The 71,904-nt window shown below is 43.6% G+C and overlaps 3 protein-coding genes across 4 annotated transcripts; all 3 read left to right on the top strand.

Annotated features, from left to right (window-relative positions):
- Positions 1 to 39,251: 39,251 nt before the first annotated feature.
- Positions 39,252 to 42,613, top strand: NPVF (neuropeptide VF precursor). The gene is made up of 3 exons (XM_083466400.1): positions 39,252 to 39,414; positions 41,003 to 41,385; positions 42,131 to 42,613. Exons 1-3 carry the CDS (start codon positions 39,286 to 39,288, stop codon positions 42,216 to 42,218), a joined length of 600 nt encoding a protein of 199 aa, XP_083322526.1. The 5' UTR covers positions 39,252 to 39,285; the 3' UTR covers positions 42,219 to 42,613.
- Positions 42,614 to 43,902: 1,289 nt separating this feature from the next.
- Positions 43,903 to 63,832, top strand: SPMIP4 (sperm microtubule inner protein 4). The gene is given in 10 exon segments (XM_083468325.1): positions 43,903 to 44,018; positions 46,527 to 46,669; positions 50,643 to 50,698; positions 50,701 to 50,803; positions 54,206 to 54,235; positions 55,601 to 55,710; positions 59,605 to 59,666; positions 60,413 to 60,578; positions 61,304 to 61,395; positions 62,920 to 63,832. Coding segments are annotated over 9 exon segments (1,542 nt in total). The 5' UTR covers positions 43,903 to 44,018; positions 46,527 to 46,535; the 3' UTR covers positions 63,709 to 63,832.
- Positions 63,833 to 67,299: 3,467 nt separating this feature from the next.
- CYCS (cytochrome c, somatic) lies at positions 67,300 to 70,922 on the top strand. 2 transcript variants are annotated; one of them, XM_083468664.1, is made up of 3 exons: positions 67,300 to 67,454; positions 69,231 to 69,407; positions 70,498 to 70,922. In XM_083468664.1, exons 2-3 carry the CDS (start codon positions 69,239 to 69,241, stop codon positions 70,644 to 70,646), a joined length of 318 nt encoding a protein of 105 aa, XP_083324790.1. In that variant the 5' UTR covers positions 67,300 to 67,454; positions 69,231 to 69,238; the 3' UTR covers positions 70,647 to 70,922. The 2 variants fall into 2 exon arrangements, with proteins under 2 accessions (XP_083324790.1, XP_083324791.1); XM_083468665.1 differs by having other exon boundaries at positions 67,308 to 67,454; positions 69,234 to 69,407.
- The last annotated feature ends 982 nt before the right edge of the window (positions 70,923 to 71,904 follow it).

Here is a 71,904-nt window from a genome sequence, read left to right as displayed (position 1 = left end):
AGCTGCTTCTGGTGAACCAGAGCAGCACACGGAAATGCCGTTTACCTTCCCGCTGGAGCGGTACCTATTTATCTACTTGCACTTTGACGTGCTTTCAAACTGCTAGGTTGGCAGGAGCAGGGACCGAGCAACAGGAGCTCACCCCGTCACGGGGGATTCAAACCGCCGACCTTCTGATTGGCAAGTCCTAGGCTCTGTGGTTTAACCCACAGCACCACCCGTGTCCCTGAGAGGTCCATATACATGCATAAATGGCTTAAATATGTAGATGGTGAGAATCAATTCTCCCTCCTGGCTGCAGACCCCATTGCCACTTTCATGACTGAAACAGGAAGAGATAGACTCCATTATCTGCAACATTGCACATCCTGTTTTTTTTGTTTTTTTGTTTTTGTTTTTTTTACCCAAGTCTTTCCTATAATGTGAGCAGCACCCATCCTTCACCCACTGGATGCTCATTTCCATTTCAAATGTACATCCAATACTGAATCCAGTTCATACTTATTGAACCCTCCAGGTTAACTCAGAATTGCATCTGTCAAATGGTGCGTGCTTCTTTTGTGGTGCTAAAACCTTCAGATTCTTTTCAGCAACATCTTGTTATCCCTTACTTGCGTGTTTATTTTTCTTCATCTCTTTCACCATTCAGCCACATCGTTCGCCACCTATTCCTCTAACGTGAAACATTCCCCCCCCAAAAAAAAACATTAAAAAGTTCCCAGACTCTCTCTGCACTTAGTAATATTGCTCAATCAATATTAAGTCAGGATTTTACAATCTTGTCCAAGCTTTGTTTAACAACTATAGTCTTTGCATCCAATGTCACATCTAAGCAGCACGGTAGCTGCCAATACATGGGTCAGAAAGATAAATGTCAATGGAATGTTAACATTCAGTGATGTGAAAGATGCTTCTTTCCTTTTAGGTTCACAGAATGTCATGTCATCCTGGACAGAGGAGAGTCCACCTTCTTTAGATGCTGAAAAAGCTACCTGTGGTGTGAGCTTATACCATGTAAGAACAATCTCATTGTTCAAAATGTTTTGATAAGGGCTTAAGTCGAGACTTCTGCTTGTCCTCTGTGTTTCAGTTGAATGCCACTTATTCATCAAACGTACAGCCTAAGGTACCTTCTTCTGAAAGGCTTCAGCTTTTGGTTATAGGCAAGAGTTCATCCACAATAACAACTGAGACCTGCAATAAAATTTTGCATTGTGCGTGTGTTTGGGGGGGGGGGCTTTAAAGGGATCAAGCCAGCCATGCCCTTTCCCAAGACACTCTATTCCATCACTCCCCCAAAATGTTTTGCCCCCACACTCCAGAAAGGTCAGTCATTTTCCCTGGACATGCTCAGTTTTCTTGGACTATTTTGGTTCCACGCCCTTTTGTTGGTTTGCTTTTGCACTTCTACGCAACTTGAGGTTCCCCTGAGCCTCTTTGCAATGAATGATGCCATTTTGGCAGTGCCGGATTACCAAATAGGCAGAGCAGGCACTGGCCTATGGGCCCCACACCTTTTAAGGGCCCTGTGACAACCGAACAAAATGATATTGATTGGATCTTGAAAGAAAATTACCATCAGGTTTTCTTAGTTCAAAGTTATCCCACTAAAGCGTGCACACAAGCCCCCACAAGGGACCACCACAGGGTTTAATCCAGCACTGCATTTTGGCAACCTAGAAATCCACACAGAGAGAACTGAGCCTTCTGTTAGTCCTACACAGCAGTACTATTGTAGAATATCCCTCTCTGTGTTCAGTTACTGCGTGCTACTGAAGTGGCAGGACTTGGCGCAAGATCATGGCTGTATAAGAGAGAGGCTGGTGCTGTCTATCATGGGGAACAGTAGCAGCAGCAGAATCCCCAGCAAGCCCAAGGTGTGAGCTCTCACAAGGGTTAGGTAGTACCACATGAGACCTCTGTGCCCAGTTGTGGTTAGGTGGCTTCCTGGCTTGCCTAACTACTTCCTCTGTGGAGTTTTCCCTGTAGGGACGTGGGTGGCAGTGTGGTCTAAACCACTGAGCCTCTTGGGCTTGCCAATCAGAAGGTCAGCGGTTCGAATCCCCACAATGGGGTGAGTTCCCATTGCTCGGTCCCAGCTCCTGCCAACCTAGCAGTTCAAAAGCACACCAGTGCAAGTAGATAAACAGGTACCTCTGTGGCAGGAAGGTAAATGGCGTTTCCGTGCACGCTGGTTTATGTCACAGTGTTCTGTTGCACCAGAAGTGGTTTAGTCATGTTGACCACATGACCCAGAAAGCTGTCTGTGGACAAACGCCAGTTCCCTCGGCCTGAAAGCGAGATGAGCACCACAGCCCCATAGCCACTTTTGACTGGACGTAGCCATCCAGGGGTCCTTCACCTTCATCTTTTTACCTTTCCCCTGTGGTGATCTCATTTGACCAGAGCAGCACACCATCTGAAACCCTATTTGACATCTCTCAGGTGCTCTATTTACGCTGGTGCCTGTACTATTCCCTTGAGTGGTGGTGGAGAGGCCCACTGAGTGCAATGACATTGCAGCTAGTAAAATAATTCCTATTCATCACGTCTCTCTATCTGGCACTCACATCTAATTTCAAATGTTTTCAGATAACTGGCATATATTTAGATAATATCACCATTCAGCATTTATGAAATGTTCATTTTCTGTACGTACGAGTAAATATGCATTAGTTAAAATAAATTATGTGCTTTTGTGAAAGAGGATAAATGATTATTCATATATATATATACACACACATTCATTCATTCTGTGCCTTATCCCTTTAATAAATCCAAATCCAGTGCAGATGCACAAAATAACAGAGAAAATAAACAAGGGCAGTAGCAGAAGCTTTACATTAATTTACTTAGTATAAATCAAGTTTTATTACATGCTCAGTTTCATGATTATGCATTTCTGATGTAAATAACAAGACAGAAGAGAAAGGAGGAGCTCAGCAGGGAGGAGGAACATAAGAGGCTTATGCCCTGATCTCTTTCTGGCATTTACTATTGATGTGAATGAGTTGTGGCAAAAGTATACAAGTTTCACATGATCTTTTTAATATCATGAGATTCAGCTTATGGGTGAGAGGTGAGCATTGCATCCATGACCAGAGAATATCACAGTATTGCTTCTGTGCTGTAAGCAAGATCTGGTCCAATGCTGAATCCAAAAGCCAAGGCTTCAGCTTTGGCTTGATGTTCATCACGCCGTTTTAAGTTTTATTTATTGATACTTATTGAAAGATACACAGAAATACAAACCCATTACAAAATATCTTTTTTATAATATACTGAGATAAAACAGCTACTTAATCTTTAAAAAGAGCAAAATCAGAAGAAGAAATGCAAGAAAAAGAGAAATCTAAAGGAGAAAGCAAGAGAAAAGGGAAAGAAAGAAAAACCAAAGAAAGATAGAATAAAATAAAAGGATTTCCGGCAGCTACATATGATGTTCATTCTTTAAGATCCAACCATTTTTTCTTCTATAAACCAGTATTTTTTAAATGTTCAGATCTGGATAGTACAAGTTCATTTTCTCTTTCGCGCAAAAAAAACCCATAAGAAATTTCATGTCCTTAACAAATGTTAGTAGTGACTGCAGAGGGCCAAGACAGAAGCGTGAACCATGCTAATAGGCTGACTATAAGAGAGATACAAAGAATTGTAGAGTTAGGTTCCCAAGAGTCATCTAGTCCAATCCCCTTCAATGCAGGAATCCCAGCTAAAGGTTCCCTGACAGATGATCACCTAACCTCCACCAGTGACTCGGGAATATGAGCCTAAATGAAACACATGTGCAACCCCTTCAAAACTGTTCATAAAAATGGAATTGGGGTTTATTTTTAAAATATTATAAAGCACCATACATAGGGGAGGCAAATCAAATAGCTCCAAGTCCTTGGGATCACATGGCATTATATAGAAACAATGGAATAACAAACAGCAATGGTAACAAACCTGTGTCTTCTGGAAGCTACCACCTACCGAATCGCAGGAGCTGTCCAAGGTTTCAGAGATGGGTCTTTCCCAGCCCTTGCCAGAGATGTCAGAAACTAATTTCTAAGAATTTTTGTATGCAATGCATGTGCACCACCTCTGAGCTATGGCCCTGCCCTTATGAATTCCATACATGCATTATATCCTTTCTGATTTCATTGGGGGGTGGTCCATTGATCCATTTTTAAAACAGATTCATCTTCATAAAGATTATGCTTTATTTACAGGCAACCACACATTCACATACATTGGTAACTGAGTAGCCACACTTAGGTTCATACTCTTTTTACCCAGAAGGCAGTGGGCCTTCTCGGTAGCTGTGCCCACCCTCCCGTCAGATGTCAAGGAAATAAACAACTATCTGACTTTTAGAAGGCAGCCCTTTATAGGGAAGTTTTTTAACGTTTGTTGTTTTGCTGTGCTTGATGTTTTAATCTGTTGGGAGCCACCCAGAGTGTCTGGGGCAACCCAGTCAGATGGCCATCATCATCAGCATCATCATTATAACAACAAAAACATTTTTTGCCATAAATATCACTCTGGCAATATTTTTGTCCCTTGCTTCTACCAGTCACTGTATCACAGCAAAGTCTCTTTTTAAAAAATCAAGCTGTGATAAAGAACTATTTATTTATTTATTTATTCATTCATTCATTCATTCAAATTAATATACCACTTGACTATAAGAAAAAAGGAATCCCTAGATATTGGGGGTGAGGTGGGTGGGGAATCAAGACCTGAAAGATATCCTTGCTCTATGGAAGAACCAATATCCAAAACTGCTACTTGCATAATAATGACTGCATAATGCACACACAAACACAAATATTTCACATGGATTATATCTTCTAAATTGTATGTTCATGGATCTACCGTGATTAATTGATTGATAGACTAATTGATCAGACTGTAAAACCCCATGGGCCAGGGATATATCCTCTTATATTCTACACAGCACCATGTACATTGATGACATAACTAGTCCTACTATTATTTCACATCACTTATATGGCTCTGACTGATTCATTTTGCATTTCAAAGTTTTTATGACCCAAAATGTTCCCATACTCTGATGGAGCAATCTTCTTATCAAGCACACAGCAGTGAATATTTTCAATAATTGTACAAATCACTGTTGTTTTGGCAGGTAAAGGGCTCAGTTCTTTATGAAATTCCATAATACAAATGCAATTAGCATGCATCCTTTGAGATTGAAATATTATAGCCAATCAAACGAAATCTTAAAATGCAGCATTCCTAATTGGATGAAATAAAGACGCGATTAGACTTTCTAATGGTTTCCTTCACTTGAGCAAACAATGTAAACTATGAAACAATCAACTGAATACAGTGCAAAATTTAGTGGTCGTAAGCATTAACTACTTGACATGGATTTTGGAGCGTCAGCCCATTAAGCAGGATTTATGGTTCCATTGTGTATAGTCCTGGAACAGTAACAAGGAATGCCGCAGTTTTTGAGGAAGGTGCTGACCTTTAAAGCCCTAAATGGCCTCAGCCCTATATACCTGAAGGAGCATCTCCACCCCAGTCTTTCAGACTGGACACAGAGATCTTGGTCCAAGGGCCTTCTGGCAGTTCCCTCACTGTGAGAAGTGATGTTATGGGGCACCAGGCAGAGGGCCTTCTCGGTAGTGGCGCCTGCCCTGTGGAACGCCCTCCCATCAGATGTCAAAGAGATAAATACCTACACAACCTTTAGAAGACATCTGAAGGTAGCCACGTACAGGGAAGTTTGATGTTTTATTATGTCTTATTTCTAGAAAAATAGCACTTTCCGGGAATATCCCCAAGCTACATACCTACTCTTCCAGAGGGAATCTAACGTCAAGGGCAGGCAACCTCCCATCAACCTGGTCTAGGGAACCACCCACTAACAGTGCCTCAGTCTGATCTGGATTGAACTCTTCATATAGGCGGGAAGAGCAAGGGAAAGCCTTTCCCTACTGTTGCTTTCTACCTATATAAACTTAGAAATAATTACCACTTGTGACAACGATTCCGTTGCCTGGGTGTTATCTCAATTTAATCTTTGGCATAACTAGGGTTGAAACTGGTGTTGATTAAACCGCGGTCACAAGGCAAACGAGTTACTTTGATTAATCTTAAATCTTCACTCCTTGACATTTTAATCCAAATAATATAAAAATTTATTAAGTACAATATATGGTGCACTGACACTAGTCTGCATTAGTGAGCAGCCCCAACAAGACTTACGCAGGGTGAATCATGTCAGCTTCTTAAGGGTGCCAGGATTGTGATGCAGACACACAAACTCCATTTATTTCAGTGGACCAGTGAGAAATAATGGCAACTGATTGCTGGAACCTAAAATCAAGAAGTCGCAAAGCACATCCCCCCCCCCCGTTTCAGCATTGGGGGTCCACCTGATTCGACATGCCCTTAAGAATGGCTTCCCGTGCACTCTCTGACTTCAGCATGAAATAATACAGTGTCACAGGAGTGCGCTGGTCAGTAATCACATGGTTCAAAGTTCAGAGTTGGAATTAACTCTTTATTAGCAAAAACACCATTTCCACAGACTTGGTTGAGTGTCAGGCCTAAGGAGCGCAGCAGCTGGTGGCCTTGCTCCATGTAATCAATTGCCAAGACTGAAAGTTCCCGCCTCTTCACAGACATCTAAGTCCCCTCCTCTCCAAGCAATTGGAGACTGTGCCTGCATGAAGCTAACTTCTCTCTGCCCTTTTCATGTCTCTTCTGGTACAGGGAGACCGTGGGGGAAGGAAGCTTGCTGCAGCAAGAGGGGAAAACGCCCGTGCTTCTTCACCAGCCGAACTCATCTCTGCCTCTTGGCCTTCCTCTTCTCTTGCTTCAGTTTCAGAAAACTCTGCTTTGAGTATTGTTTTGCTGATACATGCATTGGTATGCAAACTTCCCCCAGTTTATGCATTCTTGTTTGCTTTGGAGAACTGCTTCACAAAATTCACAAGCTTGCGGATTTCAAAGGACTGTTGTGTTGCATTTCAGGAAGTGCAAATCATACCAAAATGCAATCCAAACTGAATCCCTGCATCTCTATCCCTATTGGCTTGTATCCTGAACAGGAATGCTCCTGTCCAGAGGCGAGTAGATGCCAATTATTATTTTTTGCACGTCCCATTTGCTGTGTACACACCATACATTTGAAACCTACACCCTCCAAAAAATCATGTGCACTATCAATTTGCCCTCATTGAGCTACAATTCCCAGCACCTTTAAACTACAATTCCCAAGATTCTTTTATAGGGGGGACATACTTTACAGGTATAGGTGTGCATGCAGGCTGTGATATCCAGAACGGAAGATCCATGTGCAAAAACATGAACTTCCAAAGGATTTTAAAATATTCTGCAATCACTAAGCCTCAATAACATACAGTAGATGCCATCTCACAGTAAAAGAATCACAGAGGCAAGTGTGTGTCGTGTGTGCCTGTGTGGCGGGGGGTTATTATAAAACTCCATATGGTGGATTCGCATCAATCTCAGCTGGGAATACCATCGTAAACCACTATTTTGCTATAAAAAATAACCATTAAAACTCAGACATGCACAAACAAGGTAATCTGCCATAAATTTTGAAATAGCAAAAATCCTACAAATGTAAATTTATTCAACTCCCATTGCAATGTGAGTAATTTCCATAGCATTATTAGAAATCCTGCAGTTGCCGTCATTTGGCAATAGCTTATAAATATAGGGGGGTCTGAGTCAGCATGCAAATCCTGTCTGCGGAAGACAATCTGAGAGGTTTTATAGCCCAGAGCTGTTTATTATTTGGTTAGAATTGTAATGCAAGTTCACGTTCGGAACCTGCTGAAAGAACAACAGAACATCTCGTTGAGGAACAGAGGAGAGGAAATTTGGGGGATAAAAGGAATATGACAAATGGATGGAGCGTCCTAAACTTCCCACATCACGATATACATACACAACAGACTTTTTACAGTTCCACCACAAATATTACTGATGCCTTGCACTCGTGCTTAGGAACTGCATCTCTTTAGTTAAAGTTGTTACCCAACAATATGTTACTTAAAAGATATTACAACTAGTGCCTGAACTCTAGATGAAGCAACAATGATTGTGAATTAAAATACTAAAATCCCAACCAATTAAAAAAAATCTGGAAAGGGAAAACACCGTTGATGGCTCCAGATGCCTTGAGACTCAGCTGTACAACTGCAAATAAAACGTTTTAAGTGCAATATACAATGTGACACTAGATGGGGAGGGTGAGCCTCATGGAAAATTCATTGTATTTTTAAATACGCTTTTAAAAAAAAGAATTTTCAGAATGTTTTTTATAGGTGTGTAGATTCCACCTAATGGGACGTGGGTGGCGCTGTGGTCTAAACCACGAAGCCTAGGGCTTGCCGATCAGAAGGTCAGCTGTTCAAATCCCCGTGGCGGAGTGAGCTCCCATTGCTCGGTCCCAGCTCCTGTCCACCTAGCAGTTCAAAAGCACGTCAAAGTGCAAGTAGATAAATAAGTACCGCTCCGGCAGGAAGGTAAACGGCGTTTCTGTGCGCTGCTCTGGTTTGCCAGAAGCGGCTTAGTCATGCTGGCCACATGACCCAGAAGCTGTCTGCAGACAAATTCCGGCTTCCTCAGCCTATAGAGCGAGATTAGTGCGCAACCCCAGAGTCGTCCGTAACTGGATCTAACAGTCAGGGGTACCTTTACCTATAGATTCCACCTTGGTTTACCTAAAATTATGTTTTATATAATAGGTTGGGTTGTAAGAGACACAGGGGAGGGGTGGTGGTGAGAGAAATCTACCTATATAACCTCAAAATGTTGTCAACGTATAATCACATATGTGCTTTTTAAGGGATCAAGACAATTATCATTTTTCAGGTATACAGTAATGGGATTTGGAACTGGGAGATACAGCTATCGTGATACCCAGATAATTACAAAGGAGCTTTATTGCATCGAAAAATGCCAGACAGAAAAATTTCCATGGCACAAAGAGCAACAAAACTATTTGTTTCAGATGGCAGCAGGCCTTGAACTCATTTGCATTAAAATTCCTCTTCAAAGGGATTCGGTTGAGGAGGGGCAGCAGAGAATGAGATTCCATTAATCTCAAGGGAACCGCGATCCTAATTACTACCAAATATGTTTTTAAGCACTGGCAATGCACTAGATTCAGTGTTATTCAATCCCACGCCCCAATATATTGTAGGGTTATGACTCCCATCATCCCCGGCCATTGGCTAAACTGGCTGGAGGTGATGAGAGCTGTGTTAGAAGAGGTAGAGAACACATCCAAATTTATCACGTCCCAGAGGATATGCAGCCTACAATATAATGATAAACCAGGGATGGGGAGAGTTTGGGGATTAGCAGCAGGAGTAAAGAAAAAGGGGGACACATCAAATGTCAACGACATCAGGCAAAATCACTCTTGAATGAATGCCAGAAGGCTTTTATTACGGAATTCACAAAGTCTCTCCAGTATCTGTTCTGATTTGGTTTGTAAGGAAGATGAGATTAGGTACTGTACCCTGGAAAGCTGTGGAATCTGGGAGAGGAGAAATCTGGTTTAAATCTCAATTTGGTCCAGTTGTTGTTGAATGCCTTGTGAGTTGAACATTTTGGCTCCCAAATGCCACAAACCCAGAAGTGAGTGTTCTGGTTTGTGAACGTTCCTTGAAAGCCAAACATCCGAAGTGGCTTCCATGGCTTCTGATTGAGTGTGGGAAACTTATGCAGCCAATTGGAAGCCGCACCTTGGTTTTTGAACATATTCAGAAGTCGAACAGATTTCCGGAACAGATTCCATTTGAGAACCAAGGTACGACTGTACTGGAATCCGCAGATAAGCTGCTGTCTCCCTTCCTCAGTTCTGCACCTGTAAAATGGGGAATCATTTTGGACTTGTATTAATTTGAGTCTGTGAAGAGCATTGTGTCCATGTACAGTCCAATGGAACTAATTATTTATTTGTCATACTTTCTCTGGGGTCAAAATTATTGGTGGGAGAAGGTAAAACATAAAATGGTTCAATAGTAACAAAGTGGCCAATACTTAACCATCTACCACTTCCTCCCCTTTTTATAGTGAGAAAACACTATCTAGTAAAGTTATTGCTTGTTGTCAGGGAAAAGGTTCCTTCGGATGACTGGTTTATTGAGCGTTCATCCTGATTTGCTTACACAAAGCTTATGCGGAACTGAGATTGTATCCAGTCTTCACTGAGAATTAGTTTTGATTTGTTTGTGGGGAGGTTGTATGACAATGAGCATTCATCCTTATTTGTTGGCAACATGCTTATATACCTTCCCAATTCATTCCACATTTTTTCAATGCATTTCTCTGTCACTTTCCTAACTGCAAAAATTCTGTTTCTTTTGTTCTGCTCACCACACTAGGGCAGCAGAGCACACTTTTAACTGTGCAAATCTAGCATGCACTTGGATCCCTCCTGCAAATTAATGACAGTCTTAAGACCCCCCAAGGTAGAATCAACAGAAATATGCTCTTACTTTACTTCCATCTTCCTTCCTTCCTTCCTTCCTTCCTTTCTTCCTTCCTTTCTTTTCTTCCTTCATTCTCACGCTTTTTTATATCTGTTGTTTTACTCTTCAGCTCAAGTCTGCTTATTTGCTTAAAACCATCTGTCATGGACAAACAGTGCTCAAGACAAATAATAACACATCTACCAAGCTGGGGAATACACAAGATATCTGAGCCAAAATTGGTTAGTTCACTCATTGCAAAAATAAATTTCAGAATTAATAATGAAGAAGAAGCAAGCATTACATTTTATGGCCCAGCAATATCCTGATCTCATATCATGTGGCCCCGGCGGTACGAAACAGCAATTGATTGGACAGACTTGCTTCTGTTTCTTTCCCTTTTCTCCCCAACTACAGCAAACAAAACTATTGTAAAGCATGGACCTATCTATATCAGACAACAAATAATACAGCAAATAAAAACTCTTCTGCATCCAGCCAGTCTATGACATATGCACACCTTTAGCAGCTTAGAAAGCAGCGAGATCGCTTCTCCACCACCACAAAGGCATTTCAAGTTGTATTTTTACATCGCTGTACACACCACTTCCTTCTTTGTTTCCCCACACATCACCTGAATTGTTTCCTCGCACCTGCAACACGCCACCCCTGAACTCCTGTACAATGAAGGTTTCACACCTGCAATGTCATCTGCACATGCACAACGGATGTCTGAAACGTACGTGGCTCTGCGTATTCAGAATGCAGCTTATGAATTCAGACCAGATGGAGGCTGGTTTGAGGGGATAGAAATCAAACAGCAGAATTCCCGCAGAATCTACAGGATACATATGGATTTTGGCTAATGTCCTAGGTGCTTGGCTTGAAACACCAGCAGTGGGAGCACAATGGAGCCGCAGCAAATGGCAATTTGTACACAGCTGTTTCGGGAGGGTTTCCATCCATATGTTCTTGGATACCAGATAACAAAGCCAACCAAATCACCGATCTCTCCTTCTTTTGCTCTTCTGAATGGGTTCATCCTGTTCTTCAGGAATAATAAAATGTTTTCCTGGTTCTGAAATGTGGGCTGGACTGCCTATGAAAACAAAACAACAAAAAAACCTGATGCTGATGTCCCAAAAACATCTGCCTTGATTTCGGCTTCCTCTGAATTAGTCTGCCTATAAATCAGAATGAAACAATAACTGGAAGCGGGTGAAAAAAAAGAAAAGAAAAAGAAAAAGGTCACATCTGTGAAAAGTATCAAAAATGAAAGGAGTTAGAGAAGCTTCCATTTTCTTTATTGAGGCTAACATTCCATTCTCCCCTGCTCGACAATTTATTTCTCCTTGTTGGAAAGAAAAGCAGATTTCCATATGTCTATACTCCAGAGCCAGAAGCCATTCCCTTTTCTAAATCAGAATAATAATAATAAAATGAAAAGTGGTTTTGGTGGTAATTCCAATCCAAGCCTCTTATGGTGTCAAAGCCAAGTGACAAACAAAACGATCGAAAGCAAAACAAAACTCAAGCCAACCTGATTGTGTTTAACGAAAACCAAGTTGTGATCAATCTTTTGTGCTTTCCTCTCCTCTTAATTTTTTGCTACATTCACACATTTTTCTTCTTCATCATCATCTGTTTCCAGGGCTCTGTTACATAGCCATGTGTTTGCTACAGAATTACAGGCTCATGTACAGACTCATGAACAGAAGTTGCTATCCTGTAAAAATTAAAAATTGAGGGTTTCTAGACTTAACAAGCACTATGATAAAAAGGCTGGGTGAGTCTGGAAAACCTCTCTGGACTTTCTCCCTCCCTCCATTCGCCTCTGAGTCTCTCATGGAGTTATTTGCAGACCTGAGTTATGTTGGTAGAATAAATCAGGCAACTCAAAGATAAGAACGTACGCTTCATGGATCACATTATTATTTTTTCTAACTGAATGTTTTTTATTTGCTCTGTTCAATGGAGGCAAAGAATATGAGCAAGGCTGTCTGCATTGACCCAGACATCTAAAGCAACCTCAGGATGAGTTCACAAAGGTTCAGCTACAATTCAGGCATCGGCAGCTTGGGTGGCGAGTCCAATGTGGATTCAGACTCGGCACTTTGGGGCCACAAATGCAAACTTCTAAACTGGTTTGAACTCAGTAGGAGTCAGTTCCTTCCATCACCAGCAGAATCAGAAGAGTGCTAATTGGTTAGCCCTTGTTACAATCACAGTACCATTTCCCTCTGCAAGACAATTGTTTCCTGCTTAAAAAGGAAAAGAAACAAATTGCTTTTATTTTGAAAAGAACTGAGTAAATGTTTGACTGGATGGAAATGCTAGGCTCCTGTTTGTTTGTTTGTTTGTTTGTTTGTTTGTTTGTTCACAGAGCCCAGGCAAGGGGTTGGCACCAAAATGTCAATGGGCTCTGGAGGGCAAGATCTTGGGAGAACCAGGCAGGGATATGCACAGAGTTTGATTTTCTGAAGCTGCTTATGAAATATCACAACATTTGGAATGCTGTGCCCCGGGCAGGCCGGGTCTTCAAGTTATATACCTGCTGGGATTGACAAGGCATCTGACCCTCACCTGAATCTCATAGCTCTGCTGACGAGTGCTTTGGTCTGCCCACCAGATACCAGGCACTCTATTATTCAAATTAGGCCCCAGTGTTTTTGTTACAATCCCCTTCTCAATGAAATAATCAATTTTAATCTAGAATTTAAATTCTCAAAACTTTCTTATTTGTTCATTCGAGCAAGTAAACTACTGCTCTCACTTCATTACAAAAAGTATTTCTATCTGCAACACACTTGAGCAAACCTGCTCCTCTTCCTTTCACAGATATTCTGTTGCCATTTGCAACTATAGCTCCCTCTGATTAGTTATCAATTAACTCTTTGGGGAAATAATTAGCATCACACGTCATGGGCATGGAAGTTGCCGAACCAATTAACCAACTAGAAGGTTCACTGTTAATAGCACCAGTTTTCCTATAACTTGATATTGCTGGATAGTTCTGATGAACTGCAAAAGCATTTTTAGTTTGCTTTCTGTTGTCACCCTGGAACTTTTCTTTATTAGTGCCACTTTGTTTTGTATGATTCCTTGCAAATGAAGGAAAACAACTTTTCTGCTTTGATATGTTACTAATATAATTTTGGTTGGACGAGATGGTTGGACAGGGTTCTCGAAGCTATGAACATGAGTTTGACCAAGCTGTTTGGAAAGCTCTGGTCTAAAGGATAGTGTTTTGGTCAGCACGGGCCTGGGTGGTGCTTGAATCGCAAGGAATTGAGGGGATGCCCTAGTGCAGGGGTCTGCAACCCGCGGCTCCGGAGCCGCATGTGGCTCTTTTACACCTTTGCCGTGGCTCCGGGGTGGATACTAGCGAGGGGAGGAGGCGCATTGTGCGCCCCAACACTCCCCACTGTGGCGGGCGCTGTACTGGCTGTGACATCGCATGGGGGTGGTGCGTGTGTTAGTCACGCACCGTCCCGACGTCACCTTCCCGCCCGCCCGCTACATTGTAAGGGGCATGTACGCTGGTCACTGTTTTGAAGGGGAGTGAAGAACACACACACAAAAAAAGGTAACTTGTTAATTTAACGTTTATTTCTATGAGGAGGAGTAATTCTGAGGGGTCAAACAAAGAAATAATAAAAAAGTGACAAAAAAGTTATTTTTATAATGACGAGTTTTGCGGCTCCCAGTTTTTTTTCCCTTTGGAAACAGGTCCAAGTGGCTCTTTTTGTCTTAAAGGTTGCAGACCCCTGCCCTAGTGACTGTACTTAGAAGGGACCATGATTTGACTAAAAGTGGGTGTGGCTTGTGGCTTCCATTAAGAAGCCTGTTCCCCTGATCATTTGATGCTTGGCACACACAAGTCATCTGAGCAGAGGGTTCTCACTCCCATTCACTCTGCTCCTTTCTTATTCAATGGCTCCACTGAATGGGCACATAACTGGTTCCCCCCCCCCACCCAACACCCTGAAGCCAGCCCAGCATATTACAAAGCTGATATACAACAGGATGCCCAAACTGTAAGAAAAGTGATAAAAGTTCTCATCAGAAAAGAAACTGCAGCTCTTAGATGCATTATAGCATCACCAGCCACTGAACAGTTACAGTTGCAGTGCCGTCGCTGTATCATCCCCAAACCGTCATTCATCAGCTCCTTCTCATGCTGCGGCCTTTCCAGTGGGGATTGCTCTGGTGGCATAGAAGGATGGTGTGCAAGATTTCCCAGCCTTTAAGCTTCAGCTCTTTGGTGTGCCTGATCCTATCCAGGTCCTGTAAGAGGAATGGATGGATTAGCAACAAGAATGATTGAGGGCCAGGAAACCTTCCATATCGCAAGCAGACGGCAGCTGAAAAACCTGGACCCACAAGAAACATATTTTCAGGTCTGTATCAGGTAGCAGATGTCTGCAGAAAGAGAGATAACCTCTGGAACAAAGTAGAGGTAAATAAGATAGCAGGATGGTTATCACTGTCCTGTCTAGGAATTTCAGTTCCTTCAAGCAACGTTAGATTGAAACTGAAAACCTCTTAATGGAAAAGAAGTGAATATATTTTATTTTAGTAGGCCTCCCCCCCTCTTTGTTTTAGTGGATATATTTCCATATGCTGCTAAATCAGAGAAATCTTGATCTTTTTCCTGCTCAACTGACCCATGTCAAGGAAAACAGCCAAGCAAACACGTAAGCCTCTGAGAGGTTAAGAAACCCAAAGAAAATTATAGATCAACTGGCATGTTCTAGATCTCCTGACATTCACATCTCCTGAATGTCAATTCATATACCTTCATTCCATCACGGAGGAAACCTAACTAATGGATGATTTGGCTGGTGTTATTTTTAAAAATACATTTTGCGACACATTGAGGAAAAGGAGCTTCTTCCATTCTGCCAGTCCAACCTGTAGAAAACACGACCAGGTTGAAAATGGAGAGGGTGGTGTTTCAAAGTCAGCTTCTGAATTCTCTTCAGGGGTTTACAAGGCTTGGAAGGACCCATAGGAACATAGGAAGCTGCCTTCCTATGAGAGCCAGTGTGGTGTAGTGGTTAAGAGTGGTAGTCTCGTAATCTGGGGAACCGGGTTCGCGTCTCCGCTCCTCCACATGCAGCTGCTGGGTGACCTTGGGCTAGTCACACTTCTCTCAGCCCCACTCACCTCACAGAGTGTTTGTTGTGGGGGAGGAAGGGAAAGGAGAATGTTAGCCGCTTTGAGACTCCTTCGGGTAGTGATAAAGCGGGATATCAAATCCAAACTCTTCTACTCTTCTTCTTCTTCTTATACTGAGTCAGATCACTGGTGCATCTCAATCAGTATTGTCTATGTTGACAGGCAGCACTTCTAAAGGATTTCAAGCAGGACTGTCTCCCAACCCTACTTGGAGATGCCAGGGTTTGAACCTGGGACCGTCTGCTTGCAAGGCAGGTGCTCTACCACTGAGCTATGACCCCCAAAGCCACGGAGAAGGGTGGGAGGAAACTGAAGGTGAGCAGCATCACCAGCAATGGAGGAGGCACACCTGGATTGAGCATGGTGAGTTGTGGGAAGGGAACGGTGGGCAGGTTTCTCAGACTTCTGCTCCACACGCAATGAACAGGGCTTCTTATGTCTGGCAGAAAGGCTACGAAAGGGAGCTCAATCTGGTTTCCTGAGTCAAGGAGCAGCTGGCTTAAGTTCCGAGGAGTTGAAGCCAGAAGAAGTGTGACAGCGATAGCCATATTACAACAGCAGATGCTGAAAAGATCAAGCAGGCGGAAGTTCTTTCACCTTGATCAGATGCTCACCCAAATAGCTGTGTTTTAACTTGCCACCTAGAGGAGGACAAAGAGGGGGAGTCAACCAGGTCTGCCAAAGCAATGAATTTGACAAGCGCTGTGCCACTACTAAGGGGCCTATCCTGCATCAGGTAGATTTATATGAGGAGATGGTTGCTCAGACACTTGTCTCTCTCACACCCCTCTCTAGTAATTTAGGCAAAGAAGAGGTATTAGCTGAGTTCAAGGGTACATTCCAGGCAGTCAGAAATAAGGTGTGAAGGAAGACTGGTGAGAGATATGGACTGGGGAGTTTGTGGCATGGCTGAGGAGGGGCTTGGAGGGCTGCACTGGGCCCCTGGCCTTGAGGTTCCCCACACCCCATCTTATAAGCAGCCCCTTTGTGGCTCTTAGTCATCTGACTTAACACCGGAACTCGTTGGTCTCAGTGAAGGATGTCCTTCCCCTTCTCGCTGTCAGTTGCTGCTCTATTGCAATCCAGGAGACACAAACCATGGCCTGGTCAAACTTTTTCAAAGGTCAGCTCTCTCTCTCTGGCTTGACCTGGCCAGGCTGTTCACTGGAGAAACATTCGGTTTAAATGCTCTGTGAAATTTCAGTCTCAGTAATAAAAATGTACTATTCCCCCCCCCTTTTTTTTTTCTTCTTTGGCTCGCTTCCCTGATCACAGGGCTCCTTCCTCACCTCCAGGACTAATCCGTTAAAATTTGAGGCAGCAGAAAAGCTGGAAAGATATTGGTTTTTCCTTTAGGTTCTTGCTTGGCTGGGTTCCAAAGAGAATATCGGAGTACCTGTTTAGCAACACCACATTTGGGAGGAATCTATGAGTGACACCTGACATGAGTCTTGTTCAAAAAAAGACCCATTAACATAAATGGACTTAAATCCATTCATTTCAATAGTGCTACTGTGATTATAACTAATATTGGAGCTCATCACGCCCATGACCTTTGCCCCCACCTTCCCATACTCGTTCCAGGGACATCCTATTTTTTTCTCAAGAGAAGACAGCAATCACAATGGCTCCTGTGATCTCATGTTATTTTGGACTGCACTTTTTCGGGCAAGGTGCCCCAAAATGCATGTTTTGGGGTGCTGTGCCCAAAAAAGTGCTGGGGGGGACATGGGTCACATGAGTCATGCAGCAGTGTGGACCCAAAAGATGGCATCCCAGATTTGGTCCGCTTTGTGTTAACAGGTATGCCTTCCCTCTCAGCTCACGGAAGTTATTTAAGTCTTTCAAGGGGTCTGCTATCAGTATGGCTGCCATTAGCCCTATGACCTTTGCCTCCACCTGCCACACATGCAAACCCTGGTTCATGAAAACTACTGGAGCTATTATCAGGCCAGAGATAAAATGATCAGACAGGCTCTTTGTTCAGTAGCCATCCCTTCCTCTTGTTCCTCTCCCCTTTCCACAGTTGTATAAATCCTTTCAGAAGGAAACAAAGGAAAGAAAACCCCAAATGCATAGGGGCTGGGGGTCTCTCTTTCTCTCCCTGCATATGTGATGTGGGCATAGACATGCAGCAATTTTTTTTTAATGAAAACATGTTTCTTCTTGACAGTAGAGACGTACAGGGCCTTGCCTGGCTACAGGAAAAAAGATCTATGCACTGTGCCATGCCGTATTGATACAGACATAAACACAGACCTGTCTCACGAAACCAGGACCAAAGCTGCTTCCGTCTTCTACAAGGCCACAATTGGTCCTCTAGAGCCTGTTCTCCGGGCTTCAATAAATAACAAAATAATGCCTTATTATTTATTATCATTCTTAACAGTATTCTTTATTGCGTTCTGCACACTTATTAATCCACCTCCTCTGCCTTTAAGGGCACAGTCAACCCCAAAACAAATATTACTTAATTGCTAGTACAACCCATATTTGCCAGAATGGGGGTGGGGGTTGTCCCCATTATTTTTAGCAATGCATAGAGAAATTCTAAAGTTTGAACAGATCACACACACACACACACACACACACACACATATATATACACACACACACACACACACACACACATTCATTTTCTCCTTGTGTTGTTCTCTTGTTGGTCTTTCCTTCATTTAACAGATTAGCAATATTTTCATAGAAGGCGGGAGGAGGGAGAGAGAAAATAATAAATTACAGAATTTGGCAGCAGAAGGTAGCAATGGTGGCAAAGCACAGCTGGAGTGTTTGAAATGTGGCAGTTTTCTTCTGGGCCATCATTTCGCCTGTCCGCTGGGAATGCACAGCTAAATGTAGCCCCGGCTAATGCAATGATCAATCCATGTAAATCTCAAATGCAGAATTGGGGATCCGTCTTTCTGCAGGCAAATCAGAGTCTGCCCCCCCCCCACTCTCCCCCCACCCACCCTGGTTGGATTTCTTCACATAATCAGAAGCTCATCTCAGCCGCTCAAATGCCATTATGCAGCCCTGTATTTCGGGTCTTCACATTTTTCATTTTGATTCAAGCAAACGCCATGCGCTAGCTCTCATTTGGCAGAATAATGCACCACCTGCTCGGGGGGTTTTTCCCCCCATTCCTAATTAAGCATTTAAATTGTTTGTCAACTAAATTGAATTTCTTTTCCTTTATGCTTCTCCCTCTCCTCTCATCCCTGGCTACCCTTTTGCAAACATTTTGCCTTTTTTTGCAAGAAAGTGTGGGGTGGGCAGAAGAGGTACCCATGGATGTGACAACCTTTCATGTTAGCCAAACAGATTTTGGTATTAATTTTGGACATAAAGTCATTAACTGATCTGTATCGTAGCAACCCGTTGCACATATCACTTGGGGAATCTCGAAGAGAAAAGAGGCAAAATTGTTTGGACAGGCCGAAACCCCATTTTCTTGAAATAAAAGTATGTGTATTTGTTCTTTAACTCAGCTGGTCAGGACCAATGAGCCTTTGGAGTTATGAGGTTTTTTCATAAGGGGATGTGTGTGTTGACAACATTGGACATAGTGAACCATTTTGACAGCTCACCCACTCCCTTCCAATGTAGCTGTGAGAAGCTGAAAGTTTCCATTTCTGTTTCAGATTAGCCACAGTTTAGTGTGTTGTCTGTACCCTAACCTGTGAATAGCCATAACCATGGTTTGTTGAAATAAGCCATGGTTTGATGTTGGCTAGTTCCAAACAAACTATAGTTAAGGATAACCATATCTTGATTGTCTGGATGGCACGACAAAGTCCCTATTAATCAAAAACAGAAGTGAAAGCTACCCAACTCCTTCTCACAACCACACTGGAAGAGAAGAAATAAGCAGGAGCGTGAGAGGAGGTTAGGCTTATTCCCATCACAATAAACCAAGAACCAAAAACTCCACATTATCATTTTCTAGAATGAATTCACATTTGTTTCTTGTTTGTTGCACGCTGCCCTCATCATCAATTTCTACTTTGGGGACATCACATTTTGCAATCAATCAAAGCACAGCTCTTTTTGTACCCAGGAAAATACGATAGCTGCACACACATTTATTGCTTCTAGGACTGCATTGTGGAATGTGCAAGAATAATGGGCACCCAGTGACTATTTTGGATGGTATAATTGGTGGCATAATTTCCACTTTTGATAAAGAAGAGATCTGGAGAAGAAAAGTATTTGCCTGAAAGAGAGACTATGAGGGTTTTGTTTTCATGGATAAAGAGAAGGATAAACACATTTAGGTTGGATACACATGTTTTACCTTTCACACTAGACTGGTATGCCCCTCCCTTTGTGCAAGAGATTGCAAAAGCAGAATCATTTTGTAAGTGATCCAGTCTAATTCCTCCTTCCTGGATAAGGCTCAAGACACAGTTAACCTTTGGTTTTTGCAAATGTTTTAAAAAAAAGTACCAAAATGGATACATTTTTTTTTTTTGTTAAAAACCATCCAACGATTCATGCATATATTGAAAAATACAGTTCAAAAATTAAGGCAAATTTTCATGCAAATGATGTGGGAGTGGAACAGAATGAGTATATAGATGGAATAAAAAAATTCCTTCCAGTAGGTATCTGAAGAAGTGTGCATGCACACGAAAGCTCATACCAAGAACTAACTTAGTTGGTCTTTTAGGTGCTACTGGAAGGAATTTTTTTATTTTGACTATGGCAGACCAACACGGCAACCTATCTGTAACTGTATATAGATGGAAACATGGGAAATAATCAGGGAACGTAAGTGCAGTCATACCTAGGAAGTTGAACAGAATCCGTTTCAGAAGTCCGTTGGACTTCCAAAACATTCAAAAACCAAATCGCAGCTTCTGATTGGCTGCAGGAAGCTCCTGCAGCCAATCAGAAGCTGTGGAAGCCCCGTCGGATGTCCGGGTTCCAAAGAACGTTCACAAACCTTAACACTCACTTCTGGGTTTGCAGCGTTCGGGAGCCAAAACATCTGAGTTCCAGGGCATTCAGGACCCAAGGTATGACTGTACACAGATATGTCCATCTTGAACAACCTTGCAGGAACGAACTCTTCCACAGACTCTTGCATAAGGGAACAGCCCAAGCAGGCTATTTTTCTTCTGCTATTAGTTATTTGGTTCCCCTATGTGGCGTGAAGCCATGATCCTCCCTGGCTCCTTAATTCATGGCACATGCAGTCAAAAATGAAGCATTTGCACATGGTATCCCTTTATTTATTTAGACATTATTAAACAAACAAACAAACACCATTAGGCACGATGTCTTACAGCAATTAAAACCACACCCTCACAGTAAATCAGCATCGAAATGAGATACAAGAGGCAAGCATAACACATTTTTAAAGAAGCGTTGTCTTCAGATAAACAAGATCTGACCAGCAAGATTGATAACTCTCAGAATGAAAAAGGCCTTTGTTAAGTGGCCAAAAATGGCTAGAGAGAGGTCTGGCTAAGCTTAATGGGGTGTAGTGTTCCACAATTTGGGGGCAGCCACAGAAAAGACCCTATCTTGGGTCCCCACCAGCCTTGTCTGCACCATAGGTGGGACACAGAGAAGAGCATCTGCACCAACCTTAGGCAGTAGGCAAGCTGATCAAGTGAATGATACTTTGTCAGATTTATATAATAGTGCTTCTATTTATTCAAGCAAAATGTAAAATGAGAAGTCTTCCAAAGAAGGAAATGCACTGGGATATATGAAACAATGGATAAAGCATTGAGGTTTTTCCTTTAAAACTCAGTCGGTACCATAAACATGTTATATCTTTCATGTTGGTAAATAAGTCTTTCCCACTATGTATCTGATTTCTCCTTTTTTCCCCACCCAGAGAGTATTGCTGGATTTAAAATAAAAAGCTTGCCTGAGGTTATAACTTAAAATTTGAATAATCAAAGAAGTTATTAAGATTGTATAACCAAATGTCTACTTTTTCCAGTGGCATTTCTCTGGAAGTACTTGAAAAGCTATGTAAAACAGTTTCAATTTTCTTGAAAGAGGGTTAGAAGTAAATCTTGGATGTGCCAGAGCTAAAACACTGAAGTGGAATATATTCAAATGCCTTTCAAGTCTAATGCATAAACTCTGGTTATTCCATCAAAGTCTCTTTGAATCAGCCCTCGGAGCTTAGGCATGTTAAAAAGCCATCGCTGGTGTGGAACATTTGGGGTTTATGCATGTAATCTAACAACGGACTCACCGATTGCCGTCTTCCCTGATATATCTGACAATGTGGAAAACAGTCTGCCATCGGGCTTGCTTGACTATTTTCTAAATGTTAAGCATATTTGCCATATTGCGCCCCCTCCCAGCACCCCCCAAAAAACTTTGTTGAAAAGTTAATGGAATGTGGAAAAGAAAAACGCTGCTGCCACCAGTAAAAATAGAAGCATCGCCCCCACAATGGAACAGTCCCAGGTAGATGATCCAAAACAGTTTTGCAAGCCATCAAACTGTGGATTATGCAAACATTTTCACAAGAGGGGGTGTGAAATCGTGTGCATTAAGTTAGCATTAAGTCTGACGGCAGCCACAGGAATCAATCCTCTAGTTGTCTGTCAGTCATTGCCATTTGGGTACCATATTTTCATCTCTCCATGCCATTTTCATGGATGAAAAGCTGGGCACCCCAAAAAAGAAAACAGCATGCAGAGTTAAAGGGAGGCAAACACCACACACACAATCTTTTATTGGTCCCTTGCAAAAATGTGTGTGTGTGTGTGTGTGTGTGGAGGGAAGTTTTGAGTGACTTGCAGAGTGGGTGGTTGATTTTTAAGAATTTCCTAGGGGTGTTAGCTTTTAAAATAAAAAGCAGAGACATCACCTTGCCAACAAAGGTCCGTATAGTTAAAGCCATGGTTTTCCCAGTAGTGATCTATGGAAGTGAGAGCTGGACGATAAAGAAGGCTGAACGCCGAAGAATGGATGCTTTTGAATTATGGTCTGGAGGAGACTCTTGAGAGTCCCATATACTGCAAGAAGATCAAACGTATCCAGTCTGAAGGAAATCAGCCCTGAGTGGTCACTGGAAGGACAGATCGTGAAGCTGAGGCTCCAATACTGTGGCCACCTCATGAGAAGAGAAGACTCCCTGGAAAAGACTCTGATGTTGGGAAAGATTGAGGGCACAAGGAGAAGGGGACGACAGAGGACGAGATGGTTGGACAGTGTTCTCGAAGCTACAAACATGAGTCTGACCAAACTGCGGGAGGCAGTGGAAGACAGGAGTGCCTGGCGTGCTCTGGTCCATGGGGTCACGAAGAGTCGGACATGACTAAACAACAACAGGGGTGGACTCACCTTTAAATATGTGGCTGGAGCACTTTCTTTCTTTCTTTCTTTCTTTCTTTCTTTCTTTCTTTCTTTCCTTCTTTTACAAAAGAAGCCTTGCAACCACTTCAAACAGTGGCTTGACTGCCCTCAGCTTCCCATTTGTATTTCATGAACAAAATGCCCCGTGTGAACAATGCTATATCAGGGACAATGCTGTATCAAAAGGAAGGCTTCTATTGGCTTGTTAGCTTTTAAAATAAATTAAAAATAAACAAGGAAGAGAAACCATATTGGCTTGAAAGTTAAGATCCTCCCCAACAACAAAACAAACTAAGATACAAAACCCAACAAATCAAGATCAACAGGAACAGTTTCAGGGGAGAGCAAGGACTTAACAATCAGCAAAATGGCAAAGGGGGAAGGACAACTCTCCCCCATTGCTGCAGCCCTGACCAGATTCAGAAGACCTGAGCAGGACCTCACAGGTCTCATCTGACTTGCCTTTCACGTGAAGATTAGTAGTGGGGGGCAGGGGTACAAGAAGTGCTTTGTAGCCCAGTACAAGGCATGTTTACTTACTCAGAAGGAGGGATGGACGAGTGTGTCCATTTCAGTTTCTCTTAGTTTCTAGCATTTCCAATCTAAAGTTCCGTTCTCTACCTTTCCATACCAGGTGTGTGTGTGTGTGTTTAAAAAATAAAAAGTCCTTGTGAAAATTCACCAGCATTTTAAATTCTACTCAACTATACAGTTTTGTATGCGATTTCCCAAATAAAATACATTTTTGTATTATATTTACTAATATATGTAATTTTAGGCACACTTTGCCCCACTATGTGCAATTTTCAAATATTACACATTTGGCTGGAAAGGTTTGCTACAAAATTCAGAGAAGTGCGAATTGTGAAGGATGGCTGTGCTTCGGTTCAGATCTCAATTTGGGAAGTGCAGACATTTAAAGAAGAACGGAGTCGAATTTCACCTCCATCCCTACTGAGAAGTCCTACTGTTTTTAATGGGGGAAGTGGACCTAGGTAAGTGTTTATAAGACTGTAACCTTAATCAGTCATTAGATCTCCCTCAGTTTAACCCCATCCTCCCTCCCATGCCATATCCTCATTTTAGGGCAGTGACTGGCAGGTATCCGCCACTTTTCAGCTTCAACATAGCATAGAGTCAGGTCATAGAATCAGAGTTAGAAGAGGCCCTGGGGATCGTCTAGTCCAAGATTTCCCAACCTTAGGTCTCCAGCTGTTTTTCGACTACAATCCCCATCATCCCTGGCCACTGGACCCGCTAGGTAGGGATGATGGGAGTTGTAGACCAAAAACAGCTGGAGACCTGAGGTTGGGAAACCTTGATCTAGTCCAACCCCCTGTAATCCAGGAATGTGCAGCTGTTCCTTACAGGGATTGAACCTGCAACCTAGGGAATACCAGCACCATGCTCTAGCCAACGGATCTTAGATTATGCGCAGAACTTGAAAGTATGACAAAAGTGCACAGCTTTCTGCAGGGTTTCTTTAATTTGATGTTTCCCAAATAGCTGGTTTGCCACCAACAGGGCAAGTTAATTCAGGAAAAGCTCGGGTGAAGATATGGAAATCTTATTCGCTCTAATTCTAGTATTCAAGCTGTGGAGGCCATTGCTAAACAGCAGCGCCCATGCACAAGGGTAAGGTGTCAGCAGGTTTGTGGAGAAGCCAAGATTTACAGAGGTGCAAATAATATTTTTTGGGCTGGGGCTGAAACTGAAAGAGGGAGAAACTCCACACATTGCCCAACGAGGTCTGAGCATGGAAATATTGAGGGTGGAAAAATGGGGGCAAACTTCAGCAGTAAACAGGAACGCTGAATTTTGTTGCTGCTGGTTCCCTCTTTCTCATCTTCTTTTTCATCTCCCTTTCTCTTTCATTTGCCTTGTTGTTTCTTGTGGGCTTTCCTAAATAATAATTTTTAAAGCAACAAGCAGCCCTGTTCACCGCACACACCTCTGTGTAATTGCCTTTTCCTTCACTCCGAAGATGTTTTCACTTCTTGGCATGAATAGTGATGGAGAATATACAACGAAAGCTGGTAAACCCTGATGCCCATCCCCAGAGGAAAAGTCAGACGAGAGAATGCTGATGTGTTTGAGCTGACTGGGTCAGAACAGACAGGCCTTAATAGAGTCAGGCATTCCAGAGCCGTGTGTCACGAGTCTGTCAAACCTACCTCACTAACACCAATTAACTGCAAGATAGACTTTGATCCAAACCTTAAGATCACCTTACTTGTCTAGATGAAAGCATGTGTCAGCTTTGAAAGAAAGCGCCAGATGTCTTTAGGAAAATAATTCCTGGTTTTCAGTGAATTCTGAAGCGTGGAACAAAGGGCATCTCTACAGAAGACTGGATCACTAACGATGCAATCCTATGCAAGTTTACTTCAGAGTAAGTCCCACTGAATACACTCAGACTTAGGGCCCCTCCAGATGGGTGGGTTTTTCCAGAGGTAAAATGTCCTCGATTCTGGTTTAATAGGGCATCAGTGATGGATTTTTATTCATGTATCGTTCATCTTCTATGATGCTTCCCTAAGTGTTACTTCATTATTGCTGTCTGGAGGCACCCTCTGTGCTATAGCACAACAAAAACACAGCTCAAACATCTGCTCTATTAAAAGTTGCAGGGTTCCAGTAGTAAGTTATGGGACATTCAGCAACTGACAATGAAGCAGTACGTCTGTCCTGAAATTTTTGCAGAGCCAAACCTTATTGAAAGTGGATCACATATAACTGTTCAATACAATCAGTGCTCCCCCCCCCCCCGGGGGATACTCAAGGTTACGCAGTACCGACAGCTTTTCAAATGTTGAAAGTGTGGCACTTTATTGTAACAACTTCATGGTGAGTACTGACTCCTTTTTCCCTAAAATTAAAGCACTGAATACCATCATGAGCATGCTGAGATAAGAAGCTGCTGAATTGCAACTCATTACCAAACTTAAAACCATGGAGAGACCTGGTCTCAACAGAGACATTGGATTCTTATCTCATTATACATGACTAGCTATTTTTCACCTTCTCACCCCTTGCCTTTTCCTGTAAGACCTATTGCAGTCGTTAAGAGTCGTCAACAGGCTCATCTCAGCTATCTGCCAATCACCCATTCCCACCACCCTTCTGAGTAATACCCCTCCCCACCTTCTCACTATATAGAAGGATCTGGCAACTTCTGTTTCAGTGTATCTGAAGAAGTGTGCATGCACACGAAAGCTCATACCAAGAACTAACTTAGTTGGTCTTTAAGGTGCTACTGGAAGGAATTTTTTTATCTTGCTAAACAGTTCCACGATGGAAAAGCCAGCAATGTTTAATTTTGTTTTCGCTACACTGATACACAGCATACGATCTCTGAAGAACACAACCGGGAATAATGATTTCGCTATTGCTGTAGAACATTGTAAATGTTACAATGGTTATCAGCAACAAGCTGGTTTAATAGCATTCCATAAAATGTTATATAAATCCTAGAATTCAAGTACATTCAGTGCATTAGCGGAGCACAAACAAGCTCTAAAACTGTGTTCATTGCACTATAATTTTCAGACACTGCAAATGAGATGATAGTTTACAGGCAAATAGCTTATTGCCAAGAAGTATGTGGAACAAACATGGCCAGTTTGGGCCCCAATCACTGTACTGTTGACTGTATACTGATAAATGTGAATGCATTGCCAATAATGTTGTCATTTATGGGAATGAGGATAAGGAGCACTGCTGTATCCTATCCTGCATAAAAGCACCTGATTTGCTCTGATGTCACAAAAGATGGGCAAGTTTGCTCAGGCTATATTAGAGTTGGGAGTGGCAATTTCAAGTCTTTGGGTGTACTTCTGAGCACCAGTATGGGCTGGAGGTACACCCCTGTTAAGTTGTGGGTGAACATATCAGACGACACAGCGATTCTTCAAACAGCTCTTGTTTATTCACAGGCCAGAACAGAACTGAACTGAAGGGTTCAGTCAGCCTGCTTATATAGTACAACGTAACTGTAACAATTTTCTAAAACTATCCAATCACTGAACATCACTTTCAAGCCCTTATTTGCATAACTATCTACAGTATCCCCCTGCTGGCCCAGGGTGAGAACTTCAGTACATAACAACACCTTACGTTACAAATGATAAAATTATTGCCTACATGTTATGGGCTTCAAAAAAGATTCCTGCTTGTACAAATTGGCTGGTTAGTTTTGGAGTCTTTTAACGGAAACAGGAAGGTCGCACTTGCCACTTACAAGAATTTTACAAGAGAGATGGTGATGCACATTTAGATTTCATTTTCATCGTTATAAGCTAGACTGTACATTTTTTTCCTTAACTTTTTTGCACACCAGCCAGCATTCCCTGACATTTAGGGCACTTTCAGACCATCACGATTTTCATGCAAAATTCAATCACATACACATACAAACAGCTTGCACAATTAAGATCCAAAATCTTTGTGCAAATAAATCAGGATGGATGTTCAAAATAAGCTGGTCATCTGGAAACAGCCATAGTTTGTTTTTTCCCCTGGCTATTTTTTTCATGCAAAGCAACCCTGGGTAGATTCAGGTTGAGTAGAGGACCCAGAGAGGGGATGTGTCATTTAACATTTTTGTTTCCATTCCCCAGCTGTTTTTCCACTGGGGAGGAAAGATACGGTGACCATGTATCATGCCCAAACCTGAATATTCCCACAGCTGCTTTCTGTAGAAAAAGTTGTAAAAACAAAACAACAGAACAGAACATGTCATGTGTAGCTTGGTCCTAAATCTGAGTGCATTGAACGTGAATGCTTCAATTAGGAATTCTTAAAAGGATAACTTTGTCTTTTTCTAAAGAGATTGAAATGTTTGTGAAAACAGTTTGTGCTTTTTCAAATTAAGAAAGGTCAGCCAAAACAATAAATGAACAAATTTAGGTAGGAAGCAAACCAAACCAATCTAATCACATACCCTCATCTGCCAAAGTAGATAAATAGGTTCAGCCATCTTTCTCCCCAGGGGGACACACGTACATGTATTTTTTCCCCTAAAAAAACAAAGTACAAAGCAATATTGCATTTCAAATTAAACTGTATCGCTAATTAAAGGGCTATTTTTTCCTATCTTTCTGGTATTACAGGATAGCCCTGTCAAAATGCAAGACGCAGTACCCTAAAGAGTAGCAAAGTGCAACCAGAAAAATGGGTTCAGTTATGAGAGCATAACATTAGGAATCTTCCAAGTCAATTAAAATTAATAATTAACTGTAGCTAGTGTAATAGAAATTGCATGATCAAGTATCATCTTTTTCACATCAGGAAAATGTTATGAATAACCGAGCTCAATTAAATCAAAATTGTAGTGATATAAGCATAGAATAAAATTAAGCAGAAGCTGAAAATGCAAAGGTTAAATGCAGACAAGTCTGTGTTTTTTTTTAATGTTGAATATCTTTTTCGAACACTTTCTGTATATGAATGATCAAAAATTCAGCTCTGGTATTTAGGAACCAGATAGATTAAGTGGAGTTTTCTACATTTCCTCTCCCAAACAAAGCCATATTTTGTAATTGAGTTTAGATTTATTTCACACAAGGCCCATTTTGCAATAGTTTTCAGTCATACATAATTTGTAGGCAAGTTAGCAAACACTAGGTAGTAACCTAACCTCCATTTCCCAGAAAAAAAACCTCAGTCTGTGTGTGATGCTCCAGAGCCTCAGAAAATTTCTTAAGCAAACATCTCATGCCCCCATGTGGTTGAATTGCAAGTCTGCTGAAAACAAAAAACAGCGCAGCAAAGGAGCAAGCACACAAATGAAGATTTTGTTGTTGTTGCTGCTGCTGTTAAAAAACTAAAAACTTAGAAATTTACAAAATGGTGCTTGCATAAGACAGCAATGTGCAGCTCACCACTTAACTGGTTTTGAAGGAATGGCTAAGAAGGTGCCTGCGATATTAGCAAGAGCACGTTATACACTGCAGCCACAAACACAGGCTTGTATCAGACTGGCACAGAAATAAGTTGAGCAACTCTCCCCCTACAAAACTGGGAAGTATCTTAACTTATTTCTAAAAACATGGTTTCCCATATTTATGGAGACTGTGAGAACGGATGCTCACCACTTCCCTGGTAGACCCTCAGTTGTAGACCCTTGCTCTCCACCTCCTTCCCAGTAGCTGGACCCTCAGGTCACTGGCCGATGGGGAATTCCCTTCAGGTGATGCAGCCATGGGGAGGTGTGACTTCCTGGCCAGTGTGCCGGGTTCAAATGGGCCAATCAGGGCCCAGGTTGTGGGAGAGTTCCTTGCTGGCCGGCCAGGCATTGGTTCACAGCCATGTCCGGCTGGACAGCAACACATAAAAGGACTCTGTGAGACTAGGATGCTGAGCTGAATGAACTTTTGGTCTGATTCAGCAGAGTTCTTCATAGGTTCTTAAGAACGAATCTCAGTCGCTTACTGAAATCAGCAGAGGTGTTGATGTCTGGGTTGATTCCACAATAGATATGTAAAGAAGCCACAGTCTAAAAATGGCTGGTCAGGGCGAGGTAGGAGGAACAAACAGTAACCCACTGCTGAAGATCATTGGAGGAAAAGGATCTTCAGTGGTAGATTCCTCCATGCCCACCACGATGCTTTTGAGAGCAGACTATGTGCAAGATGGGCAGTACTGGATTTAGGGCAGTGTGGGCAGCTGATCCTATTTTCAGAGTATCTTATTAAAGCATATGATCGAATACATTCGCAATGGTTGTTTTGCTACCATTTAGTCCAGAGGTGGCCAACTGGGTGCCCGCCAGATGTTTTGGACTACAACTCCCATCACCCACAGCCAGCACAGCAAATGGCCAGAAATGATGGGAGCTGGAGTCCATATCATTGGATTCCCTGCAATCAGTTGGAGGTGTTTGCACACACAGCTGAAACTCTCTGCAGCCCTTACTCTCACTGCGTAGTTCAAAGTCCCTGAACCTAAATCTCACCAGTATAAAGAATATAAGTTGGAAAACCTGACAGGAAAAGGGAACGGTGGAGCCTTTTTTTTCTCTGAGTTTCCCGGCATTATGAGTAATAAATGCAAAATTAGTGTGAGATTTGTGACTAATGTTTCAACATGAAGCCAGCAAGCTGTGAACCACTAAATTCAATGAAAGTGATTAAAAACTATAGACAGAGTTCCCTGCCAGCAAAATAAACAGTTAAGTGGCAGATGGTCGTCGACAATCCCACTGGAATTGATGGTCCCTTTGCCCTAACAAAGCAGCTGTTTATGTGACAGAGTGTATGTGCGCATGTAAAGTAAAATGTCACATATATATCCTCTCCCCGCAAAAATCCAGTGACAGCAATGGTCATGAGCACTCTCCTAATGTCATGGATTTTTAAAAACCAAAGAGTCACCCGGGATAACAAAGGGCACGTCGTGTAGCATTTGCTGATGTACGTGTGTTGTAAGCAAGTTCTCACGATTCAATCATCTCTGCCAGAGAAGAGCAAATGCATGTGGCTTTTCTCTCTGCCCGCATGGTGCGCCACCCCTGCCTTTGCCATCCCTGTGGGCAGTTCATCCAATTGCCATCTAGGTGCATAAAAATTCTGCAGGGCCATCATGGCTGATGTGCTGATTCATTTAGGAAATCAATCACACGATCCCGCATGATTTACAAGGATGTAGGAGGCAATTGGGCTATCCATCCCCAAGTAAAGGTAAACGGTCAAGTCCAGTCAAAGGCAACTATGGGGCTGCGGCACTCATCTCGCTTTCAGGCCAATGGAACCGGCGTTTGTCCACAGACAGCTTTCCAGGTCATGTGGCCAGGATGGCTAAATCGCTTTTGGCACAACGGAACACCATAAAGGACACCAGAGCGCACAGAAACATAGTTTACCTTCCCGCTGCAGCAGTACCTATTTATCTACTTGCTCTGGTGTGCTTTCGAACTACTAAGTTGGCAGGAGCTGGGACAGAGCAATGGGACCACAGTGCCACCCGCGTCCCTTTCCATTCCCAGGACAGAGGTGAAGGATAGGGAACTGTACTCAGCAGCCAGAAAGTTGCTATGTGCACTCAAATCCCTCTGCACATGAGGCTACCTTCGGGGAATGAGCATTAATGGAAACAGCCTATGGAAACACATAGAGGGACAGATAGATGGGTTTATAGAGGCCCCAGCAATTTTATGGTACTAGCGGTTATGAAGTTTAAGGTGTGGATATCTGATCTATGGCCTGTCCCATCTATAGGATGTGTGGAGACTCTTTGTCCATTTTGTCCAGTATCTGTTGTGTCCTGAGTGTCTGTTCAGGATCTGAGTCAGTGGTTTTTCCCATTGTCGGCAACCTGAGCATGTTCACATAGCCTTCACTGAGGGGCCTGAGCTCAGCATCGCATCCAAGAGGTCCCAGCTAAAATCTCTGACAACTCCAGTTAATCTCAGGTAATGTCAGGCATGGAGAATCCTCCCCCCCCCAGTCACTCTACAGAAGAGATTACCGAGCAGTTAATATTTTATAGTCCTTTTTATTCAGTCATCTGGTTGCAAGCAAAAATCCACATCTCTCCACAAGGAGAGCAATTGGCTACTCTCAGCCCTCCCCCTTACATCCCCAGCAACATCCTGGGTGCCAGTGGGAATCTCCTCCTCCCTGCATTCTCTGTTCTCAAACAGACAAACAGACCTCCTAGTTCTTGGGGAGGGAGGGTCCCCCATGCTCTCCAGTGACGTCTCTGCTAGCTGCTCCCTCCCTTCTCTCTCTCCTTCCACTATCTCGTAACTAGGCAACTCCTGTGGAAACGGCTGAGTGTTTGTGTCTCTCTCTGCTCCTGAAACCGCTGGAGATAAGGAGGGCAAATCTTCCCCCCTCCTCCTCTTCCAAGAGGAGCTGATCTGCCTGATAATACATTCCCCAATCCTCTGATCCAGACCTTTCCCTCACAGCTAATGGAGCCAGAAAAGTCTTTGCCTTGCACTTCAGGAAGCTCTTCCCACTTGCAATGGACTGCACAAGGCTCAATACATCAATAGTATGGCTATGAGGCAACTTGTAATGTGCATAATATTTATATGTGGCCCAAGTAACGGAGAAATGGGTGACATGTAGAAAGCATGCTGCACAACTGTCCCGTTTTAAGCAAGATATCTCATATTTAAGGAAGCCGCCCTGGCTTCTGATCCCAATCATGGATGTCCCATTTTGGCTCCTGTGTTCTGGCCGTGCCAGAGCGTGGAACCAAAAGACACGCCAACTTACCTTGTCCTTGTGCATCACCCACTCTTATTCCTCGGGCTTTCTAGCTGACGTACTGTCAGGGACTGTGCTGAGGACGGCTGCACTGAGGAAGGGTGGTGGGAGCCACCCCCTCCCCCTGCTTCTGAATCTTCCCAGGAGCAGGAGGACAGTATAGGTTTGGAACAGTGGTTTGCAGAGGGGCATAGTTCAGAAGGCAGAAGCTGGGAAATACTGGATGGGGAACAGCTAGGAGAAGAAACACTGGAAGAGAGAGGGTTAACAGATTCACAGTCATTGGACAGCATTCCTCCAATCTCCCCAAAGTCGTGAAGAGCTCAGAAAGTTTCGGAACAGAAAGCACAGAGATTAAAAAACTCAGGTGACAAGACGTAGGAGTGATATAGATTAATAGGGACAGAAGGCGATGCAATCCTTAATTGGGAGCACCGCCATTTCTAGGAGATGTGTTCTTTGTTCTCTCGCTGTGATTATTAAAGTTTCTAACTGGTAAGACATTCCTTTCTTTGATCTTCTAATCTACTGCCACAGGGGGAGGAAACCGATTCCCCGAAGCCTGACACGTACTTCCAGATGCTGGGGCTAGACTTCTGGAAGTGGTGCCAGCTTCAGGAAGCACTTTGATGGCTGTGGTGGAAGAAGACACTGAGGAAGAGGATGCAGAGATGGGGGGGTTGGGCCGGAGTGTGAAGGGGGCAGCCTCCATCGAGGCCATGATCCTATTTGCCTCACTCTAGTGTTTGAAGGTATGAGAAAGTATTTGCTTCATGGGCTTTATCAGGGCTGGGGAGCCTGTGACTTTCCAGATATAGCTGGACTACAACTCCCATCATCCCTGGCCATTGGTCATGGGGTCTGGGATTGACGGGCATTGGAATCCAGCAACACTGCAAGTGCCACAGGCTCTCTCCATCACTGGACTATACACAGTAATACAAAAGACACAAATATTCAGAGGGAACAGGGAAATTAAAAGCTCTACTAATCAAATTGATCAGTTTCTATAAAAAATCGCATTCTAATAAATTCCAGAGTAATGAGTATCTATACTGAAAGGCCCTCGGTTAATAGTTAATTTAGTTAAAACGCTAATGCCTCTTTAAAATTCCAGAAAGACTTCTTAAACTTAAATTTATGGAAGTGTTTTTTTCTTCTTCCTGTGTTCTTTGTTATTACCTCTGAATCCAGATTTAATCAGCTCCTTTCTCCCTCCCCTAAGCCTTTATGAAGGCTGTTGATTTGTAACCAATCCAATTCCCCTTAATAATGTATGTTAAATTAGTTTAATTTTTAATAGGAGAGAGAGAGAGTTAGGGATAGTGCATGCTGCAGTACATTTGTAAGTACAGTACCATTCTTTTCAAAAGAGTTAGTAAAAAGTACGAGTACATTTATAGCTCAAGCTGTTATTGAGGACATGTTTGTTTTATTACTAGAATCAGATGCATAATTGAAGAACCTGTCCAGCCTAGAATTATTGTTCTCACGTCTTCCTCTTCTTTTTTTCCTTCTTTTTTTTACTAAGAAAATATAATTGTCTTTGGTCTCTTGCTCTCATTTCACCAAGCCCCACTTCTGCAATGCTTCTTCTTATTCCACCATCAGAAGAAGAAAAAACAGCATAAACATTACAGGTCTCTATCGATTTGCGAGATTTGTTTCGTCAAGAAAAAGAAAGAAAAAGAAAAAGATTGATTCATAGATTCTTATAAACAGCAGCATTCCCTGAATCACTCCTTCCTTGTATGAATCACATTCCCCAAACTTTAGTAGACGTTAGCAAATAAGAACAAACAAAGGTTGGGCAGAAAATAGTGACTTTTGCATTCTGACCTCACTTTTATTGCATTTATTATTTAGTTTATCCAGTTTCTCTCTGGCCCCTTCTCCCAAGGTGGAAAGCACATCCACAATAAAAGAATACAATTAAAAATAAAATGAAGACTTTGTTGAAAAAGTGGTACTGGAGACCAGTTTAGCTTGCCCATATATTGCCCACAACCCAACCACGATGCTGATGATGCGGTCCTAAAAGGACTTAAGATCACTTATGATGCGTTGCCTGGTAATACAGGCGTTTGGGGGAAGTGTCCAAAATAATCTAGGAGATTGTGGGTTTCTCACTCCAGTTCTGTTTATTGTCCCCCTCTGAAGGCCTAAAGGCTGATGTAAAGCATGGGGATTTACTATTTTTTTAGTGGCCAGTTGGCTATTGATAGCTGAAACCTGGAAGGCCTTAGCATGATTATTCCTGGATTTATGGTATACAGTGGTGCCTCGCAAGACGAAAAGAATCCGTTCTGTGATTCTCTTCGTCTAGCGGTTTTTTCGTCTTGCGAAGCAAGCCCATTGACGGATTAGCGGATTAGCGCTATTAGCGGCTTTTAGTGGCTTTTAGTGGCTTATCGGCTTATCGGATCAGTTGATAAGCGGCTTAGCGGCTTAGAAAAAGGGGGGGAGGAAAAAAACCCTGCAGGAACTCGCAAGACATTTTCGTCTTGCGAAGCAAGCCCATAGGAGATTCGTTTTGCGAAGCACCTCCAAAACGGAAAACTCTTTCGTCTAGCGAGTTTTCCGTCTTGCGAGGCATTCGTCTTGCAGGGCAGCACTGTATAAATATTTGGTAATCAGCTAGTGCGGAGAAAATAAGGCATAACTTAAAAGTCATAAAAGGAACGGGGTGTGGGGACCAGACAAATTTTATGCAATATGGTGGCTATTTATTAAATATACAAATGAAATTGGTCTTAAAGAGAAACGCTCCAAATATCCTGTGGCAAGCCTGAACGGCATAGCTAAACCTGTAGCGTGCTCATACAGACTGTAAAATGAAACTCCAGTTGTGCTTAGCCATTGCTCTTCTCAACAACTCTATAATGCTCTGTTTCACCCGTTCCCTGAGAGCCAGGCTCCCCCAAATCATGGGAAAATAGAAGGGTCTCTGAGCAGGGTCAAAACTTCAAAATAAGGGCGCCATTTAAATGGCCAGTGCCTTGCTTCTGCAATATCACTGGAGAAATGACCCAGACACTGTCAACCCCATCTATGACCCAAAACTGCCCAAAGTTTCCCTGTTGCAATTTGCTAAATTTGCCCTGCTGCCCCAGTACCTGTCAGGATGCTGTCAGCAGCTCCCGGCTGGTTGCTCAGGAAAGTATAAAGACAAAGGAAAGTTTCTAAAGCCCTTTTTTATTTCAAACTTTACAGGGAGAGGCTATAGAACCCAGCCTCTTGGATAATGGCATTGTCCTGACTGAATCTCCACCCCCGTCGCTCCCACTTTCTCATTTGTCACTTCTATGGGTACTGCTGCATTCCCTCTGTCTTTGAGCTCTTTGCTCTCCTACTTTTAAGCCTTGCCAGGTTCTGGGAGATGGAGGGTCTGGAATGCTTTCTAATGACAACATGTTGCTCTGGCTTTCCCAACTTTCCCCCTCATCTGCCTCTGAGCTGCCACCTCCCTCAAACCCCTGTTGTAAATCTATACTGTCTTCCTCTTCCTCCTCCCTGGAAGGGTCAGGATAGGGAGGCGGTCTCCACCATTCCTCCTCTGCCCAGTCCCTGGCAGTACCCCATAACTTCGTCTAGAAGAGACAAAGCCTGCTTTGTGCCTCTGACCAGGGCTAGTCTACACCTGAGCACCAAAGGCTGCCTTCTAAGTCTCTCTATATGGTCCTCAGGATTTACCCCCATGCCACACCCCTTCCCCCAAGGCCACACCCCTCACTGCCCCTGCTTCCTATCCTCCTTGAGAGTTTTTGGCTGGATGAAATGTGTCTTGTGATCACGACTCTTGCTTGGTGAGAAAGAGCCAGCACGGTGTGGTGGTTAAGAGCGGTGGTCCAGATTCATGTCATGGGCCCAGGAGTTCATTTTAGCTGATCAACAGCCTGAAGAGGGAGAAGAAGGTGTGACTCCACCTGCAGCTGATCAGCCTTCAAGGATGAAGAGGAGAACCAGCTGGCTTCAGCCTTCTTAAAAAGAGCTCTCAGCAGCAGTCAGATGTTGGAAACAATGTTTGTGGTTCCAGGCCCTACCTTGCTGCTTCTTGCTCTACATCTGGACCCTGGGATTTGTAATCATCAGATTCCCTGACCGCTGGATTTCCCAACTGTTTGCCCAACCTTCAGAACAGACTTAACTTCATATGCTGACTCTGCCAAGGGTATCTCAAGAGACTCTTCTCTTCTGGTTGTTTGGCCTCACACTCCACCGAGTTTCATAGAATCATAGAATCATAGAGTTGGAAGAGACAGCAAGGGCCATCAAGTCCAACCCCCTGCCAAGCAGGAAACATGCTGTCACTCAGCAATGGGACTATGACAATTCATAGGAACCCGAGACACTCCTCCGCGCACTACTGTGAATTCTCCATGGCAGACAGCTTGCCAAACTCTTGCAGGAGGTTCTCCCTGCCTCTCTGCAATATATTGCTTGTAAATTCTGAATTTGCACATATTCTGAAATTTGCAAATTCTGAATTTTCACATACATGCAAATCGGATCACAGGTTTCCATTGTATTTCTCCAAACTTTGAGATACGGTTCTTGAATCAAACCACATACCACAGTGGGTATAAAACTGTGTATTTAAGGATAAAATATATTTAGAAAGGTGTCTTTTGAGAGAAAATACTTTCAAACATAGGATTTAGGTACATATTTAAATATGAATTTTCATGCATCTTAAGCAAACAAAAAACACAGATTGACGCAGAAATAGGATGACATGTGTAGATGTGAAAGTGATGCAAAACTCCCAGAGACTCCTGAGGTTGGGGGGGGGGTCTCTGCCTGTCCACGCAAATGATTCCTCCATCCCTAACCATATCAGGATACTAGCATAACTGTTAACATCTGCTTGAACTTTTACGTAGAGCTGCATTTTTAAGACCAAAGAAATATCAAAAACAGTTCAGTAAGAAGGCTGCATACATAGAATGTATGAAAAATGACTGGGCCAATTCTTCAATGAAAAAATGTATGCATTTTTAAATCATGCTATTTCAAAATGAGCCATAAAATAGGTCATTACATACTGGGGCAAAATGAATATGCAATGAATTATTCATCTTTATGGAAATCCTTCGATACTTATTGGTGACATGAGTCATGTAATGCATATCCTTTTTGCACAATGCGCTGTTAATAATGAATAAGGATTTATCATTATATTATTATATGAAATGCAACGAACAATATTAAAACCTGCTCTTCCGCTGGAATCAAGTGATTTACGGCACACTGACGGATTCGCTTAGAAGACAAAGTTGCTCTTTTCATTACTACTGATCAGATTTTCATGCCATTTAATATGAAAGCATGCATTCCTCCAGGCCAAGAGTTCATCACAGCGTTTGAGTTACCTGCATGGCCCTCATTCATTGCAATGGAACCTACATGGGAGCAGAAAGTTATCTCTCAGTGCAGCTGACATCAGCAAACAGATATTGCCACTTGTTGCACAGTAGTCAAATAAAGAAGAATTTGTTTAATACCCATCAGGTTTTGAGCTCAGATATCATTACACTTCTTATTTAATAAAACACAATAAATTATATATTAGCAAGTAATCTTACAGAGGATACGATATCCTGCAAAACAGTTTCCAATATGTAACAGTTGGACTGAGTGTTGGGATAGGACCTGGGAGAGCAGGGATTGAATCCCCACTGAGCCATGAAGCTCACTGGGTGACCTTGGTCCACTTACCATCTCTTATCCTAACCTACCTCACAGGAGGGGATGTGGGTGGCGCTGTGGTCTAAACCACTGAGCCTCTTGGGCTTGCTGATCAGAAGGTTGGCAGTTAGAATCCCTGAAATGGGTGAGCTCCCGTTGCTCTGTCCCAGCTCCTGCCAACCTAGCAGTTCGAAAGCACACCAGTGCAGTAAAATAAATAGGTGCTGCTGCAGCGGGAAGGTAAACGGCGTTTCTGTACGCTCTGGTTTCCATCACGGTGTTCTGTTGCACCAGAAGCGATTGGCCGCATGACCCAGAAAGCTGTCTGTGGACAAACACCAGGTGAAAAGTGAGATGAGTGCCGCAACCCCATAGTCACCTTTGACTGGACTTAACCATCCAGGGGTCCTTTACCTTCACCTACCTCAAAAGGTTGCAAGGATGAAATGAGGAGGATAACCATGTACAGTGGTACCTCGGGTTAAGTACTTAATTCGTTCCAAAGGTCTGTTCTTAACCTGAAACTGTTCTTAACCTGAAGCACCACTTTAGCTAATGGGGCCTCCTGCTGCTGCCGCACCTCTGGAGCACAATTTCTGTTCTCATCCTGAAGCAAAGTTCTTAACCTGAAGCACTATTTCTGGGTTAGTGGAGTCTATAACCTGAAGCGTATGTAACCTGAAGCGTATGTAACCTGAGGTACCACTGTACATCACCTTGAGATCCTTGGAAGCTAAAGGTGCTCTATAAATGTAAACGTACCTTTACCTTACCTTTACCTATAACAAATACAATTGCTATAGAAGTGTTTAATAATGCCCAGGGTGGAATCCAGAATGGCAAACTACACCTTTAAAGCACATTCAAAACACAATTCCATCCTCAAAGAATTCTGGGCAGTGAGGTTTACTGCGCACAGAGCTACTGTTCCCAACAACCCAGTAAGTTTCCAGTGGTGCACCTCTAAGAAGAAACAAACTCCCACAGACCTGGGAGAATGGCATTTCATTTTCAAGCACTGATGACTGAGGCTGATGCAAGAACAGAGTGGTTTTGTTTCAAATGTGGTAATTAAGCATAAGGTCTTGCTCCAGATTATTGTAGCCCTAATTAAAGCTCTTTAATAGGCAAGGGAAATATTTGGTAATGTCATCTGCGTTTCTTGACCGGAAACACTTTTGTTTAAACAAGTTCACAAAACAAATTCTCTGCATACTTCCCATACATAATTAACATCATATTTCTAATTCATATTAAAATGAAGATGTTTGGAATCGGTGTCATGGTAAGATTATTATTATTTTTTTTGTTGCCTGATAGTATAAAAAGATGCCACTTTTTCTGCTGTCCAGATTTGGATCTCTGATGTAAATACGATCTAGGAGAACTGAAAATTATTTCAAATGAACAGATTAATCTTATTTACTTTAGCTACATGTTTGCTTTTAGCCTCAAAGACCTTCTGCCGTGATGAATCGGTAATGACCAGCTTGCAGAGCAGAGAAGAATACAGTGATGATAACTATTCCGAGGTAAGAAATTTACTGACATAATATTATCCTTTAAGAACTGTGTTTGCACTGCTGTTGGTACATAAAGAGGTTGACAGAGAAAATGTTGAAACAGCATATGTGTGGATCAATCAGGGCCGGCCCAAGGCATTTTGGCACCTGAGGTGAATCAGAAAATTGCACCCCTCCAAGAATCGTACCTCGGGTTAAGAACTTAATTTGTTCTGGAGGTCTGTTCTTAATCTGAAACTGTTCTTAACCTGAGGTACTACTTTAGCTAATGGGGCCTCCTGCTGCCGCACGCTCACACACACACACACAACACAATTTTATATTTTATCAACCTCCTATCTTCATCTTCAATTCACAGAGATCCATGTCTTCCCAGCTCCCACCTGGGACAGCTCCCATCTTTCTCAACCTCACACCCTGAGAAAAACCAGTCTATTCTGCCTCTCTCACAAATCTCTTCTACCAATCTTCTCTCTTTATGTTTCTTCATATCATATCATGTCATGCTTATAAGTAATGTTATTTAATATTAATAAAATACTATCAAAAACTAAGTAAGAAAAAAGAAAGAGAAAAAAGAGGTACTTCTTCTCTTCTGTCAATTAAATAGAATACAGTTATTTCCAATATTTAGCAGATACACTCCAGAATAGCTCCTAGCTGTAGGTGGTATACAGCTTTTTGCCATCTGCTAATGGTACTACTTCAAATTCCCTTTGCAGGCCTCCAGCATCTCTAGTTCTGACACTCAATCAGTCTAATATGACTCTTCCTTTATTGTTATTTCCAATTGTCCCCAAATTAATATTTCTCCAGGTTCTTGTGAGATACTTCTTTTTGTGAGTTCCAGCACATCTCATTAAAATGAGAGTCTGCATTTATTTGCCTGTTACTTATTCAATAAATCATAACCTCGTGCTTTTCTCTCCTGGAAAATAAGCTCCATCTCTGATGTTAGTCATCAAGGTAGAAATTATCAGATATTACTTAACAGGATGGTTTCACCTTCCTGGTGTCTGTGACAAAAAATCTGGCCAGTTCCAGCCAGTTGGCTATTTTTTAAAAGGATTAGACTAGGAAAGGGGATTGGTAATAAAGCCAAGGATATTAGCCAACACCGGGGTAAGTGCACAGCCAGTCTGAAGGAAAGACCACTTCAGAATGAATTGAGTACAGTGGTACCTCGATTTAAGAACAGTCCGGTTTAAGAACGATTTGGTTTACAAACTCCGCAAAACCAGAAATAGTGTCTTGGTTTGAGAACTTTACCTCAGTCTAAGAACGGAAGCCGAACGGTGGAAGGGCACCAGTGGCGGGAGGCCTCATTAGGGAAAGAGCACCTCAGTTTAAGAACAGTTTTGGTTTAAGAACGGACTTCCGGAAGGGATTAAGTTTGTAAACTGAGGTACCACTGTATTTGACTCCCCCTCCCCCAACTACTCTTGAAGTGTTCTCACTCTCCACAGAAAAAATTGAGACTGGCAGAGAGTCAAGACTTGGAGAGGGCCAAAGCCTAATCAGAATCACACTTAATTATCAGCATGTAACCAGTATATTAATCGCCTTGAAGTTGTGTTATTGTTTTTTCCTCTTTTAGTCTAGTGAAGACATCATAGAAGAAAATCAGAGAAGCCTGAACCTTGAAGAACTGGAGGATTGGGGACTGAAGAACATCATTAAGATGAGGACGCCCACCACAAAGAAGGTGCCCAACTCAGCTGCGAATTTGCCCCTGAGGTTTGGCAGAAACTTTCAGGAAGAGAGAAGCATCAAGCCTTCAGCAAACCTGCCTCTCCGGTTTGGAAGGGCGACTGCCGGAAGCCTTGCTCGGCACACCCTTCCTTTGTCACAAAGATCTGAGAGAGCTCCTTCGGTTCAAAGTTCCTTCCACTCTCCCGCCAACTTGCCACAAAGATTTGGGACGTCACTTCTCTTCAGTCTGCCTCAAGTGGCCAAAGACCCTGACCAAGGCAATAACAAGTAAATAAATTTAAATCCATTGTTTTATTCAAGTGCTGAACGCTCTGTGGCAGCCTTCCATGATCTGAACAACACTTCCCACCAGCCACAGATTGTGTGTCCATGATGAAGTCCAAAACAGCTGAAGGGAACCAGGTCATAGAAAGCTGCTTTATGTGTTATTCATTCAATAAACACCTTCTAATCCCAACCTCATTACCAATCTGAATTGATGTAATAATATACCGTTATGGATTTGCCAGGTCAATGTGAATAAAATATTCCCTGGAAGTCCAAGTATGTCCTTTGTGGCTTGAGAAAATCTTAACGGACCTGCCGTCTGAACTTGAAGGAGGAAAGTATGATGGAGAGAGATGTGATATTTTAAAAGCACTCTGGAAGCATCCTCTCTGGATTTGATAAAAAATTACCTTTCCTCTCCAAAGTCAAGCTCTAGAGTTGTGCCGAAAAATTCTCCTGCATTGTATTTCAACCATTCTCTATCAGTTCTCCACCATCCAATTCTCCATTCTCCATCACCAAAACCCAAAAATAATAATTGGACATTTCATACAATTCAAATCACTTTTTTGGAATGGGGTGGTGGAGAGGGTTGTTTTTTAAAAGCATTTGAATGGTACCCTTGAAAAGCACATTTAATTTGAAGAATGATCCGGAGGGTGGTGAAGGGCTCTTTCCTTTACATCCATCCACATTTGAATCATTGGTGCCGCTGAATCATTCATGGTTGATTCTTTCTTTTCAGATTTGGCCATTTACACAATAATATGAAAAGGGAATCTGATGATGAAGAGGCAAGACTTTGGAAGGCTCTGGGTGAATTTCCGTTATAAAAGGCGATACAACGAAAGAGAAAGAAAGGGGCCATTTTTTAAAAAAGCCACCAGTCTTCAAATCATGATTTCCATCAGGAGGCATTTATAGACTGGTGATGGTGGCTGTTGTAGTAGTTTGCTTCCATATCTGTGCTGCGGGTTTCAATCTCTCTTGTACTCTGTACCATTGGTGTCAATTGTAAATAGCATATAGTAGTATTGCATGTAGCTGAAAACAGTGTCAGCAAAATAAAAAAATGTCACCACAAGAAATCTACCTTGTAACCAAAGTGGCTGAAAAGTCATGCAGAAATAAACAGGTTTGGGGCTTGCTTCTATAAAAGCTGTGCAGAAGAAAATGTACAAAAAGGATTGGAATCTTTTTCCTGATTCCTGTGGGTGAAGAAATCCGTAAAAATAAATAAATAAATGGGGGGTGGGAATGACATGATGCTGTGCAATGCAAATTTCTCTTTGGTTTTATAGCATAGGAGCCAAGGAGATAATCACTGCCTAGTAAGTGAAGCTGCAAGCAAATTCTAGGCAGGTAACACACACAAGGATGGCTATCTGTCGATTATTTATTATCCATGCATATATATTATTCATGAACTGGGGAGAAAGGCAGGGGAAGGACTGGAATAAATCAAACCTACAGGAATGGATTCCAGGAAGCTGCAGGAGCTGCCAAACATTCTTTGTTTCTCACGCAAGTTGTGTGTTGGTGCCTAAGCCCTTTATTTTTCAAAAGAATAAGAACACGATACTCTTGTTAGGCCAAGAAGTCAGAGATGAATCAATGAAGAGCTGGCGGTTGTAAAGTGAGTCCAGACACCTGCAGTGTCTTGTACTGCGGTTGCGTTCATGTACAAATCAGGGCCAAACTAAACAACATACTGTACTGTGTCACTGCTAATAATCTCCGAGTTTTTGGCTTTTTAAGTGTGGGAGCCCTGATTTTCATCAGGGCCAGGTACATGGGGAGGGGAGCTTCAACTCTTTCCTCTCCCACCATGGTTTTGATTGAAACTGTCATAATTGTCCCCCATAAGTACCAAGAGGAAAGTATCTCTATCATTGGCCACCTCAGGAATCAGATGCTGGCAGGTAGTGGTCAGGGGTTGGACTTGTAGGGCAGAAAGTAGGAGGACCAACACTAGGTGGAGACAGAGCCAATGAAAGTCAAAGCCATCCCCTGACTGGTTGTATAACCAAGAAATCAGGCAGGTGGAGATTGGCTGAGGGCAGACTAAGGTTGGTGGGGCAGTGCCCTATTTGCCAGAATGGACTAACCTCCACCGCTAGGGGATGGGGAGTGATAACCAGATGTTGGAGGAGAGAGCCATATGTGGTGTGCCATGTGGCCTCCCCTGCACCCCCTAAGCCTGCTTCCTTCAGCTGTAGTGGAGAACATTGCCCTGTTCCCAGTGACTATGATCATTAGAATGTGTTTCATTCTGTCGAAACATAGAGAATACAAAACTAAGCAGTGGTTTAATGAGAACGTGGCCGTCACTCTCAGATATCTCCCCCTTGTTTCAAGAAGTAGCATAAAAAGGTTGCTTTTCAAAGCACAATTTAGTTAAACTTCCTTTAAGTACATTTGTGGTATTTTGGTTTCTGTATCAAGCACTATATTTCACTTTTCCACATCCATTTTACCAAAATGTAATGTGCCAAATTCAACAAGCTAATTTTCCATCAGAAACTGTGAAAGCAAACAATCAGGACAATCTCCTCTATTGTGATGTCAGATACCACTGACAGGGCAGGGCAGGGAACTAGAACAACATACTGCACTGCCCTTAAACTAGAAAGGTAGGTTTGAGGCTCAAACTTCCACTTTTATGTCCGCTTCCATCTGTTTCCTCTCTTATCTTAGCCATTCTTATCTAACTTTCAACACTGCATGGGGTTGGGGGAAAGGCCTGGAGACTAATGGAAGCATCAAAGATGGCTCTTCATCCATCCTGCGGGTAGAGGGTGGTATACAAATTTAATAAATGATAATAACAACTTTGAAAGTGGACATGTGTTGCATGATTCATGGTGTTGTGGTTGTTGACGGATGGCGTTGAGCAAGTTAGAACATAAGACAAGCCTACTGGATCAGGCCAAATGCCCATCTAGTCCAGCTGCCTCTTCTTAGAGTGGTCCGCCAGATGGCAATGGGGAGCTCGCAAGCAGGACCCATGCGCAAGAACACGCTCTCCCCTCTTGCGGTTTTCTGCAACTGGTATTCGGAAAGTTGACTGCCTTTGACTGTGGAGGCAGAGCAGATTATTAGTTAATAGTCCAGAATGGGTGGCTGATGAGGGATAATGGCTAGGTTGATAGCTGGTGTCAGGCTGCAGGGAATCTGATCCTCCTCCCTCACAGCAGGCTGCCAGTACAGTGGTACCTCAGGTTAAGTACTTAATTCGTTCCGGAGGTCCATTCTTAACCTGAATCTGTTCTTAACCTGAAGCACCACTTTAGCTAATGGGGCATCCCACTGCTGCTGCACGATTTCTGTTCTCATCCTGAAGCAAAGTTCTTAACCCGAGGTACTATTTCTGGGTTAGTGGAGTCTGTAACCTGAAGTGTGTGTAACCTGAATTGTACGTAACCCTAGGTACCACTGTAATGGAAAAAACAAGATGTTTTATTCAATATTCAGAGAGATAAGACATAGGATGCAGTCTCTCAGATAATGGCGTTGCTCTGAGTAAAGTCCCACCCCCTCCGTCTCTCCTATTATACATCATCCCTGAATCAGCTAATCTGTGCTTTTTGCCTCTGAGCTTTCTGTTCTCCTACTCTCAATGCTCGCCAGGTCCTGCAGGGGGGGCGGATCAGGAATGCTTTTCAAATACACTGAATTTGTCAGCTGTCCCTCCCCGGGTTCTTCTTCCTCCTCCTGCTCCTCTCCCAATATTTCCCAGCTTCTCCCCTCTACAGCCTCTGAACTATGACCTTCTGCAAACCACTGTTGTAAATCTATACTGTCTCCCTCTTCTCTGGGAAGCGCGGGGGGGCGGTCCCCACCATTCCTCCTCAGTCCAGTCCCTGATAGCTGGGATGCTTTGTATGCCTTTGAATGAGGTACCCATTGGAGCACAGAGAAGGTGACCTACAACCACCCCTCCAGCTGAGAGGCAGAGGATGATGTGAACAGTTTGTGTAAACATAGACTACTTGCCATTTGGAAGAAAGGGACACAGAAAGAAAACTGGTTTCTGGCTGAGGGCATATTGGATGTGCAAGGTATCGCTGTTTGGGAATCTGCTATGGGGTAGCGCATCTCCTGCCTTGGAAGAGGGCCTCTTTGCTTCTCCTTGTGCCAAACCTGTGGCCCTCCAGATGTTGTTGGACTTTGGCTTTCATCAGACCCAGTCAGGATTGCCAATGGGCAGGGATGATGGGAGGTATAATATAACAACATTTGGAAGGTCACAGGCTTGCCACCCCTGCCTTATGCTCTGCTTGTATATTTCTTCCACTGAAATGTCCTTTGAAGAAGTGAACAGGGATAGAACCAACTACGGTCACATCCTGGCATTTCATGTACCCATAGCACTGGTATATGGGGCGTAACGCTGGTGTAATCCAGCAGGCGAAACACATTCACAAAACTGCATGTATTTATCAAAAGTGGAACACAACAGAAATGTGTGATAGTTCTGTATGAATTTGCCAAAGTTCAATGCTAGATCACATTAGAGTGTAAAGCATGGTATAATTGTATTTCTGCCATGAACTACATCTTAAGGGAAATCAAAGTAAGAGCTAGAGTTTATTGAATGGCTGCTAAGAAGAAACTGACTCATATTCTTCCCACATACCATTTGGTACAATACCCAGAAGTTGAAAGAGAATTTCCCCTCATGCAAATAACTTTAATCCAGCATTCCCTCAACACGGTGTCTCCAGATGTTACTGAACTCCAACTCCCATCAACCCCATCCAGCCAGGGGTGGCAGTTCTAAACATCTGGACTGCGTCAGCTTGGAAAAGGTTGCTCTAGTCCCTTCCAGCTTTTTTAAGGGACTTTGTTTTAATATGATACTGTGTCACTTTGAAAAAACAAAATTGGCTTCTTCTTTTCTAAAATCCCAATTTTTCAATGTTTCCGGTTCATCATGAAATTCATTGTCATGTCTATTTTTGTCCAGACTCTCTCATTTTCACATTGCAATCTGAAAAGTGATCTCTTTCAGTAATGAAGTTGGCGCTGTTAAAAGTCAATTCTAGTTACCTATCGAAACAGAATTTTATCTGTTCAAACTAAGCAAAATGCTAGTTGCTTTGATCACGGACTTTTCTGTGTATAAATTTACTCTGTAGCTATTAAAGATGGAAATGCATACGGGTATGACCTATTACAATGATGCTCAAGATGGAACAGCCTTAGTAACAAAAACCTTGGAATCTGAGAATCACCTGACTCCGCTGCATATCCCCCCGGGCCCACCTATATCACCAGAAAGGTAAGAAGGCTATTCACTCTATTTTTTTCCAATATCTCTATGTAACTGAATTAGGTCTTATACAGTGGTACCTCTGGTTACGAACTTAATTTGTTCCGGAGGTCCATTCTTAACCTGAAACCGTTCTTAACCTGAGGTACCACTTTAGCTAATGGGGCCTCCCGCTGCCGCTGCCGCATGATTTCTGTTCTCATCCTGAAGTAAAGTTTTTAACCTGAGGTACTACTTCTGGGTTAGCGGAGTCTGTAACCCAAAGTGTTTGTGACCCAAGGTGTTTGTAACCTGAGGTACCACTGTAGTATGAATATACTCATTATGGCCACAATGCTGTGTATTGGAATTAAGCCTCATTGACTTTGATGAGATTTAATTCTGAGTAAACACACATAGGCGTCCTACTGGGAAGACCCAGTTTTCTGAGTGCATGTTCTGGAAGTTGGGCAATAGGGGCAGTACAGGATTCCTTTTGGTGTACCGACCTCCCCGCTGCACCAAGGATTCCCTGTCCGAGCTGCTTCAGGTCGTGGCGGATGTTCTCCTGGAGACACCTAGTTTGGTTGTCCTAGGGGATTTTAACATCCACGCCGACACGACCTTACAAGGGGCCGCTCGGGACTTCGTGGAAAGCATGGCCTCCATGGGGCTGTCCCTGAATAAGTTGGGCCCAACTCATAGTCATGGACATGCCTTAGACCTGGTATTCACCTCTAGCGACGTGGGTGATCTGACACTAAGTAAAAATGAAACCAAAGAAGTGCCATGGTCAGATCACTTCCTGGTGCAACTGGACTTCTCCGCGACCCTTCCCCTCTGCAGGGAGGTGGGACCAATTCGGATGGTCCGCCCCCGCCACTTAATGGATCCAAATGGTTTCCAGAGAGTGGTAGGGGATGCTTTATCCCATGTTGATGGCCTTTCAGCTGATTCCCTGGTGGCCCGCTGGAATGCGGAGTTAACCAGGGCTATCGACTGTCTGGCTCCGAAGCGCCCTCTCCGATTGCATGGAGCCCGGACAGCCCCGTGGTTTTCTTCGGAGCTGAGGGCGATGAAACAATCGCTGAGACGGCTAGAGCGTCGGTGGCAGAAAACTCACTCCGAATCTGACCGGACACAGGTTAGAGCTCAACGTCGAGCCTACCAAGTGGCGATAGCGACGGCGAAGAAGACTTTCTTCACCGCCTCTATTGCATCTGCAGAAAATAGTAGCAGGAGACTCTTTCAGGTGGTCCGCAATTTAACGGAACCACCTTTACCATCGGGGCCTTGTAAAGACCCCAAGATCTCCTGCAACGATTTTGCAAAGTTTTTTGCAGATAAAATCACTCATATTCGGAAGGAGCTAGACACCACCGTGGGAGCAGGGCTGGGGCGGGAGAGTGCTAGAGCCCTGTCTGGTCAAGTTGCATGGAATCAATTTCAATCCGTTACCCCCGAGGATGTGGACAGGCTGCTTGGACGAGTGAAACCAACCACCTGTCTCCTTGATCCTTGCCCATCCTGGCTTATAAAAGCTAGCCGGGAAGGGCTGGGCGATGGGCTCTGCGGGGTGGTGAATGCTTCCCTCTGTGAGGGAACATTCCCAGATCCGCTGAAAGAGGCGGTCATTAAACCGCTTCTTAAAAAACCATCTTTAGACCCGGCCAGTATGGCCAACTATCGCCCAGTCTCAAATCTTCCATTCTTGGGCAAGGTGATTGAGCGTGTGGTTGCTGAACAACTCCAGGCACGCCTGGAGGATGCGGACCATTTGGATCCCTTCCAATCAGGGTTCAGGCCTCATCATGGGACTGAAACTGCCTTGGTCGCACTGGTTGATGATCTCCGGCGAGCTAGGGACAAAGGTGAGAGTTGTTTCCTAGTTCTGCTGGATCTCTCAGCGGCCTTTGATACAATCGACCATAACATCCTTCTGGACCGTCTAGAGGGGTTGGGAGCTGGGGGCACTGTTATACAGTGGTTTCGCTCCTTTCTCCTGGGCCGTGTTCAGAAAGTGGTGGTGGGGGATGAGTGTTCAGACCCTTGGGCCCTCACTTGTGGGGTGCCTCAGGGTTCCGTCCTCTCCCCCATGCTTTTTAACATCTATATGAAGCCGCTGGGAGAGATCATCAGGGGGTTTGGACTGGGTGTCCATCAATATGCAGATGATACCCAGCTCTACCTTTCTTTCAAATCAGAACCAGTGAAGGCGGTGAAGGTCCTGTGTGAGTGCCTGGAGGCGGTTGGAGGATGGATGGCGGCTAATGGATTGAAGTTGAATCCTGACAAGACAGAAGTACTGTTTTTGGGGGACAGGGGGCGGGCTGGTGTGGAGGACTCCCTGGTCCTGAATGGGGTAACTGTGCCCCTGAAGGACCAGGTGCGTAGCCTGGGAGTCATTTTGGACTCACAGCTGTCCATGGAGGCACAGGTCAATTCTGTATCCAGGGCAGCTGTCTACCAACTCCACCTGGTACGCAGGCTGAGACCCTACCTGCCCGCTGACTGTCTGGCCAGAGTGGTGCATGCTCTAGTTATCTCCCGCTTGGACTACTGCAATGCGCTCTACGTGGGGCTACCTTTGAAGGTGACTCGGAAACTACAACTAATCCAGAATGCGGCAGCTAGACTGGTGACTGGGGGCGGCCGCCGAGACCACATAACACCGGTCTTGAAAGACCTACATTGGCTCCCAGTACGTTTCCGAGCACAATTCAAAGTGTTGGTGTTGACCTTTAAAGCCCTAAATGGCTTCGGCCCAGTATACCTGAAGGAGCGTCTCCACCCCCATCGTTCTGCCCGGACACTGAGGTCCAGCGCTGAGGGCCTTCTGGCGGTTCCCTCATTGCGAGAAGCGAAGCTACAGGGAACCAGGCAGAGGGCCTTTTCGGTGGTGGCGCCCGCCCTGTGGAATGCCCTCCCATCGGATGTCAAGGTGATGGACAACTACCTGACATTCAGAAAACATCTTAAGGCGGCCCTATTCAGGGAAGCTTTTAATGTATGATATTTTAGTGTTTCTTGGTTTCTGTGGAAGCCGCCCAGAGTGGCTGGGGAAACCCAGCCAGATGGGCGGGGTACAAATAATAAATTATTATTATTATTATTATTATTATTATTATATAGGGACATGGGTGGCACTGTGGTGTAAACCACCGAGCCTTGGGCTTGCCAATCGGAAGGTTGGCGGTTTGAATCCCCGTGATGGGGTGAGCTCCCATTGCTCGTTCCCAGCTCCTGCCAACCTAGCAGTTCGAAAGCACGTCAAAGTGCAAGTAGAGAAATAGGTACCGCTCTGGTGGAAAGGTAAACAGCGTTTCCATGTGCTGCTCTGATTTTGCCAGAAGTTTAATGCTGGCCGCATGACCGTGGAAAACTGTCTGCAGACAAACATCGGCTCCCTCGGCTAGTAAAGCGAGATGAGTGATGCAACCCCAGAGTCATTCGCAACTGGACTTAACTGTCAGGGGTCTGACATCCTTTTTATAAAAGGTTGACATCCCGCTTTATCACTACCCTAAGGAGTCTCAAAGCGGCTAACATTCTCCTTTCCCTTCCTCCCCCACAACAAACACTCTGTGAGGTGAGTGGGGCTGAGAGACTTCAGAGAAGTGTGACTAGCCCAAGGTCACCCAGCAGCTGCATGTGGAGGAGCGGAGACGCGAACCCGGTTCACCAGATTACGAGACTACCGCTCTTAACCACTACACCACACTGGCAAAGGCGAGAGAGCCTTCAAGTTGACTATCAACAGTCAGAGCCTGGTCAGCAGTCATGCCCACTATGGCAAGATGCATTATGTTTCTATTTAAACTGCAGCAATTGCTTCCAAATGTGAACCGATGCATCTTAATCAGCATGTGCAACTACTATGCAAATCTGTGTCCTCTTTTGCCCTCTGGTCTGGTAAGTGGCCATTCTAGCTATGAAGCGAGTGTCACTCAGGTAGAGTATCGTTGTTGCAGCTGCTCTTTGGGAACATTTGATCTGATTTCAGATATGAAGAGCTAAGGGAAATATTCCAGCTGCGCAAGCCCGTCGTGAAAGGAGAACAAGATCTGAACCCCTGTTGCCAGAATCCCACAGAATCTATGAGCCACCTTACAAGTTTGATCAGGAACACCAGTACTATGGCAGTAACAGAGATGCCCCACTAAGGTAGGCTATCTGCTTTCTCTCTGTCTCTGGATGGCTGGATATTCGTGTTCAAATCCAGAAGCCAATTCAGAAATGCTGGTGTCTCTTGGAAAGCCAAAAACTGAGGAGGACTAAACCTGGAAGAATATTTATTTTATAAAAAAAACATTCCCTCCATCCTATGGTCAAAAGAGACTGCCCAATGTGAACAGAGAGCTTTTATGATACACTAAGCTCACGTTTAAAATACCTGCAGCATTCAATAATGAGGCACTGGTGTCTACATCCTGAAATTCTGCAGTTATCAGAAGTATGTGATTATTTTGGCAATAGTCCCATAGCAAAGGGCACTCCTATATACCTTGTGTGGTTTTGCATTTAAGCTTGGTTGAATGGGTTTTTAGTCAGCATCGCTGAGATAGACAGGTATCTTCATCACAAGAGTCAGGTCACATATATCCTAAGATTAAAACCACAGATTGTATTGTGACCCCTTTAAAGACAACTGTATTATAAAATGGGCTTTTGTTGGACTGGATTCCGTGTCAGTTCATAAATGATTATGTGTTAAAGATGAACTGCTTTGGCTTCCATTCTTATTGGTTTGCAGGAAGGTTAGACAACTTTGGCTATTTGATAAGCTTTTGTTCTGATTTGTTTCTGGGGAGGTTAGATGACAGAATTCCACTTGAAAATAATGGCAGTCTAGAAGCACCCTTTGTTATATTTGCAGCAACAGGTTAACATGGTTGTCTCTCAAGATGTTGTTCCCAGCTAAGATCAGACTGTCTTTAAATAGCACATGGAGCTCGAGTGCTGTTGTGGTTGTGCCTTTAGATTTTGATGCAGGGTCTCAGTCTTGCAGAGAGCTAGCGGTTAAGTTAATAACTGAAGAAAAGGTTCTCTCATTGCCCATATGAAAACTTAGCCGGCTGAGAGAAACTTGAGCATTGTGGGATTAAAACTGCAGAGCTATAGTTTTGCCACCTGATGGCACCAAAACACAAAAAGTGGTTGCTGCACGTTTTTAGAACTGGAATAATGTTTGAATGCCTGTTTCATTCAGAAAGAAACAAAGTTGCTTTATCAGCATAATGAAAAAATTAGGATACATTCCAAGAACAACTATTAAAGCCCACATGAGATCCTTTTAAAAAATATATCTATTTGCATTTATACTGATCCAAAGATATACAAAGGTTCATTCCCAGTACAAATTATCTTTTATAATACACCAGAATAAAATAAATACTTTAAAAATCTAATCTAAAAAGGAACAGAAGGGAAAAGAAGGGAAAAGGGAAAGAAAGAGGGGAGGAGATAAAAAGACTTCCGGTTTTCTGTCCTTCACCTAAATAGAGTATTCACTCATTAACATCCACCTATTCTATTTTTCATAACCCAATATTTTTTTCAGTCTTCAAATCCAGATATTACAATGAATCCACTTGAGATCCTGAGCTGTGCCCCTCCCCTATTAGGTATTGATGTAGGGAAGCAGTGGTTCCTTATTTTAAAACATACTTCCTTCCGGTGCAGTGTTTGTAACATTTGTGGTTATGTCTGGACACACGTCATGTCAGGAAACCAGTCTCCAAAAAGCTGGAAAGAACAGACTAGATAGATTAAACCTGCTCTACGCATTCAGCAAAGTGGTTTGTTTAGAACTTCACCCCTTCATAAAATTGCTCATCTTGCAAGTAAAAAACCTAGCACATCTGGAAGAAAGGATTGTCTAGCTGGGACCATTCCGTGTTGCCCTAGCTCTCTACTTGCAAAGATTCCATATGCAGGTAGATTCTGTATATGTGGGCAACCAGGGGTCGAAGACATTCTTCATTATTTGTTTTATTGCCCATCATACACGGAGCTTGGAGATGGTTTCTAAATCTCCTGTTTGTTCAAGAAAGCAGTCTCTCCTCGGCAGAGAGAGTTCTGTGATTGTTGAGTAACTCTAACACCCGTGAGGCTCATAAAGTCACCCTTTTTGCACTAGCAGCAAGAAAGATTAGGAAGAAGGAATTGGACAAAATAACAGTAAATTGCAAGGAAGATTTGGCGTTCTAAATTGAAATACAATGTATGTGGTTGCGGAGGCTCCCTGTTCACAGTCTTGCTTGCAACACATGGTTCTGTTTGTTCAAATAGAGGTTTTGCTTTATATTTTATATTGCCTGTGTTATATGGTTTTGTCAGGTCCTTTGGCTAGCACAATAAATTTACTGAACAGGACTGAACTACTTCCAGTGAGTTGTTTATGTACGGGGAGGGTTAAAAGATGTGATCTACCACCTGCAGTTTGAAATGGCACAGTCTCTTTTAGCACCTCAGAAGTCGGCCGCCTCCTTTTACTGCACACATGCAAGCCTTGCTCCCTATCATTTTTGGTTGCTGCTTCTGCTGTTATTAATTTGATTTTAAAAGTGCCCTTCAGCCCATAGGATCCCAGGGCGGTGGACAAAAATAATCAAACAGAAGTTACCTGCTAGTGATGCAGCAACAAAACTGCTAGCACATTTGCAAAGCTAAGCAGGGTCTGGTCTGGTTTCAAATTGGATGGGGGACTGCATGTTGAGATTCCTGCCTTGCAGGGGGTTGGACTAGATGACCCTTAGGATCCCATCCAGCTCTACAATTCTATATGATTCTAAATACAGTACAATACAAAATACACTGTTTAATAGCAAAATAATTACCAAAATCAATAAACCACTGATGTAAATATTTTACAACTATGAATAATTCAGCACAGTGCAGACAAAATACTACCTGATGGATTCCAAATAACATTTGTCTCCCAAAGTAGATCCATCCAAAGAGGTTCTCCTCATTTTGACTCCTAACAACGCAAAGTGCTGCTGTTTGCATCATGTTACAATCCATGTCCTAAACGCGAAGGACATTTTATCATCATCTTTATCATCATCTTCATCAATTGAATTTATATACCCCCCCTATACCCGAAGGTGCCAGGGTGGTTCACAGAATAAAATCAAAATATAAAACCACAAAATACATAATCAAAATAAAAACAACAACATAATAACCCTACCTCCCCCCCAAAAAACCCCACCCCACAATTTAAAAGGGCATAGGATGTCAATCAAATCAGCCAAGGGCCTGATTAAACAGGAACGTTTTTGCCTGGCACCTAAAAATGTATAATGAAGGCACCAGGTGAACTTCCCTGGGGGGAACATTCCACAGGCAGGGAGCCACTGCAGAGAAGGCCCCGTTCTCGTGTTGTACCTTCTGGACCTCTCCAGACCAATGGGTGAAATTTACAAAGCTTCGAGTATATCCTAAAGCCATTTGGCCAGATTCAGCTGCAGCAATCAGAATAGTCTCAATTACAATTGCCTTTTGGAAGTATAAGGTATCCTATACACTGACGTTAATTGGCTGACCTCTCTCTTATTACAGACTTCCTGACTTGCCAGAAAATTCAGAGGAGTAAGTATAGTTAACTTACGTCTGTGTTAAAATCTGTGTGTTTTATATTCAGATAACAGAAAAAGTATGACTAACATTTTTATCCATTTCCCAGCCAAACTGGCTTCTAAAGCAGCTTACAGTTCAAAATGTACAATATATTAGGACTATATGGAGGAGTTTGTGGCTTCTAGTTCCTGGCAACTGATGTCACAGTCCAGGTCCCCGACTCTTCCCCCTGAGGCGACAGAAAGAGCTGAAGATGACCACAAAGGCTTGCTGATGACGAGGACACTGCCCTTCCCTTTGGTTTATTGTTAAATTAGTTTCTGTATAATTTATTGGCTAGAAAACGATGGCCCAAGCTCTCCACTGGACCTCGTTCCAGAATTCTGCATTACCCTTCCTGAAGTGCAAAAATAGTTAAGAAAGAAAACAAGTGTGAGAATTTAGCACTTCGGGTGCAGAGAAGGGCAGGTGTGGGGGTCATCTTCCTAGGAAAAGGGAAAGAATTCATGCTGAGTAATGATAATAATTTATTGCTTGTATCCCAGCCACTCTGGGCAGCTTCCAACAGAACACCAAACATCAAAAGCTTCCCGAAAGAGGACTGCCTTCAGATATCTATGAAAAGTCATATTATTATTTCCTTGACATCTGATGGGAGGGCATTCCATGGGGGGGGTGACTACCAAAAAGGCCCTCTGCCTGGTTCCCTATAACCTCAATTCTTTCAATGAGGGAACAGCCAGAAGGAGCTGGACCTCAATGTCCAGGCTGAATAATGAGGATGGAGACGCTCCTTCAGATGTCCAGGGCCGAAACAGTTTAAGGCTTTAAAGGTCAACATCAACACTTTGAATTAAACTCAGAAACGTACTGGGAGCCAACATAGATCCTTTGGGACAGGTGTTATATGGTCCCAGTGGCCACTCCCAGTCACCAGTCTAGCAACTGCATTCTGGATTAATTGTAGTTTCCGAGTCACCTTTGAAGGTAGCCCCGTGTAGAGAGCATTGCAGTAGCCAAGCAGGAGATAACCAGAGCATGTACCACTCTGGTGAGGCAGTAGGGATGTCCTTCTTTCCCATGCCTTTGGCTTATTCCTAGGACTACTACTTCTTCTTCTTCTTTTTAATACTGTTAGTAAAATCTGGGTGAAATGTGTTGCTGTAGCCTGTGGTTTAACAGCTGAATCCCTCGACTGAACCCAGGGCATTCCTGTCGGCAGGTATGGAACAGCTTGTAGAGAAGTCAAGGTAGAAGTATGGAGCAAAATTAAGGGATTGTATTTCTTCATCTGAAATCCATTCCAAGCAACCGAAGCCCATCATGACCATACAATGTTCTTTGTCCCTGTCAAAAACTTTCTGCTGTATTTGATAGATATGAGAAGTATCTAAGGCACAAGTCGCCAGCCAATCCAGAGACCCAACTTGTGGCCGGCCGTCACCGGCCACTTCATCCTTACGTCCACAATAACATTGACATCACAGGTAAAGCATTATTCATTTGTACCTGTGTGCAGTTTTGGTTTAAGTCTTCTCATGTCTTTTTCTCATGTCGTACCTACGGGACCGCCTCTCCCGGTATGCCCCACGGAGAGCCTCAAGGTCCATAAATAGCAACACCCTAGTGGTCCCGGGCCCTAAGGAAGTTAGATTAGCTTCAGCCAGAGCCAGGGCCTTTTCAACACTGGCTCCAGCCTGGTGGAACGCTTTAAAAACCTGCTCTTAGGATAGCTGTAAAGAAGAAGTGTGCAACCAGCGACCCTCCAGATGATGCTGAACGACAATTCCCACCTGCCCTAGCAATCTTAGCCAATGGCTAAGGGATGATGGGAGCTGTAGTTTAGCATCTGGAACACTAAATGTTCCCCACACCTGTTGAAGATCATATTCTCAACTGTATAAACTAGCAGATCTCTCTATTTAGAAGTGTGGATTAGTGGTTAAGAGTGGTGGACTCATAATCTGGTGAGCCGGGTTTGATTCCCTGCTCCTCCACATGCAGCTGCTGGGTGACCTTGGGCCAGTCACACTTCTCTGAAGTCTCTCAGCCTCACTCACCTCACAGAGTGTTTGTTGTGGGGGAGGAAGGGAAAAGAGATTGTTAGCTGCTTTGAGACTCCTTAGGGTAGTGATAAAGCGGGATATCTAATCCAAACTCTTCATTCAAACTTCTTTAAGGCAGTTCTGTGCATTATCTTGGGGGAAGAGGGGGAGCAGCAATATGTCCGTATAATTGGAGGGTAGGAGTCAAACCAATGGCTTCAAATGACTAAACTTCAGGAAGAACTTTCTGACAGCAAGAGCTGTTCAGCAGAGGAACAGACTCCTAACAAGAGGTAGCGGACTCTCCTTCCTTGGAAGTTTTTAAGCAAAGGTTGGATGGCCACCAGTCATGTATGATCTAGTTAAGATTCCTGCAGTGCAGAAGGTTGGACTAGATCAGGGGTTTGGCAAACTACGGCCCCCGAGCCGGATCAGGCCCGCCTGGGTCCTAAATCCAGCCCGAGAACCTGCCGTGAAGAGTTATGCCTGCCCTTCCCCCGCCCCATTCTTCCCAATGTGCACAGGAATTCATTCATACATATTTTTCAAAATATAGTCCGGCCCCCCACAAGGTGTGAGGGACAGTGGACCGGCCCCCTACTGAAAAAGTTTGCTGGCCCCTGGACTAGATGTCCCTTGGGATCTCTTCCAACTCTACCATTCTGTGATTCTATTATTTGTTATGCTACCTTTCCCAAAAGGCAGGTATGACATACCTGGTATGTGGAGGAAACATTGACCATCTCTGTATTCAGGGCTTGCCCATCTCCCCCTCGTCTGCACACTTCTGTCCAAATGCTAAACATCCTCTGACTCTGAGATCCATGTAAGGCTCAAAACTGTTTTGGAATCAATAGAAATCTGCTGGTGAAAAAACCATCAGGCTCAAATCAACTGAGTCACAGGAGGCTAAGCCACAGACTCAGTCCTGATGGCTGAACCTTGACTTTTGAATTCACGCTCTGTATAGGTGCTCATAACATAATGGGTTTATTGGCAGGGTTCCACAGAGTTCCTGGTGGGGCTTTCAACTGAGGCCTGCAGCAGGGTTTCTCCTGTTCCAAGGAAAGGGGGAGGGAGATCCTGGAGATTAGGTTGTAATGTAGTGATATTATCAAGCTTCCTTCATCCAGCCAGTCCTGCTTTTGTTACTTTATACATCTGTCTACGCAATACAAATATATGCCACTGAAAGGAAGGGCTTTACTGCTGTGACCCCAATATCTTCTGAAACTGAGGGATTGTTCTTCTCAGCCTGATTTTTCAGACAAGCCATCCCTTCTTTATCTACCTATTATGATGCTTTCAACTGGCTAATACACACACGTTTGTTTGTTTGTTTGTTTGTTTGTTTGTTTGTTTGTTTATTAAATTTATATAATGCCCATCATCCCAAGATCTCAGGGTGGTTAACAAGATAAAATATAAAGCAAAAGCACAAATAAATAGTTAAAACAAAAACATCAAAGCAATAACCCCTCCTTCTGCAAACACATTTAAAAGGTTGTAGAATCAGCCAAGGGCTGGTTGAAGAAGAATGTTTTCGCCTGGTGTCTAAAGATGTATAATGAAGGTAGGGGGATGCAGGTGGCTCTGTGGTCTAAGCCACTGAGCCTCTTGGGCTTGCTGATCAGAAGGTCAGCAGTTTGAATCCCTACAAAGGGGTGAGCTCCCGTTGCTCTGTCCCAGCTCCTGCCAACCTAGCAGTTTGAAAGCATGCCAGTGCAAGTAGATAAATAGGTACCACTGCAGTAGGAAGGTAAAAAGCATTTCCATGCGCTCTGGTTTTCCGTCATGGCATTCCATTGCACCAGAAGCAGTTTAGTCATGCTGGTCACATGACCCCGAAAGCTGTCTGTGAACAAGTACCAGCTCCCTCGGCCTGAAGCAAGATGAGTAATGCACCCCATAGTCGTCTTTGACTGGACTTAACCGTCCAGGGGTCCTTTACCTTTACCTTGTACCTTATAATGAAGGTCTGGATGAACCTCCCTGGGGACAGCACACCACAATGTATATGCATGTTTATTTTTATTATTCCAGTTTTTATTTTTCTCCTTTCCCCCCAAATTGCTTTGAATGTGTTGAAAAAGTAGCATAACATCTTTTAAATAAATGAATGAATAAATGACCATACTGCGCATTCAGACTTCTATAAAGGTGTTGGCAATAATGCAAAACGGATTACAGGCAAAGGGAAGTAATGTAAGGGGAAAACCTCATGAGACTACTGCAGTCACAGAACATTTGTCCAGTTTAAATGCATACAGTGTTAAGAAGCTTTAATCATTGGGAAGTAATGGCATTAAGCAACAGGTCAAGTTGAGTTAAGGAGCTGTTATCTCCAACCACCCATCACCACAACGCTGAATAAGAATGCTGAAGCACATTGTGGGATCTTTGCCTAGTAAACAAAGGAGGCTTGTAAGACATTATTGTACAATAGTGTGATTAGCATTCCTCCTTCTAAACTTTCTCCCGTCTGCCAGTACTTCATTCTAGACTGGCCCTAAGCAGTACAAAGATGGAAAGATGTGCGGTTCTATTTTTGTTTTGCAAGGGACCATCAGAGGACAAGTTCTATTCCAAGCAAAGCTTATCAGGTTAAGAATTATGGCCTTCTCTGAGGAATTCTTCAGCTGTGTTCCTTCTTTGCATTCAGGCGCTGGCAGCAAAATCATCATGACTGTACACCAAGAGTGTGTACCAGAGCCAGTGTGGTGTAGTGGTTAAGAGCAGTAGTCTCGTAATCTGGGGAACCGGGCTCGCGTCCACGCTCCTCCACATGCAGCTGCTGGGTGACCTTGGGCCAGTCACACTTCTCTGAAGTCTCTCAGCCCCACTCACCTCACAGAGTGTTTGTTGTGGGGGAGGAAGGGAAAGGAGAATGTTAGCCGCTTTGAGACTCCTTCGGGTAGTGATAAAGCGGGATATCAAATCCAAACTCTTCTTCTCTTCTTCATACATTTAAAACACACACCACTACCACCAACCCGGAAAGAAACCTGGGAACTTTGGTTGACCCTTCACAGAGCACCCTTAACAAATTACTGTGCCCAAGATTGTGCTTTTACTGTATGGTGTGTATTCAGCCAATTTTGCTCCTCTTCCACAAACATTGTTAAAAGTGCTCTGCGAAAGATGGTAGTCTTCTGCCTTCTGCCCAACCGGGAGACAGGCCAAGACCTACTGGTACATCTCTGATTTGTGGTGGACCAGGAAGCGTTTCTCAACTATAGCAAAGTAGCTGCCCCCTTCCAAGTCAGATTCTTCTTCTTACCTGAGCTGCTTGAATTTCATATTATGCAACCAAGTATTTCCTCCTGAATTTTAAAGGTGGCCCCGAAAGAGACGAAAGAGCTGGCGAACCTTTAGACAGACGGCTTGGATACTTTCCTGTAGGTAATTGCTACTATGGTTGGGGATTTTAACATTAGAGGGAGGGCTACAGCTCAGCAATCAAAAAGAACCAGGTTCAATTCCTGGTTACCTCCATCTTTAAAAATAAAATGTTGAAACCTCAAGTAACAAAGAGGTCTTGGAGACAGCTCTGGCAGAGTAGACCAGCCTTTGCCAACCAGCTTCATGGACTATAATATCATTGTTGTTATTTATTAACTGCCTTCCACATATATGTCTCGAGATGATGCACAAAATAAAAATGACCTTTTAAAAAAGTTTAAAACAGAACAATGACAGGAAATGATTTTTTTTTTAAATCATACAAAGTAGACATGCCTATGGCAGAGGCAATGCCTTCTTTGAATGGAGGAGGGAGGATGGCAGAAGGTGTGTAGAAAATATCCCACAGTACTAAGGTAGCATTCATTTTAATGGCTCCATCCTCTTTTGCCTCTGGTCCTGACCTCCACTAGCACATGGCCTCCGGAAGGTTGCTCAAAAGGGAATGTGGCCCTCAAGCTGAACACAGCTCCCCATCCCACCCCTAGACTCTTATGTGGAAAGTGAATCCAAACTTTTACCATCCTCATTCATTTGCTCCCAATTGGACAGATTTCTAAAACCACGTTTTAAACCTTGACAGCTTCAATTTGGAAAGTTGTGTCCTTCCTACCCTCTCAGCAAACACTTGCACGGTTCAAGCAGGAGAATTTAGCACGCCTGTCCTACTTTTTATTCTCAGAATGGCGATGAAAATGGTCAGCCAGGCGACCCAAATGCTTCCCCAAAGGGGGGCCGCAAGAAGACTTCCAAACCCCCGGAGCTTGACATTTCATTCAGAGCTGCCAACATGCTGGAAAATATCAAAAAGGCCCTCTGGTTTTCGACGTACAAGCGTGACTACACAGGTACACACTTATTAGACATGAGAGATTAATGCTGGAACACAAAATACCTACAGATAAATCATCTTGAGATTTGCTCTGCATTTTCCAAAATATTAAGATGAGGGGGGTTTGGGGGGGACAGTCTTGATGATACCTGGGCTCCCAATTATTGGGACCTGTACCTGTAAGGCTGGAGGGAACCTGCAGAATGGGTCAAACTTATAATGATAATGGCTTGAGTGAAGCCTTCGTGAGCATCTCAAAGAACGAGCTAAGTGATGCTACTCTCCAGGAAAGGGGGCCATAGGGATCTTCCTCACTCCCTTCACCTGACTAAAGGCCACATGATCCTAGGTAGAAGAACAATGCCCAGAATTGGTATATCTGTGAGGTGTGAGCTGGATGTTGAAACTGCAGACACAGAAACATGACTTTGTGTCTCCCCTGGAAGCTTAAAGGGGAAGCAAAAACTACGGGGGGGGGGGTGTTGTTGCTGTGAGCCGCTCCAACCTATGCTTGGGATCTATATATGTGTAAATAAAACCATTTATCCTGGAGATACCACCATCTCCATTGGCTTTCATTCCAAGGAAACCAAATCCTGGGTTAAGCACAGGTACCCCTGGAATCTCTAACAGCTTGGAGACTGGGGTAACACATAACAATATTATTGCTATTTTTCAAAGAAAAATACCACATATTACATATTAGCTTCCTAAACTGATGTCAACATTGGTTTGCTTAAGGTAAAGGTTCTATGAACCCCTTCCTGCTGGATGACCATGATCCCAAGATGATTGGCAGAGCAACTGGAGAGCTGGGCATGGACGTTGAACTCGTAAGTATGGCAACTAGGACCTTTCAAGCTGATCGCTCCCTTCCATTTCTGATGTTCAGGCTGTGAATGCCATTGATGATGTAGACTGAAGGGCAGCACCCACCCACAGCACCCAAGAGGGAGGTATCAGCAAGCTGGGAGGTGGGCACGGAGTTTGCAGAAATGCAAAAACAAATAAACGTGTCTCTAAGGGAAGGGGGAAACCACAAAGCAGCCCAGTGAGGATTGAGCATGCTCAGTTTCATAGAACAGCCAGCTGGCTGTCCTAGAAAACCAGGTGGGAAGGAGAATGGAGAGGCTGGAATTCTGAACAGCAACACTCCACACTGCAACCTTATTGTTCCAAGGCACACTTTTTCTATGCATTAGCTTTGTTCATGATGAGACACGTTTTATTGATCCGTGGTGATGAAATGTCTTCATTAAAGCTTTTCTTTAATGGAGTGGAACAAATAAACTGTTATTACTAATAATAATGGAAATAAACGGTAAAAAAAGGGTAATACCCTGAACATAGCTGTCACCTTGCAATGCCTACAGCGACTTTTAATCTTACATTGACACTGAAGTTGCAATCTTTTCAGCACCAGGTTAAGATTTTCCTTTTTGTTAGGTCTGGGCGACATATCACTGTATCGTCCAAAACCAGTTTGGAGTCCATATTGTGGTATCGGCTTCATAATTTTTGACCGGGCAATATATCATGAATCATTATGTGTGTTTGTGTGTGCTATGCAAAAAATTGCAATGTGGGGGAAACCGTGAATCCAGACAATGCCTTTATACATAGCTCCATCCTTATTTCAGACATAACGATATATCAGTATATCGCAATGTTTAGCTGGTGATATATCACGCTGTTGAAAACCAAATATTGCCCAGCCCTATTCTTTGACCACACATTTTTAAAAGGTTACATCTGTCCTCCAGTCTGTTTGTTCGTTTCATAGATGTTGTCTTTTGGTTTCTTGTACAGTGGTACCTTGGATTACATACGTTTCAGGTTACATACGCTTCAGGTTACAGACTCCACTAACCCAGAAATAGTGCTTCAGGTTAAGAACTTTGCTTCAGGATGAGAACAGAAATTGTGCTCCGGCAGCGTGGTGGCAGCAGGAGGCCCCATTAGCTAAAGTGGTGCTTCAGGTTAAGAACAGTTTCAGGTTAAGAACAGACCTCCGGAACGAATTAAGTACTTAACCCGAGGTACCACTGTATTCTCTTGTTGCTGATATTATCATACACTGCCCTGGAATTTGCTTGCACAAAGGACAATTTATTTAAATATTAAATCATCAAGCAAATGATATACAGTATCTCGTTTGGTCCTAAAACAGAAATGGGGTATTTCTGGCATAGCAGATACTGCTGGACTACAACTCCCATCACCTCTGACCATTGGCCATGCTGACCGGGGCTGATGGGAGTTGGGAATCTAACTGCATCTGGAGAGCCAAAAGTTCCCCATTGCTGCTCTGAGAGTTGTCTTTAGAGGACATCAATCCCAAACTATCTGTTTTTCAGAGAGAATCATTTCCGTCAGCTGAGACTCAAGTAAGACCCTTAGAAGGACGTATTGCTCGCGCACTTCAAGGCAAACCAATTCGCCCCTATGACCCTCAGCAGCAGGATCCTGGCTATGTTTGTGAGCACCCACCTCAATGGACAGGCGAGTCACTCATACGCAAATGTTTAGATGCGGTGCAGAGCAGCAGTAGGCAAATGCCTCCGGAAACGGACAGCGGAGCAAAAAAGAGAACTGAGGACTTCCAACAAAATCAGATCGATCGCCCGGTAGGGAACCCGAGAGAAAGCATGAAACATACGAAACTTCCGTGGAGCAGGTTTCAGAAAATTACAGATACTTGGAAGACGGAGAAGTTGTATCAAAGACAGCTTGCTGTTCCCCCCGAACCAGAGATTGTTGTGAAGCCCGCTGAATCCATTCGCTACGAAGATCTGCCCCCCTCCCGCTTAAGCAATTACATCGTGTGGCACCATCCCATCAGCCTCTCTAAACCAGGCCCAACGGAGGTGAGCTTTGAAACATGTGACGACATACCGGGTGTTCAATGTGTTCCTAATGTGTTCCCAGAGATCGAAAGCAGGTCCACTTTCCCAGAATGGATTCCTAACTGCGGGATAGCTCGGCCTCAAACAAAATTAAACGATATGCAGTATTGTTTTAGGAAGGGTGAAGCCATCAAACGCCTGAGTGATCTAACTAGAGGAGGAATAAGGGACTTGAGGGATCACGACAGGAAAGGCAGAAGGCACAAATTCTACGGCGTGAATGCCTATCACTATAACTGACACACGTCCTCACCCTTTCAAAAAAAAGTGAAAGGGAGGGGCGGAAATATTCTCAGCCGATTTTTCCAGTTGCTGCTTCTGAATTGGCTTGCTGTGCTTTATAAAACACTCTCCTAGTTTTTCAGTTTTTTTGCGTGAAGTACTGATTCAGTGTCGTCCAAAGGCAGGTTGAGGCAGCTCTGAAGGGGATCGGGAGGAATCAAATGAGTCATAAAGCCTCTTTGCACCTAGGGCCACACCTGCTAGCCATGCCTCTAATATTATGAGGTACAGTGGTACCTTGATTCTCAAATTTAATCCGTTCCGGAAGTCCTTTCCAAAACCAAAGCATTCCAAAACCAAGGCACGCTTCCCCATAGAAAGTAATGCAAAATGGATTAATCCGTTGCAGACTTCTGAAAACAACCCCTAGAACAGCAATTTAACATGAATTTTACTGTCTAACGGGACCACTGATCCATAAAATGAAAGCAATGATCAATGGACTGTACTATAAAATAAATACGACAGCATTGCAGATGATAACAATTAAATTTTTTTAAAAAATCTTACCTGCACTAATTATAGTCATTGTTTGGATGGTGGGCTTTTATCCATTTCTGCAGTCACACAATCAATCAACCCACACAGTAACAAAAACAAATTAACTGAAAAAGCCTCCAAAACGAAAATGCAAAATTAATAGCAAAAACAAAAGTGCCAAACTTAATCCGTTCAGGAAGTCCGTTTGACTTACAAAACGTTCGAAAACCAAGGCACAGCTTCTGATTGGTGCAGGCGCCCCGGAAACAATAGCTGACAGCCACATCGGACATTTGGCTTCCGAAAAACATTCGAAAACCAGAACACTTACTTCTGGGTTTTTGGCGTTTGGGAACCAAGGCATTTGAGAACCAAGGTACCACTGTAGTTGTTAATTTGCATTTTTTTTTCAAGGAGCTCAAGGTGGCGCTGCACATGGTTCTCCCCCCTCCTCTTTTAATCCCAACAGCAACCCTGTGAGGTAGGTCAGGATGAGAAACAGTGACTGACCCAGGGTCACCCAGTGAGCTTCATGATCAGGTGGGGATTTGAACCTTGGTCTCCCAGGTTCTAGTCTGATGCTCTGACCACTACGCCACACTGGCTGTCATCAGCACACCTCTCTTTCTATGCCCCTGACATGTGTGTGTTCTACTGAATGGGAAAGCGGGGTCTTTCCTTTATGCAGTACTGCATATGCAAGGATCTCTTTCGTGTATTCAACTGCATGTGAGAGAGCAGAAGGGCCTAATTTCTTACAGGTGTTGAGCGCACCGAGGGAGAGGGGAGAGGGAAGGATTTAAAATGTGGGAAGGAAAAATTACCGTATTTTTGCTCTATAAGATGCACCTAGTTTTTTGAGGAAAACAAGAAAAAAAATATTCTGAATCCCAGAAGCCAGAACAGCAAGAGGGATTGCTGCGCAGCGAAAGCAGCGATCCCTCTTGCTGTTCTGGCTTCTGGGATAGCTGCGCAGCCTGTATTCACTCCATAAGACGCACACACATTTCCCCTTACTTTTTAGGAGGGAAAAAGTGAGTCTTATAGAGCAAAAAATACGGTAATCAAATGATGGAAAGTGGAATGAGGGGGAAGCACTCTGGAAGCAATTAGGATATGTTTGTGGCAAGACCAAACCTGTCTTTAACAGCTCACTGGGCAGGAAGGCAGTGGGAGGGCAAAAGAGAGGGGGGTGACCCCACCCACTTTTGTCTCTTGTCCTGCCTACTTATGGAACACAGCCCCTAATAGATCACCCCAGGATAAGTGCAGCCCGCAACAGAAAAGTATTCCCTACTCCTCATCTATATGCACAAATCCCCCCGAGAGAAAAAATATTTTCAGCTCTTGAGATTAATTTAAAATATAGTGGAAGAGTCAATTTGCTACTCACCTGTCAAACTATATGGAGATCATGTGCTTTTAAGAGCTTCATAAAAGGGAGGAGCCAACAACCTTTGCCTGCATAGTTGCAGAAGTACTCTAACCGCAACGAAGCGGAACATTCAGTTCATTTATTATGGTGGACGTAAAATACACAGAATGCAACGTGTATTTGCATTTACTGAGAATACTCAGTAAATCCGCATCAGTGACCTTTAACCACCCAACAGCATTTTCCAGCTAATTATATGGCTAGCAACCACATCACGGGATTTAAAATCAATATAATGCTAGGTGGGGTGTGTGCAATTGTTATTGGGGCTGCAACGCACAGGGAGGGGAGACTTAACCCTTCACTTGCCTGACCAAAACCTCAGCAATTTGAATTAGCAAAAATCACCCATGCCTGTGCTATGATGGTGGTGGTGGGTGGTTTTCTAGAGGATCCTATCACATCATACAAAAGAGTTAAAACTGCTCTTCCCATGCAATGTGGCCTTATTTTTAAAAACCACCATGCCTAATATTACATTTTTGACAGTCCCTTGATATGGACACTATCCATGTGATTGACATAACATCTAGTTATGCTATCCCTGCCTCACTGTAACTGAGCCTGGAGTAAGGGTCATTGCAGTTTGCACTAGAAGGACTACAGCTTGTTGGACTGCTGCTCCCATCATCTCTGGCCACAGGCCATGCTGGCTGCAACTGACGGCAGTTGTAGTCCAGCAGCATCCGAAGGGCGCCATGTTGGCAATCCTTGTTGTAAGGCATGGGACCTTGGGAGGTTGCACAAGATATCCCATAAAAGGTGAGCTTTGAGTGGGAATTCAAAGGCAGGAAGAGAGGTGTTCTGGGGCATATACAATTGTGGCACTAAATTTTGCAACGTCATATCGACACAATCCAGCACTGTCACAGACGACACTAAAAGGCTTCTTCAAAAACAAAATTATTATATGATATCCCTAATGTAAAATCTACACTAGCTAGAATATGCATTTTATTCCAAAAGCTGAAAACCTATACAACATGTCTTCTCAGAAGCAAATCACATTGATTTCAACGCAGCTTGCTCCCAGAAAAAATATATGGCTGTATGCTAAACTGTTTTTATCCCACCTCTTTCTTATTCTGTGTTTGAATATTTACTCAGATAGATTCAGGTGAGAAAACAACCTTTAGCCCTTAAAAAAAATTGTGGCATAATAATCCTCAGACTATACAATTTAATACTTTGCTCTGGGTGCGAAGGTTAATAGAGTCGTTCCAACTTGTCTTGCTCCCTAATTGCATCATTTACCTGTAACTTTGTGATTACACCATCATTACCTGAATGGGGCATCCCCCTTCATTGTACGAAGAGGAACTGCAACATCCTCGCCCAATCACACACTGGGCGGAATTCCCACGCACGTCACTTTCTGCAGGGAGGAGCATCCAATCACATGACCTTTTTTTTTTTTTAAAGCCAGCATCCTCAAGCGTGCTTGACCTTGCCGCTATCCCTCTTCTGCACATGCGCCGCTGTCGTCATCTCCCTACGTCCCTGCCTTTGCGCAACGCCAAAGCCGGCTCACCCGAGATCCCCTCGGCCTCAACCGAACTTGCTGAGATTAGTCACGCTGACAGGCGTCCGGCTGGCCCAATAGAGCTTCTCCGAGCCGGCGTCTGATTGGCCAACTGGGAGACACGGCGGCAGGCCCCCGGAGGGAAGCTTGGTTGCGCAGACACCGGTTACATAGCGCTGGTACGGGGTGCCCTTGGGCTCAGTCTGCGGAACTCTTGACGGGAGAACGCGCGGCGGCGGCTTTGCAACCCTTCCTCTACTTTGCGTGGTAATGAATGGGGGAGCGGGAGCCTCTCGTGTGAGGAATGGAGGGGGGGCAACCCGAACCGGAGGAGCGGGGTTAGGGGAGAAGCAGAAGCCTGCGCTGTAGGCCGGGCAGGGAGGAGAAGCGGGTCGAGGCGGGAGCGGGCTGTGCGGAAGGCCAAGGTCAGGCAGGTGAGCCCGGGGGGAGAGGCCTGGGAGAGAGGCCGGGCCACCTCCACGTGGCCTGGAGCAGGCGGGCGGCGGAATCGCGGCCCTTCATGGCCTCCCCCCCCCCCCCAGGTCATCGCCTTGGAAGGGGCTATAGATGCAGCCCCTGCAGCGGCCCTTCCCTTCCACGGGCGGTGGAGACGCCGGTGTCTCCTGCCGGAGGAACGCGGCGTCCCCAGAGGCCCCGCAGCGCTGACTCATAGGCGGCGGCGGCGATTTTATAAGGTTTCGAGCATGCGCCCTTATGCAAGATAAGGAAGAGGCTGCTGCTGCTGCTGCTGCTGCTGCTGCTGCTGCTGCTGCTGCTGCTGGGCATCTTTCGACCTTGTGAAGTTCCGCATAAAGCCGAAAAGGAAGGCACAGGTCGTTGACCCCAATGAAAGGCCGCCCGAGAAAAGAACATTGCTGCGCGCCGGTTTGACCCCCCGCATGAACTCGTGCCCTTCATCGCGCCCTAAGCAAAGCTTTTCGCGCGGCCTGGAGCTTCCCGCCGAAAACCAAGCATGGCTAAAGGCACAGGGTGAACTTCGTCCCTATATATATATATAGGGCGTCCACATGATCACACCGAACAGCAGGGATTAGCATTCTCTGTTTGCCAGCCACTCACAGATACGGGGTTGGTATTTAAAAGAATAAATTTTAAATACATATATACATTTACATACATGTGATATATGTATTTTAAATCTATCCTTTTGTTTACCAACTCCATATCTGTGAGGGTGGCTGGCAAAGAGAGACTGCTCGTCCCTGCTGTTCAGTGTGATCTTGTGGATGCTCCCTTAGGGAGACTCGAGAAAGCATGCTGAACCAAGGGCTTTGGCAGCAATGGGTCCTGTTGAGGAAATAAGGGTCATGTTAGGGGTTATTTCTCATCTTCCCTCTCAGTTTGGGGGTAGTCTCAAAAACTGGTTAGGACAGTGACACCAGGAAAATGGCTGCAGCTCTGCAATATTTTTATTTTTAAAAAAATTGTCCGTGTTATTACAGAGGTCGGTGTGAGAGGCACTGTAATGTTGGAACACCTCTTGCTTAATAATTTCAGTTATGTGCATGTTGATTTGGAAGCAAGAACCTCCCAAGTAAAGTACATAGGGCTGTAGCGTTGCACAATAACAGTGTCACGAACAACTTCGCTTGCCCTGATTGTATCCTGGGTATGACGACACTACAGGAATATAAATTACTATGAATCAGACAGAATTGAATATGATACCTTGTTTTATGCAGACAAGCTCTTTGATATTCACTTATGCTATCTTACTCTAGAACAAATGCTCCAAACAAATTTCCTGAGATAGTTTTGAACCCCAGGGACAGACCATTTTCTTCTTTAATGTTTCATTTTAACATGTAACATTAGTAAAATCTAATCGCTTTTGAAAGTTGATCTACTGGTCATAGTCACTGGCTTTAAAAATGCATTGTTTGGTGCTTGGTTTTTTGTTTTCTTTATGGCCGCTTTTAGAAGTACCTGGATCTTTGCATTCTTACTGCGTTTCTCATTCACTTCAGAACCCAACTGACCTTGAAATGTTTAAGATTGTATGATGTTCTTGTTTTTCTTCAGCAGTGACCATGGGAGACGTTGAGAAGGGCAAGAAGATCTTTGTTCAGAAGTGTTCGCAGTGCCACACAGTTGAGAAGGGAGGCAAGCACAAGACTGGCCCTAACCTTCATGGTCTTTTTGGCCGAAAGACTGGTCAGGCCGAAGGTTTCTCTTACACAGACGCCAACAAAAGCAAAGGTAAAATGGAAGTGTCCTATTAGCTTTGCAAATCAGATTGCAAGAAAACTAGTAGCAGTCAATAGGGAGGACATAGTTGTAAACATAGAATGCATGCTCACTCCCATGACCAGGGCATTCTGGAATGTGCTCTGCATCTTTCCAAAACTCAACCAGTCCCCCTTCATTGCCTGTTATGTGACCTGCTTTTAGGTAATCAAGGAAAGGTGGCTAGGGAGTCGACTGCAGCTTATCAGTATGCAGAGGAGGAAGGTCGGCTCTGTGTGCATGGCACCAGTGGGAGTGCTGGGTTGGCTCCACGGTGCATCCACAGAGCACTGACCTTGTCCCAGCAGTGGTGTGGCAGGAGTCCACATACATGATGTTGCCACTCCTGCCTGCTTCCAAGAATTAACTTGCCATTTAATTTCTGTTCTCTCTGGAGTCAGCCTCCTAACTTCCTCTTTGCAGCAGCTTTGAGCTGCCATTTAATCATGAGACAGCCCACACTAGATTAGTGTCTCTTACAGCTCCCAGCTCCATACCTATTGGTGCAGGTTAGATGGCAAAAAATTGGTTGCCAAGTAAAGAGCCATAGAAACACCACCTAGTGGTTGCACGCACTTGGCAGGCATTTAGGTTTTGAATGTCATGAGAATGAGCAATTTCAGAGTTCCTAAAAGAAAAATACTCAGGACCTCATCTTAACAAATGCCCACTTAGGGGAAGATTTTGCCATGCATTGCACGGCAATTTACTGCCTATGTGTGACTTGGCTTTTATCTAATACAGCATGGAATTTTACAGGTAGCATCATGACTGTACAAACAAGCAGGGTTGAGCAGGAAGTGTTGACTCCCATCATGTGCTTTCAGTTCAGGGCCAGTAACATCTTTAAGAGTAATGCCTCAGTGACTGGTCTTAAAAGTTACCAGTTCATGTCCTGATTGCCTAATTTGTCCGTCCAAATCTGCTGGTGGTTTTAAATATAAAATGAACCATATGACATGGTTTTCAACATTGGACCCCAAAGTATTGATATGGGGGGGGGGAGGGTTGTTGGATTCTTTATATAGAAAACATCTTGTTAAATACTGTTGTTGTTTCCTAGGTATAACCTGGGGAGAAGATACACTGATGGTTTACTTGGAAAACCCCAAGAAGTATATTCCAGGAACCAAGATGATATTTGCTGGCATTAAGAAGAAGGGGGAGAGGGCAGATTTAATAGCATACCTGAAGGAGGCCACTTCTAACTAATGGCTTCTGCTGCCTTATTTATTTCACCATACAAATGGAAATGACTCTCTGATGAGATTGGTTTTTAAACTTTCTATTTTTACATGCATTCTATTGTAACAACTTCAAAAAGCCTTCTCGTCAGCCAGAGAACCTTGATCATGGATGGTTCTTAACATATGTACTTGTTCTTGTATTATAATTTATAGAATTGCACAATCAGGCTTGAATGAGTCCAGTCAGGGTGACTGTAGCGTTTCCTGATCATGTAATTAAAAAACAAACAACCCCTGTCAATGTGTCTTTCTGTTTTTTCTTTCCAAGTTCAAGCATACAGTGGTACCTCAGGTTACAGACTCCGCTAACCCAGAAATAGTACCTCAGGTTAAGAACTTTGCTTCAGGATGAGAACAGAAATCGTGCTCCGGCGGCGCAGCAGCAGCGGGAAGCCCCGTTAGCTAAAGTGGTGCTTCAGGTTAAGAACAGTTTCAGGTTAAGTACGAATTAAGTTCTTAACCCAAGGTACCACTGTATTTGAAAGCAATGAGCATGGTGCTTTCTATAACCTCATCACAAGCAAGTCCATGGCTCTGTATGCCTCTCCTGTTTTCCTTCCCCATACGACAAATCAAACGCAAACTTTTTTTAAATTTAAACTTAGCTACAAAACTTGGAACATGACCTCTTGCCCTTGACCCCTGGCTCTCCAGAGGCTTATGGTAGAGGCAGGCAGCATAATAACTGCTACAGTTATTAAAAAGTAGCAGGTTGGTATGAAGTGATGGTAAAAGCCATGAGTAGAGCCCTGTTGGTGCGCTTGTGCTCACAGAAGGGCTTGAGAGCCAGCAAAGCTCTTCACTAATGGAAGAAGATAGGCAATAATAATAATAATTCCCATCATCCCCTTCTCTGACAGCTTGTTGTTTCTTCTCCCCTGCCCCAAAAGGCTGTTGAGTCCTAAGGGTTGAGATGGGCTGCAGGGGGAAAGGAGAGTGAGAAAAATGCATTCCCTCCCATTCTTTTAGCTGAGGTATACAAGGACACCGATTAGATTTTACCCTGGAGTGTTACGTGTCTATATTGAGCAAGAAATGTACACAGTATATCGAATGGCAGCACTCCATGCCATGATACATTACAATCTTAATTTCTAAAAGGTTAGGGGCAGCTGGCTGGGGAAGTGTGTTGGTCAGAATTCACGATGGGCGATTGGCCTGTTTCGGCAGGTTCTTGCGTTTTTATGAGTACTATTTTTGAGGGCTTTGAAGGAAAAGGCACT

The sequence above is a fragment of the Podarcis liolepis genome (assembly GCF_965112155.1).
Source record: "Podarcis liolepis genome assembly, chromosome: 12".
NCBI classification, from domain to species: Eukaryota; Metazoa; Chordata; class Lepidosauria; order Squamata; family Lacertidae; genus Podarcis; species Podarcis liolepis.
Note: the sequence above shows the minus strand (reverse complement) of the source record. Positions and strands in the feature narration are given on the sequence as shown.

Coding starts and splice junctions, on each gene's coding strand:
- NPVF (XM_083466400.1), top strand. CDS start 39,286: ATGAACAGATTAATCTTATTTACTTTAGCTACATGTTTGCTTTTAGCC. Junction 39,415..41,002: donor GTGATGATAACTATTCCGAG/GTAAGAAATTTA, acceptor TTCCTCTTTTAG/TCTAGTGAAGACATCATAGA. Junction 41,386..42,130: donor CCTGACCAAGGCAATAACAA/GTAAATAAATTT, acceptor CTTTCTTTTCAG/ATTTGGCCATTTACACAATA.
- CYCS (XM_083468664.1), top strand. CDS start 69,239: ATGGGAGACGTTGAGAAGGGCAAGAAGATCTTTGTTCAGAAGTGTTCG. Junction 69,408..70,497: donor AGACGCCAACAAAAGCAAAG/GTAAAATGGAAG, acceptor GTTGTTTCCTAG/GTATAACCTGGGGAGAAGAT.